The sequence below is a fragment of the Catharus ustulatus genome, chromosome 17 (genome assembly GCF_009819885.2).
Source record: "Catharus ustulatus isolate bCatUst1 chromosome 17, bCatUst1.pri.v2, whole genome shotgun sequence".
Taxonomy (NCBI): domain Eukaryota; kingdom Metazoa; phylum Chordata; class Aves; order Passeriformes; family Turdidae; genus Catharus; species Catharus ustulatus.
In genome coordinates, this window is record NC_046237.1 from 11,157,409 (window position 1) to 11,227,674 (window position 70,266).

General features: G+C 46.1%; 2 protein-coding genes across 3 annotated transcripts; one reads left to right on the forward strand and one right to left on the reverse strand.

The window, feature by feature from the left end:
• Positions 1 to 1,343: 1,343 nt before the first annotated feature.
• On the reverse strand, positions 1,344 to 10,174 carry ACTR5 (actin related protein 5). Its single transcript, XM_033075282.1, has 9 exons — positions 9,780 to 10,174; positions 8,850 to 9,079; positions 7,872 to 8,041; positions 6,878 to 7,095; positions 6,377 to 6,559; positions 4,364 to 4,486; positions 3,700 to 3,839; positions 2,709 to 2,841; positions 1,344 to 2,243 (listed from the first exon to the last, which is right to left on the reverse strand). Exons 1-9 carry the CDS (start codon positions 10,161 to 10,163, stop codon positions 1,998 to 2,000), a joined length of 1,827 nt encoding a protein of 608 aa, XP_032931173.1. The 5' UTR covers positions 10,164 to 10,174; the 3' UTR covers positions 1,344 to 1,997.
• Positions 10,175 to 29,805: 19,631 nt separating this feature from the next.
• ARHGAP40 (Rho GTPase activating protein 40) lies at positions 29,806 to 55,429 on the forward strand. 2 transcript variants are annotated; one of them, XM_033074631.1, is made up of 15 exons: positions 29,806 to 29,972; positions 39,054 to 39,256; positions 44,783 to 45,000; positions 45,961 to 46,036; positions 46,798 to 46,949; positions 47,557 to 47,722; positions 48,071 to 48,162; positions 48,280 to 48,357; positions 48,599 to 48,758; positions 49,381 to 49,463; positions 50,221 to 50,427; positions 50,686 to 50,826; positions 51,672 to 51,832; positions 52,605 to 52,660; positions 53,003 to 55,429. In XM_033074631.1, exons 1-15 carry the CDS (start codon positions 29,881 to 29,883, stop codon positions 53,107 to 53,109), a joined length of 1,992 nt encoding a protein of 663 aa, XP_032930522.1. In that variant the 5' UTR covers positions 29,806 to 29,880; the 3' UTR covers positions 53,110 to 55,429. The 2 variants fall into 2 exon arrangements, with proteins under 2 accessions (XP_032930522.1, XP_032930524.1); XM_033074633.1 differs by having other exon boundaries at positions 46,801 to 46,949.
• Positions 55,430 to 70,266: the final 14,837 nt, after the last annotated feature.

A 70,266-nucleotide genomic window follows, 5' to 3' on the forward strand; every position in this document is an offset into this window, starting at 1 on the left:
AGTGCTCAGGCAGCACCACAGCAAATCATTACCAGGGAACTGAAATGAGTAAAATCCATCTCATTCTGCAATGTTCACGCTTTTCATGGTGCTGCTCCAATCCAAGCACCTGAAAGGCCACCAGCACACTCAGAGCAGCCTGTGACAGTGATCACCCTGTCCAGGTTCATCAGTTACTCTGGCTACTGTGGCACAAAGTACCAAATTAATAGCTAATATTCAGGAGATTATGAAATTATGCTTCCTTAAAGCTATTTAAGCAGCTGCTCTGGCACCTCTTTGCAGAACTAGACAGCTCTGCTTTGAATTAATGCACTAGAAGTGGCTGGCACAATTTGGCCAAAGATTTAGAAGTCAAATAATCATGCATTACAGATGCCCTTTCAGGCCCTCCTTCTGGAACAGTTTCATGCACAACACATCTATTTAGCAGGCAATACCAAGTATCAGAACTATTTCCATACCTTGGGTAGTCCCTCTGCCTCAAAGAGCTCAAGAAGGGTCAGAAAGGGGTCAAATAGCAATGGGACATCATTTACTCCAGGTCACTGAGAGCAGAAAAGCTCGGGTGTAACTTGCTGGTTTCAGCACAGCACGTTTTTCCACATTCTTTACCACCCACAGAATTCCCTTAATTGTCCAAAAGTGTCTCCAGGCATCCAGGGATAGGATCAATAACCCAAACTTGAGGTCACCTGGGGGCAGGCAGCTCCCTTCTCCTGCCCTGCCCTGCAGCCTGTGAGGAGCAGGCACAGCCACCAAGAGCAGAATCCACTGGCCAGTGCTGGGTGCCACAGGAACTGCAACAACCCTTCCCTCACAGGCTCTCTGAAGAACACTCAATGCACAGGTGAGACCTCAGTATTTGCCCACAAACTTTTCTTTTTTAGAAAACCATCAATCTCAGTAATACTTTTGAATCCAAAAATCTCATCCTGTGGCAACCAACATCAGCACAAGCAAGTTTCTCATTGTTCTTTGCTTTGAATCTGCCAGATGACAACTTACCTTGATGCTCTGCAGCCCTTGGGACACCAAATCACCACCTCTACACCTTTATATCAGTTACAGTCTGGATGTTTTCCATATTACCCTGCCTTTTCCAGCTTTTGCCAAAGTGTTGGAGTCTTCTCAGGTTTGGGCTCAGCATTCAGTACAGATTATTCTTTTGGGAAAGCAACAAATTGTTCAGTGTGACAGCTGAATCCCCAGGCAAATTTAAGCTGGAACATATTGTACAGCAGGCCAGGGGCCTGGCTGCAAACCTGTGTTTTTAAGCAAGGTACAACCAATCAGATCCATCCTCATAGCTCTAAAGAGGTGAAATCACTGAGACACAGAAGTTAGTGGTAAAGCAAAAGGCCTTGCTTTATTGCTACAACTCTTGATCAAAAAGTCCCATCAAAGAGCAGCCCTGCTCAGCTGGCAGAACCACTCCAGGCTTGGCAGTGCCTCTGGACTGTGCTTTATGCAGGGCTGGCTGTGTCTTTTTGTGCCCAGCTCTCCAGTTTCAACCACAACATCAATATCCCTGATATCGATGCAGACAAGAAGTACCCACTGGCTCTTCGGTGATGGTTTGGCAGGAAGGAGAAGAACACGAGGCCCCGGGAGGCAGGGCTGAGCTCAGCCCCCCTGGTGTCCTGCAGCACGACCTGGCATGTCCCGACAGACGACTGTGACACGGGCAAGGGGGACACCTGCTGGGCTGCCTGGCTTGGTACAGCCCAGCTGCAAGAAAAACCATCCAAAACCAGGACATTTTATTACATTTTAAAAAGCTGTAAAACATACACTCTCCAAAAGCCCTGAGCCTTTCTATGACAGCCTCTCAGAGGGAGGGTTCCTCTCCACGAGCTGCTGTGTGTGAGCAGCACTGAGCTGCTGTGTCCTGCTCTCCTTGGCCAAGGACTGGATCTCAGCACTCCCAGCAGCGAGGCTCTGCCCTGCTGCACAGCAGGAGCTGCTCCCTGCACAGCTGGGCTGCAAGGACAGGGCTATGTCTGCTCGCTGGGGTTCCCTGTGCCCGAGGCTCTGCTGGGAGCCTCTGCTGCCCGTGGGGCCTGCTTGGGAAGGCGGATGGGGACATAGACATTGGAAGCACAGTGCTCCTTGAGGTATTCCCCTCCTTTCTCCTCATAGTCCTTCCTGCTTATCCAGCCTTCCTCACGGCTCATGTACTCCAGTGCCCAGTCCCTAGCCCCGTACCAGGCATCCAAAACGGGGCTGGCAGCAAGGTGAACCTGGATGGAAGGAAAACACAACAACAATGTCAATTCTGCACAGGAAAGGGAAGCCCTTTTTACCCTGGTTACAATGCTATATGAGACAAACAACTGAATTTCAGAAATTTCAGCTGATTACTCAGTGTCTCTCAGAAAGAGTAATGCTAGAAATGGGTTGAACATTTCAAGGGAAAAACAAGGTGTTTTTCCCTTGTTATCAATTCCTAAGCAATCAAATTTCCAGTCAAACATGCTTTTGTGTGCATGGTCCTTTAGCAGGAGCAGACTTTCCTTTCCCCTACTCACTATGCTGTCTGCACAAAGAGCAACTGAATCTTTGCTTAACCTGCACCTTCTCAGGTCACAAAGCTGTTTGCAGTCTTGCCTTAAAACCCTCTGCATGCCCCTGCTCTGCACCTCACCTGATTACATCTGAACACAGAAGAACAGGCTGTTCAACAAACATCATGGCAGTACACACACCTGAAAGGATGACTGGAATGGCCTCATTTCCAGGAGCTCCTTCTGGACTCTGGCTTTCAGTCCAGGGTACATGGTATTTCCACCAGTGAGGAAAACATTCTGCACAAGGATAGCCTGTTGCTCCTTTGAGTATCTGTGAAGAACAAGAACAGCCTCAGCCTTTCTCAAGGACATCTGCCCTATGAACTGGCACAGCTGTGGGGAAGATTCTCTTCCTAAACCTTGTCCCAGGATTCACTTTGAGAAACTTCATTTTCCTAGCATGAAAAACTTTGTTTTCTGGAAATTAAGAGGGTGGCAGAAAAAAATCCTGAAAGCACTCACCACTCCATAAATCAACAACTGGATTTCTTTCTAGGGCTGGAACTCCTAGCTTTCAGAAAATGTGATCTCCTATGTTCATACAGTTCAGGGGTGACATTTCATCAATGCTAATTTGTCTGGAAATGTCCAGCAGGGGTGCCTGTATCTCAACTTGAAAATTTTGGTCTGCCAAAACCAGAGATTGCCAGCTCACTGTTGTAAGCATTTGTTGTTTCCCTCAATAATGAGATAGACCAGGGATCCCTGAAGGGGGGTTTATGCAAAACAATCCAGTGGGGTGCAGGAAAATAAATTGATAAATACATGTAAATAGTGTTTATTTCACCTTTATCTCATTATTTTTAATTACTATTTTTGTGTATGTTTTAAAATATCCATAATACATTACTTTAGTAGTAGCTGTAATTTACAAATATTCATATACTGGAGGTGTGTGCTTAAAAATTTTCCAATGATGGGGTTACTGATCAAAAAACTTTGTAGACTCACTGACTTAAAACAGAGTTACATGTGGCTTTCAGTAAGGCATGTCTAACCTGCAATCCTCAACCCCACCAAAAAGAACTATTCAACACATTTTCTCAAATTATTGCTAAACCCCCAGCATTTCAAAAGCTGATATCAAATGAAGAATAGCTTTTCTGAAGTAATAGTTCTGTGAACTCACCTCTCAAGGACATATTGCATGGTTTCTGCTATACCAGCCTGGTCCTCTCCTATCAGGGAGGGCTGGAAGACAATCTCTGGAGCCCTGATTCTTTCAGTGCCCAGGAAAAGCTGGTGGTACTCTGCCAGGTTAAACACGGGCTTTAAAAACATTGAGAAGTAGTGGGGAATTGTGTTAAAGAACAGCAATAGTCTAGAATAAGCAACATTTCCAAACAATTCTGTACAAAAACCAAGATGGTAAAGCTCCCACAGAGAAACAGCATTATGCTAAAGGTTCCAAAAGGTCAGGGGAGCTGGATGTTTCTGATCATTTATTCTGCTTGGAGCCACTTAATTCTAAGGCTCAACAAAAGTTGAAAGCTGTGTCCACTGGGATATCAGGCTATGGATCACAGACAAAAACACTTGAGCAGAACTTTTTTCTCTTAATAACACAGCACTGCTACACCAGGCACTGCCTGCAGAACGAGCCAAGAGGGAATTCTCTTCCTAAACCATCAGCTGAGATTGCCAGGATTTCTCTCTTAATGTCCTGTTCAGGCAGTTTCAGCATCTCTTCCAAGAGCAGGCAAACAATGTTTGCATGAGGAGAAATGTCAGCAGACTGGCTGGACAACTGGGATGCAAACCCCTGGCATGAGTTATAAATATAGAAACCAAACCTGCACTGCAGCAACAGGCTTCTCAACTTCAGGCTGCTCCTCAGCAAACAAAGGTTCAAACTCATTAATACTTTCCACATCCTCCAGGGACTGTTCACTGCCCAGTGGATCCAAGTCAGGAGTCTGGAAACAAGAGCAAGTATATTATGGTAGGTTAGCTCAGGTGTGATTTCAATTCTGGTGACATGGTTGGAAAACTCAGTTTCCTCAAATCTCAGCTCTTTAACATGCCCAAAAGCATAAATGCCCATCATGCAAAAGTACAAAAATATCAAACACTTCCAATAAATTTATCCCAATGCCAGCTCAGAAATCCAGGCCTCAGTCACCAGGCTGACTGCCAGGATCCCAGGTAAGCATAACAACATATTAAAACTTACTAAAACAGCTTTTTATACTCTTTTAAACCTAGTACCCTTCCAGCATCTCTAATTGCTCTACAATTACCATTAAAATCCCTATTTTGCTTGTGTGGGACTGGAAAACAAATATTTGCTAGCTACAAAGCCACCACATAATTTTTGAGAGTTTCAACTGTCTACTATTTGCTCTCAGGATGCACCAAACCCCTTTTATTTTACACAGACCTGAAGCTCTTTCCTTATGAAAAGCATCACTCAAAATCCTACAAGACTCCTGTTGTGAGGTAGGAGCAGTTTTTAAATTATCTTCATTTTTTGTGTTAAAATGTTACCTCTGGGGTTTTGTTGCTAAATATTTGTTTTGGTTTTTTTACACTTGAAACATTTGTTGAAATGCCAGGCAAGCTAAAATTGCATCCTTCAAACATTCTTAAGTATCTATTTTATATCTGCTTAACCAAATTGAACTTCTCAAACTGAAGTTTAGAAGTGTTCATTGTTACAGCAAAAAAATGTAGTCTCATGAAGTCCTGCTAAATGCATTTCTTTTTATATGTTATACAAAAAGGAAAAAGACAAAACTAGAAAGATACACAGAACTCAGCTGAACACCTGGTTTTACAAAGGGATTTTGTGATAATTCTAAGTGCTCTCTCAAGGCACAGACCAAATAACAAAGCCTGTGGATTCCTTCTGAGGTCTGAGATTGCACCTAGCAAAGAGCAGGGGTGTGGCAGATGCTGGAATTTAGGCACAGTCACTGACAAAAATCACAGGTAACTGCTAATCTTTCAATTCTCTTTTTTCTAGAACATCTTCTTTTGACAGAAAGGAAGAAAGGTTCTTCACCACAATGATAAGCCCATCATCTCCCTGAATTTTGCTGAAGCACAATCATTCTGAATCTTGCACTGATAATCACACACAGAAGCTCATCCAGTTCCACCCACTGCCATGGGAGGACACCTTCCACTAGACCAGGTTGCTCCAAGCTGGCCTTGAACACTTCCAGGGATGGGCTAGCCACAGCTTCTCTGGGCAACCTAAGTAAGGATCTCTCCTCTATGCTTCAATTTTCTGGTTTTTTCTCTACATTTTCCCTGAACAGAGGCTGATAAAGCTAAAAAGTTCTGTCTTGTATGACCAGAAAGTCAATTAAAAGCACATGCACAACCAGCCTTTGAGCACCTCTCACAGCAGCTGCTGTGTGCTGGGCCTGTGTTAGTCTGGCAAAGCAGACAAGGACAACTCCAACACCCAAGTGTAGTAATTAATCCTTCATTAAGGAACCAAAACAGAACATGCTGCTTAAATGCACCAAAACCAGACAGCTACAATGAAGGCAGGGTTGTTTGTTTACCATAAAGTTCTCTGCACCTGAAGGGGGAGAACAGAGAGGAAAACAAATACTGTTTGTAACAAAAAGATTGATGGGCTCCTCTGTATCTTTAACAGAAGGCTAATGAAGATTAAGGATGGTTGTCTCAGGACATTCCCTCTGAAAAGAGAGAAGCAGTTGCAAACTTAATAATGACTTGCAGTGTTTTAAAGCTTAGTTCATAAATGGAAGTCTGAAGGGACACATTTTCAAGCACAGAAGTTTAATTCCTTCAGAGATAAAACGAGGATTAACTTGGTGAAAATATCCTACCTCTGGCTTGCTGTCCACAACATCTACTTCAATATTGACTTCTGACTGCAGGATTTTCTGCTTCGTTTGCTCAACAGACAGACTCAATTTGTTGATGTAAGACTGAAGTTCTTCTGCAGAGTCCATGTTCAGCTCCACCAAAGCTTTGTGGAACTGATCCATCTGACCATCTTCTAAAAGTTCCTGTGGACAGATCAGAGCTAACTGTGATGAACAAGACAGGGCAATCACAGCAGTCAGCAGTGATGTACCAGACACTCTGCTTGCATGATATGCACACTTTGACAGCATTTCAAGTATTTCCCAGGAGTGCTGTTCATAAACTGAATACATCCACTGCATCAATAATCCATTATCTCACAAGTAACCTTGGCAAGCTGCTATCAGAGAACACTCACCACAGTCACAGCTTCTTTACCACGATGTGTGACCTTCTGATAAAGCTCTGAGGGCAGCCTGCCCTCCTCCCAGGACCCCACACTGACACTCTGCCTTCATTACCTGCACGTACAGCAGCCTGTCCAGCCTCTCCTGGTCCAGCTGCAGCTTTTCCTCCCGACGCCGCGCGTTGAGCTCCTGAAGCCGCCGCAGCTGCTGCTGCCTCTTCTCCTGCTTCTCCTCGGATGCCACAGTGCTGCCCAGCAGCTTGTTGGAGAAAGGCAGCTGCATCTTGTGCACATTGTTCTCGTAGTACTCTGGGCACCGCCACTTCTGCAGCTCTGGGCATTTGGAAAGCAAAGAAACTTTTTGTTCTGTCAGCCCAAAACAATGATTCGCACACCCCACATGAAGGATGAAAGGTGAGGAAAGAAGGCAAAAATAGTGCAAGCACGGAATTTTGTCACCTCTTGGCAGCTGTTCCCAAGCTTGGCTGTCCCTCTGAGCACTGCCTCCAGGTCACACACCCAGTGCAGGCAGCTCTGAGTGCTCTGACCTCCAGGAAACACCAAGCACTACAAAGTGCAAGTGCACACTGAAGTATCTCTGCCCAAGGGGAGGGAGAGCTCTCACACACTTCCAAGGAAGGCTCATTCACAAGTGACAAATAAAAAAAAAAAAACAAACCACACTTTTCTTCAGGAAGTGCTTCAGATGACATTTGCCATGGAAATTTTAAAACTTATTTAAATCTCACAAAGTCAAGAGAAATGACCTGTTCAACTTTGGATACCTTAAAGCAGATACAAACCACAGAAATCCTAACAAACTCAGAGGTTTTGTTGATGTATAAAGGAAACAATAAGCTCATTTTAAACTCTTTTCTGCTGAAACCATCACAACTTTTATTTATAGAGGAATTTGAACCAATACAGATTTTTTTTGTGGTAGTAGTTAAATTTTGTTTCTATCTTAATTTTAAATATTAAACCACAAAGAAAGCAAAACAGAAGCAGAATATCTCTAGAAGAATTCAAGCCGACTTCGAAACAAGGGGTAGAGAGGCCAAACTCAGTGTGGGTGAGCACTACCTGGTGGTGAATCAGAGCTGTTTTACCTTCTATGTAGTCCTGGGCGATGTAGCTGTGCTCGTGCAGGATCTCCTCCATGCGGCTCAGCGTGATGGCTGCAAAGTGCCCGGGGTATTTCAGCTGCAGCAGCCGCTGCAGGTACACGGCAGCCTGGCACCCCCCCAGGTTAATGCGCTTGCAGTTCTTGGCATCCAGCCTGCCAAGGCAAACAGACACAGCTCAGACTGGGGGAATTCACAGGAAATCAAACAGAGCTCCTGCTTCCCCCCAAATACCTGAATATTCACAGGTAAGTATTTCAAGGTTCAGTTTGCAGAGAATCTAACACACCTGCTTTTCTCAGGCAACAGCACAATCACTGCTGCGTTCATTATTTTATTCTGAAAGACTCTGTTCTGCTTTATAAAAAAACCCCAAATACTAAATAATTTTGGCTACAGCAAGGAAATATTCTGTTCTAACAAGAAAAGTCATGGGTAGTGACGCTAAAAGCAGTTTTTAAACCTTTGTAACACTTTGTGGTTGGACAAGTGTAAACCTTGAAAATATGAAACAGTTACCAGATATAATAAAGCCATCTCCTGCAGTTAGGATTAAAAAAGAGGGGGAAAAAGTACAAAGAGAAAGAAGAGCAATGTAGCAGAATAACCAGAATTATGAAAGCCTCAAGCACTGCAAAAGTCTCACACACAGAGCCCTTCACTTTGTCCCAAAGCTGATTAAAACCACAAAGTATGTTTTCTAATGCCCAGTTTCACCTGGGGCACATATCCCCTTCTCCCTCTGAAAGTACACATTAAGGTACAATTAGCAAGTAATATTTACAAGAGCTACACTGCTTCTTCAATTCAAAACTCAACAGAACTTAGCAAAATCTGCAGACCTGGTTTTAACTCATCAGCATAAATTAATACAAGAGTTAATAGTGCAGGGCTGGAGGAACAGATATCTGCATCACTTGAAAAGCCAGTAGCTGCACCGGAGCTAATTCACCCAGAACTCACCTTCCTTCTAAGACTGGTAAAATGTGTGTGCACTGGTAGCCTGAGGATATCACCAAACCACTGCAGGGCCAGTTCTGCTTTCTGTTGTGATAAAAACTGTAGAGGCTGTCCACGCCATAGGACACTTTTGGCACTTGGTAGCATTCAAAGAGGAGCTCAGACATCATCTGCCTTGAGTACAGAGGATTGCAAACTGCTTCTGTCAGAACAATTGGGTGATCCACACAACCCTGGGAGAGACAAGGGGAAAGAACAGTAACAAAGGTATAAAGGGAAAATCCAGGCTTAGTTATCTCTGCTGCTTCTTTTAAGCATCAGCCAAAAAATCCACCAAAATGGGCATTAGAAAGGACTTTATGTGCAGGGTATTAATCACGAAAGTTAAATTATATCTAGTGTTTAAGGGGGTTAGCTAATGTTAATTCAATGAAAGAATAAACTCATAATGGTGGAGGAGAATGGATTTTTACAGGCATACATAAATTATTAAACATCTAAGTAACCAAAATCTATGCAATGAGGTGGTGAGAGAAAAGCAGTGGAAGTTTAGTTCCACTCTGGGTAAAGCTTTCAAAGTGGTGTTGCCATGCAGGCAAAGGGCTCCATGGTCTGAGAAGCACCTCTCAACACAGCTGGGCATGCAGGCGGTCAGTAAACACGAGTAATAAGAGCATTACCCAACAGTAAGTTTAAGGGAGTACTAAGTTTAGATTAGATACTAAGAAAAAATTCCTGTAAGGGTGGTGAGGCACGGGCACAGGGAAGCTGGGGTTGCCTCATCTCTGGAAGTGTCCAAGGCCAGGCTGCACGGAAATCTGTACAGCCTGGTGCAGTGGGAGCTGTCCGTGCCCAGGGCAGGGGTGGAGCGAGGTCCCTTCCAACCCAAACCCTGCTGGGATCCACAGGCGGCTCAGCCGCGGCCCGCGGTACCTGCGAGGAGACGCCGAGGCGCTGGAAGACGTGGTCGAAGAGCAGCTCCTGCAGCTCCAGCTGGACGGGCACGTTGCGGTCGAAGGGCGAGCGCAGCAGCCACCGCAGCGGCTCGGGGCTGCCCAGGTCGTTCCCCACCTGGGTCTCTGCGCCGGCCCCGCCGCGGGCCCCGCGGCTCCGCGCCGCCAGCGAGCGGAACCGCAGCAGCGGCTCGGCGGGCACGGAGGGGTCGGGGCAGGCCCATCCCGCCCGCGTCTGGAAGGAGCCGTTGTCGATGACCAGCGGCGCCGGCTGCGGGCTCCGCACGGCCGCGCTCGGCTCCAGCACCGGGTCCGGGGCCCAGCGCGCGTCCCGGAACGCGAACACCCGCGTGGGCGCCGCCATGGCGGGCGCGTCCCGCCCGCGTCCGGCCGGCAACTCGGGCCCGCACGGGGGTTCCGGGCCGCGGGGCCCGGGCACGAACGGGATTGTTTTAAATGGCTGTGTTCCGCGATGTGAGATCTTTGTGCGCTTCCAAGCTAACCAGCAGGAGAGGGCACCTCATCGGTGGGAGAGTAAGCAACCAACACAGCACGGAATCAAAGAGTGAACCTTAAAAGATCCCATTCCAGCCCCTGCCATGGCAGGGACTCCTTCCACTGTCCCAGGCTGCTCCAAGCCCTGTCCAGCCTGGCCTGGGGCACTGCCAGGGATCCAGGGCAGCCACAGCTGCTCTGGGCACCCTGTGCCAGGGCCTCCCCACCCTCACAATAAAAAAATCTCTTCCTAGTATTGAATTTCCCTACATTTCCCCTCTTTCAATTTGCACCCATTCTCCTGTGTCCTGTCACTACAGCTCTGGAGGAAGAGTCAGTGCCCAGCTTCCCTGGAGCTCCTTCACCCCCTGGAAATGTGCCATGAGGTCTCTCACAGCCTTCTCTCCTGCAGGCTCTCCCAGCCTGTCTCCAGGTGCTCCATCCCCTCAGCAGCTTCGTGGCCTCCTCAGGACTCTCTCCAACAATCCCATGTCCACCTGGTGCTGGACACAGCAGAGCTGTGTGCAGTGTTTGAGCTGGGGTCTCACTAGAGCACAGTAGAGGGGACAATCATCTGCTCCTGCTGGCATCCCTTACAGGATCATCTGGGTTGGAAAATGCTCCTGAGATCATCGAGTCCAACTCAACCTAACACAAGCCTGTCAGCTAGGTCAGAGCCTCATGCAGCCCTGGATATTGTCCTTCCTGCACTGAGGGGCCCAGAGCTGGCACAGGACTCGAGGTGACCTCATCAGTGCCCAGCACAGGGCAGGAATTACCCCAGTCCTGCTGGTCACTATTCCTGAGGCACTGACCATTGCCCCCTGGGCACACCTGGCTCATGGTCAGCCACTGTCCACCAGCACCCCAGGGTGTCTGTCAAGGTTATCTTAGATCAGGATGTTCTTTGGTGTAAAACCTTTGTGGGCTTTCAAGCCTAGTGAGCAAGAAAGGAGACCTTACCAGTGGAACAGGCAGCAGGACCATCCCTTAGCCAAGGACATCCTGAAGCTAACAAGCTTTAAGAATGTAGCAAATGAAGATGTCGATGTATGTGTATCTATATATTGCTAACTTGGCAAAACACTCAAGGTCCGTGTGTCCTAGAGATGAACATGCTCATTATAATACTGAAAAAGACCCTTCCCCTGAGAATGCACAGAAATGGGCTGGGCTGATGAAACTTGAATGGAACTCGCTAGCCAGTCCTGACAGAAGGGCTGTGCTTGGAAAGTCACTACCTCTGAATTTCTGTGGTGAAATAATGGCAGGGAAAGTCCATTGTGCTGGATTTGGGGAATACCTCTGAGCTGGGGCAGCTCTCAAATAAACAACGTGCCTCTCTCTGTCATTGTTGCATTGTTGCATACCAGGTAACAAATCCAGTTTTGTGGGTATGGCCACCAGCCTGGGGCTGGGCTGTACCCCTGCTGCCCTTCACACAGGGCCCCCCTGCCCTTCAAACCCGGGCTGTGAAACCTTCCCAATGGCTGTGGCTTGTGTGGAGGTGAAACCCCACGGCCCTGGGCTGTGCCACTTGCCCAGGAGGTCACTGACACAGCCCAGGCATCTGCCACTGCTGTGCCACCAGCCCCACTGGAGATGCAGGGAATGGGGAGAGCCTTTCCCCTTTATTTTAACCCCTATTCCCTGGGGAGATGGGATTCCAGGCTGGGATCCATCCTGCCATGGCAACAAGGACATCCCAGGCTGGCTCAGCTCGGTGGGAACAGCATGGACTCCAAGGTTTCCAGTGATGTGACTTAGAGACTTAATTTGTCATTAAAATTAAACAGATCACAGCTTCAACTCCTTTCCCTCCCTCTCAGCACTGCAGACAAACTATCAACAGCCTGATTTCCAGAGGTGCCCCCAGCCTGCCACCCCCACTGTGTGAAATGGGGACTCAAATATTGAAGCATCCTTGAAGCTCAGGGCATTAATGGCTTTTCTCACTTGTTTGCCCAATGCACAAAGCGGGGCTAATAGCTTTCTTTTATCATGCAAAGGTGTTATTAATGTGAATTAATAAGAATTTGCAGAGTTCATTTAGATCTTGGGATTAAAAGACTCATTTCAAGGGGCTGTTACTACATAAACACGCTCACGAGCAAGACCATTAAATGCAGGCAATCATTTGTAACGTGCTTTTACATCACTGCTCTCTTCTCCTGAGAGCTACACAAACAATTAATCTAGCCAAACAAGTCTCTGTAAGGTAAGCAGTAGATTATGGCTTTGTTTTATTGAAGGAGAAACACACAGCATGATGAATATCAAGTTATCCAGTACCATAGCTGGCTCCTTCTTTGATCACTACTGAATTGCTTCTTAAGCAATACTTTTATCAACACTCATCCTATGAAATGTGCTAGTTGCCTTTCTTGGAGTGAAGGGAGACAGAAGGGCAATTAAAATATAAAGGTTTATTTCCCTAAAGGATTAACTAATAAATGAGGATACACTGAGTAGGCTAAAAATAGAGTCTATATGGGACATAGTTGTGATCTACATTGAATAAGAGCACAGGAGAAGTATTGTGTAGCTGCTCATCCTCTACACCTCTCTGGAGGGCTGAATCTTTTATTATCAATGGCAACCTTGGCTACTCAGTCTCTTGGTTACCTCCCCATATCCAAAGACAAGAACTATAACTACAGTTTTAACATAAGCCTCAAGAGCTTCCTAACGTGTATTTATCCTCTAAATAGCAGCTGAAGAAAACATCTGACTTGATTGGCCTTTCTCAGTTGTTCTTATCCCCTGTTAATCCCTGTTGCTCCCTCCCCAGCACAGGGCTGTCCCCTTTGCTGATTTATCACTCCCCTTCTTGTGGTCACCAGTGCTGCAATGAGAGTTATTAAAAGGTGGTTAGAAAGGGGAGCAGCCAGGCTGTTCTAAACTTAGTGTAACCTGAAGCAAGCCATGAGGTATCCCCTGGTTCCTCTGGTGAACGAGCTGACCTTTCCTCTGCTTTTCTTCTGGTTCTGTTTGCCCTTTGTCATGCTGCTGATCATCGCCATTATCTGGCTGCAGGTGCTGCTCAATGAAGGTAAGTTCAGCTGATCAGGTAAAATGCTGCTGCATAAAGTTAACTTCCTCTCTAAAGCACCCTGCTGGCTATTTTTAGGTTGATGCCTCTTGTCACAGGAGGAGGCTAAAGGTTTTTCAGTACTGGTAGTGTAGCATATAGAAAAACCAAACAAATTATTGTCCTTTTCTGTTAAAAATGCTTATAAGATAATCAAGCTGTTACTCTCCCTTTTTCTCAGTGGTAATTTGATTTAAGAAAGACAAAGGACAAGTAATTTTTTTATACGTTTCCATTTCAAAAATCCCCCAGAAAGCAAGCCTAATCCTCTATTTCTGTACACTTTTAATTCTGGCCTCTTCACCTCTCCTTTTTTGGGAGGGTTTTACTGGGGGAGCTGGTAAGGAATTATTTCAGGCTGATAGGAAGTTTTGAATGGAGTAAGACATACATTTTCATTTATTTTTGGTTTTTACCAGTTTGTTTTCTAATCTATCCCTGATTCTTTATCCTAACATGTCAGCAACCAATAACAGGCTTTGGTTTATAAGCTGCTTGTTGCACTCATGAGGATAAAACCTAGCTACTAATGCAAGAGAATGCTCTAATGCTGGAGGAAAAAATCTAATCCCAATTGAGGAAGTTCAAAATCAGTGACAAAATATCTATTTTACATAGCTGTGTCACATCCTTCCACTGTAGTTGAGTGCTCAGGATTTGTCTGGACAGAATAATTCTCTTGATGTTTTGAAGGAGATTTTTCAGGTTATTCTTGCTACATTTACATTCACAATTTCTGGCCCTGTAATGACTGCTGTTAGCACCAGGCCTTCAACTCTTTCCACAAATAATCTAAATTACATTTTAACCAGTGAGACTAGACACATTACTAAATTTTTACATACCAGCATATTTACAGAATAAGAACATTAAAGCTTTTCTCAGTCATAAAAATAAAAGTACTCTTTTTAATAACTTCCTAATTCAGTCATATCTACTTTTTTATGCTAGTTTACAGCAAGCACAAGTAAAAAGGTAATGTTTCAGCTCCTCCTTTAATATAATTGCTGATTAGGAGCTAATTAGTTAAAATGAAACACTTGTAAAGGCCTTTTATTGTCTAGTTTGGTTTGAAAATCCTTTATTTCAGCTGGAAAAAGTTGAGAAGAGCCTTGTCCAGCTCCTACATGGAATGTGCAAGTAGTGCAGCCATGGGAAAAAGTCATATACAGGTGTTTTACATGTTCTTTTTAAACCTGCTTCTAGCACAGATGCCCAGCACAGAAAAGATGAAGGAAGAATCTCCTGATGAGCCTGATTCTGACTCTGAAGATGAACTAACAGAGGAGGAAAACCAGAGTGATGCATCCAGTACAGAGATGCAAGAGGAGTCACAATCCAGTGGAACTGTGGGAAGACTGAGGCCCAAGCCTGCTTATCTGAGCTCAAATCCAAAAAGCCAAAAGCAAAGTCTTCTTGCTGTGACCTTAAACAGCTGGTCCCAGAGGCAAAAGATAAGGTACTCCCATGCTGAAAAGAGCATTTTCTATAACATCCTGATGGTGAGTAGTGGGACCAGGCTGCCTCCTTGCAAATCTGCTGCTTTTGTGACTCAGCTCTGACTCTTTTCATCTTGCCTGGCTCAGAGGCCTCTTGGGCAAGACAAAGCTCCAAGACTGGTTTCTGCTTGGTTAATAACTAACAGGAGGTTTTATTTTCTACCTTCCCTAGCTGTAGACGAGGTAAAGGTAACACAAAATTGTGCAGAACGACTATCATGAATATGTGTATGTATCTGTATTTAAAGGTGCATATGTATATTTTAAAAGTCCTTGAGAACTGCATTTTAAATTTGCAAATTTGCTACTTATTCCTCTAAGATAAGAAGTTTAACTCAACCTTGTGTAGAAACTCTCCTGGTATTTATGGCTGATATTGCACACTTCTAAAAGTTGCTTCAGATTTCTTACAGTGGAGCATGTGACTGAAAATAAGATGTATTTCACTTGCTCAATAAGCACTGAGGCCAGAAGTCTCTTTGCAAACACAGCAACTCTAATCCTTTTAGGCTGTACACAAATCCCAAAAGATAAACATCAAGCAGTGGAAGAGCTTCATGTCTCATGTGTCTTCTCTTTCCCTGTGCCTTGACTGTCTGTTCCTTTGCAGAAGGGGCTCACAAGGGAAAGCTGCTCTGTGCCTCCACTGTCACTATTCCCAGTCCTGTCTGCTCACTTACATTGCTGGGATTTTTGAATTGCAGCAACTGAGGTACTCACTCACGTTTCCTTCCATCAGTTCTGCTGGAGTGCTAGCCCTGGTTAGGCTGGACTAGCCAAGGACTGGAATCATCTTGAACTGCTGCAGTTATTTGACTAGCATACACACCCTGAAGCTGAGCTTTAGCATGGCATCAGTTTTTTAGCATGACCTCAATTTTTAAGACCATTAATACCACCAAGGTGGTACCAAATCAGTGTAGCAACAATTTATTTAACATTCATTAATTTGGTAGTTTTTCAAAAGCTAACAGTGCTAACAATGAGCTTGGTCTTGACTAGGATACCATTTGGTTCTCCTAGAATTCCTCATATGTACAGCTACTGACACAGCAGCTTGAGTTTGTCTCTTGTAGGACATAACATTTGTTGTGTTGGGTGGGTGAGGGGAGGGAACAAGCACTGGTAGTTTCAAAATCCTGAATATCCTGCTGAAAATGGAACCTCTTCCAAAGACATCATTGCAGTGACAGTTCTGTCCTTCCTTTTCTTCCCCAGCTGTTGTGCTCCTTGCTTTCTTCTCTCACCTGGAATTTTGGCTACCTGTTGCTCCAGACCTTTAACATCCTGAGGACTCTACTGCTGCCATCCTATCTGGTTACCTACATGGCTCAGCTGTTTGCTTTGCTGGGTGAAAAAGCTGGGAAAATCCTGGGCTTCCTGCGGCTGGAGAGCAGGGGACTGCTGCTTTCAGTCCTGGGGAGGAAACTGCAGCTGAGCCAAGCTCAGAGAATCATCTCAGGGTGAAAATAAAGCAGGGAGTCCCATGGCAATCCAGGTCAGCATGGTGGCAGCTACTGCAGCATGGCAGAGGGAAGGGAATTCTCTGAAAAAGAAAAAAGAAACCCACTCAAGATTAAGTCAGCACCTACTCATCTCACCACAGCTGCTTTCAGAGTGTTGACTGCCTAAATGTGAAATGGATGACAGCAGCCAATTTCTTGTCCACTCTGCTCCCACCTCAGAGGGATAAACTCAGTTTTTATAAGGACTAAGCACACCACTGGCACCAGTGATAGCTTCTACTCACCAACACTAATCTTTGATTTCAAATGAATACGATCAAGGCAATCTCTCTTTGTAGTAGATCTTACTGGGTCCTAAATGCAATACAGCCATAGGATTATAATTCTCATAGTCCAATTAGCACTTTTCTCATCCGCAATTTGTCAGTTCTCAAGATACAAAACGACTTTTCAATGCTCATGTCTAAGAAATTAAGCAGGCCTACCTCCAATTAACAAGAAATAATTGCCCCTCAGCAGATCCTGAGCATACATGTCCCTGATTTCCGCTCAGGCTTTGCGTTTCAGCACAGCTGGCAGGCTGGTGGAAGGTAGATTGCAGCCTAGAGAGGCACTCACCAACAGCTTGATTTAACCAGTTCTTGGAACCACAGGGAGGGTGAGGAGCCTGAGATGAGCTATCCTTTTGTAGCCTGTTTATCGAGGTGCTGGGTTTGAACAGAGCAGCTGTGAGCTCTTGTGTTGATGCACGCGTTCAACGCACTCTTTTGTTTTCAAGAGGACCTGAATTACAAAGTAATTCAATGAACGCGCTGCCGCTGGTGAAAATCATTGTTTCTGCTCCCATGTGCGGTGCCTGTCTCTCCAGAGCCCTACACGGGCACACTGCAACACCAATAACCACAAAACCTGCCCTGCCTGCGTTTGCCTTTCCCTCCCCATCCCCTGAGCCCCGCGAGGCCAAATATTTGTCCGTGCTCTTAAATAAAACTTGCTCGCCCGCATCTTTACGCTCGCGGCTCCTTTCTTTAGAAAGGAAAACACACACAAAAAAGAAGAGCTGCTTGCCAAGGACATCCCCCTCTCCTGGGAGGGAGCTTCGGGCCAAGGACATCCCCTCTCCCGGGAAGGAGTTTCGGGGCTCGTGTCCATCGGGGATCCCCTGTTTCTTGCCCCGCCGGGCAGCGGCGAGCGGGCAGGGCTGGATGCTCCGGGCAGATGCGGAGGGAGCGGCCGGGGAGCGGGGCGAGCGCCGAGGGGCGGGACGGGGGCGGAGGGAAGAAGAAGGGTCTCAGCTCCGGCTCTCGCCTCTGCCGAGCTCCGAGCCCGGCCCTGGGCGGCTCCGACCAGCGCCTGCTGAGCTGCGGGGTCGGGGAACCCCCTGCTCAATCCTCCTCCTCTTCTTCTGCCGTGGTCTGCAGCGCTGAGCGCTCCAGGTGAGCACTGACCCCTCCGGGTGGGCAGGTGAGCCCTGCCCATTCCAGGTTGTCACGGACTCCTCCGGGTGGGCACTGACCCCTCCAGGTTATCATTGACCCCTCCGGGTGGGCACCGACCCCTCCAGGTTATCATTGACCCCTCCGGGTGGGCACCGACCCCTCCAGGTTATCATTGACCCCTCCGGGTTGTCACCAGCCCCTCCAGGTTATCACTGACCCCTCCAGGGGGCTGATGCTCGCCGCTCCTCGGGGGTTCCAGCTCGCCCCGCAGCTCCGGGGGTCTGCGTGCTGTGGTGGTGCAGTGCTGAATTGTTGCTTTTCCCTCAGATTTTGGCTTTTGCCCCGTTGGGGGAAGGGGTTATTGTCTCGGCTGTACATCTTAAAGCTGTCCTCCCTGAGCTAGGTAGAGGGATGCTTGCTGGTAGTGTCAAGATTTTTCTCTTTACCTTTTCCACCTGTGCACGTTAAATGTGTTGGGCATGAAAGGCTTCATCTTGCAGCTGCATGGTTGGGGATGCCCTCTAATATTGCATCCCTGAGGATGATACCTCCTGTCTCTGTGGGATCTCACTTGTTTAGGCTACTTGACTCTTTTAATCTCAGCTCGAAAAGAAGCCCTGTTATCTTGAGGTATTTGCCAGAATGCCACAGTTTAAGTTAAAAATGTTGTATTGGGATCATTACTGCAAAGAAGCAGACAAGCTGAGGTGAGTAAATAAACAATCTAAAGGTCTAGGAGAATATTACTTCTTGTACTGCTTGGTGGATGTTCTAAAGCCTGGTGCTACCAAAGGATGTGCTTTGTGTAGTTTTTAGTCTGTGTAAATACACTCAGAATAGCTTTAGCTTGGCTGGGCTGGCTGTCCATGGCAGTGTCACTGTAATAGCAGGGAGGTTGGTGCCAGCTTGCAAAAACCTGCTTGAGAAAGCTACTGTGAGAACTCCTAGTTCCTACAGAGTTCCCCAGTACCACAGCTATGCTGCTGGCACTAGTGGTTTAAACCTGGTTTTCCTGTCTTTGAGCTATGAGAAATAATGCACAAATAAATATTTGGCTGCTAAGAATAGGACTTTTGTGTGTGAATTTAGCTAAAAGTAGTATAGAAAGGGCATTTTGGTTCTGCTGTGCCTCTAATAAGAGGTTGGTGGTGTGTGAACCTGGCCTGGAGAATGGACACAGAACCTACAGATCAGGGGTCTCAGAATGAACCCTGTAGACTTTGTATTGTGATCCACATTTGTTAAAATATTTCCCTTCCCTGAATCTGCCCCTGTGCCTGTCTTTGCTGGGCATTTGGCACTCACAGCATGAATGTAGCATGACCTTGCAGCTGCCTTGTAGTCTGCAAGTGCTTCAATAGCATCCATGAGTTTGTGCTTTAATTTCCTTTTGCTGTTGTGTGCAAAAGCTGCTTCCTGGGCATCAGCAGCGTGGTTGTTTACACTGACCACAAATAGTTTTGGATTTATTCACCTGAGGGTCTCTTGTTCACCTGGTGCATCATTTCCCGTATGCATCCAGCAGCCTCTGTCCCAGAGCTCTTTCATGCTGCAGCAAGCAGGTATTTTTCCCAGCTGAAAAGATAGCAGAACCTGCATTGAACACTTCAGAGCACAGCATTAGTGAGAGCTGTCATTTGGTAGTTCCTTTTGGCTAAGTTAAGCCTCCTGGGAGCTGGAGGAGGCATTTCTGTGGGTCAAACTGCACTGTACGTCTTTTGTGACCTTTTGCACATCACTTAATCTCTCTTTTCCCCACTCCTCCGTGTTTGTAAGGCCTTTACTTTGCAGGCATGTTGCAGGGGTGGGGTCTGTTAAAGATTAAGACTCTGTTGAAGCATTGTATGTATAAAAACACAGATAACAATTTCTTTCTCCCCTGAGCTCAAAACTCTGGAAGATGTTGGTAAAAAGACTCAAACTCTAATCTAGTGTAAACTGAAGTGACCTAATGTGTTTTGGTGGATTTAAGTGATAAACATATCTCAAATCACTATGTCAAAGCCTGTTGAACATCTTGCAGTGTGTGGGGATCCCTAATTTGTCAGCAGGACCTCTCAGTAACAGCTGGGTGAGCTGTGGCTGTTTACATCCTTCTCCTGCAGGAGTCATGGGATGATTTAACTTGGTTGACATCTGTTTCCAATAAGGAGGAACTGGGGTTCTTGGGTCCAAGCTGTATGAAGAAAAATAACACTGAAGATTTGGCTCAAGATCCCAAGAGGGTGCAGCAGCAGCAGCTGAGCTCTTGGGTTAATCAAGGCATGTTTTTGAAGTCAGTTTTTTAATATGGAAAGGAAAAAACATAACGGTTGTTTCCCACTTCACAACATCTTTGATTAGCTGGATAGAGAGTTGTGTTACTTGTCAAAGCTTTATAAACTGAAATGGGTGAGTGTCCAGCTTGCCTTAAGGAAAATATCACTCACTGGAGTGCAGAAATGGGAGCCCAAAGGGGTGCTGGCCCCTCAGTTCTTTACAAGACCCAACTGGCCAAAGCTTTCAGAGCCCTGCTCTGGCTGCTGTTTGTCCTGCTTTAAGCAGGAGGTTGGCTGAGGTGGTGACCTGAGGAGCCCCTCACTGTGCTCCTGATGGTGCAGACTGCCCCAGCAGCAGTGCCCTTCCCTGTCTGCAGAGCAAAGGAGCCCCCACCCCTTCAGGGCCTCCTTAAAAATCCCTGTGTGCCTTGCACTGGGATCCTCTCTTTTGGGTAATGAGGTCACTAGGGCATACATGCAGTGCACTCCTAGCTTTTTATATCCTTTAAAAGTTAGAAACTACCATACCTGACCAACAATGTCATGTATTTTAGCTTCATAGGCCTTTTAGGCTTCCAGTTTAGCAAAATATTTTCTCAAATGGGGATGTTATGGTCCATATGCTTCTATTCCAAGCAGTTTAAATGCTTTGGGTTGGAGACATAAAAATATCTTAGTTGTGACATGATGTTTGAGCCTTCCTGCTGTGGATGCAAAATCCATATGGCAACGAGACTTAATTGAAACCTGCTGGAGTTACTTTTCTCCTGCAACATATTATATGAAATATTCCTTATGCAGCTGGCTTGAAAGGACTACCCTTAATTAGATTTTTCTAATCAATTAGTGCTTTTGGAAATTCTGTTCCTTTCCAAGATTCGAGATTTTGGTTTATGTAAAGCACTTCAGTTTGATAAACTATACATCAAGTGCAGCCTGTGTGATTTATTCATTAAACTTTAGGTGTAAGTCATCCACTGCAGAGTTGTTGGCTGGGTGGGTAAGTCCTTCCAGGTGTGCTGTGTAGTGAAAAGCTTGTCTGAAATCAGAACTTGTTGCTTGTTGAGTTGGTTCTCTAAACAGTTTTGAGATTCAGATGCTTGTAATATTTCCTGGTATTTGTTGCTGTTTGGTCAGACCGTTGGGTCAGTTTGCAGGGGAGTGTGTTTTGTGATTGCAATTAAGATTGGAGAAAGAAATACAAAAGCTGATGTAGCTTAAAGCATACTCCCCAAAGCAGATTACTCCAAGAGTCTGGAATGTGTTGGTGGGAGGCTTCAGTTTTACTGAGATGTTGCTCTGTGCATGCAGGAGTCCTTCCCTTCCTAAATAATTGTTTCCATCTGCATAGCTTATTCCATCAGCCCCCAGGGCTGCCAGTGCCTGGACTGCTGAGCTGTTAAAATCTCTGTCTCTTGTAAGAATGAGGATCTTTCTCACTACATATTTTGTGCCAGCTATGTGCAAAGGGAACTTTGCTCTGGTCATACAGAAAAATAACAGGGCAACCCCTACTGGGGACCTTTTAGAACAAACAGTATTCTGGTATTTATTCCCCATACTGTTAAATTATTAGAGGGGAAAGTTTCAGGACCCCTGAATCTTCCTGCATAATGTCTGGCAAGCCCATTATGAGTTCACTAGTTCTCTGAAAGCTGTTTATTTCTAATATAATATGGAATTTTGGTCATCTGTTACAACTTGAATTGAAGGTTGTGGCTTGTGGTTTGTGAGGTGTCCTTGTGAGCATTCACAGTCCCATCATGTGGTGGAGCCTGAGCATAGGAAGTGACAGCAGCCTGCCTGCCCATTACACACTGGTGGTTGAGCAGTAGCAAACTGGGCAGCCTGGGCATGGACAAAGCACTGACAGGAGGCTCTGGCCAGGAGTTATTTTATTTTCCTCAGTTAACTCTGCTTGGGTCACCTAGGGAAATGTGGAAGACATACCACTGTAACTGAGAAACACTGGAAAGGCACAAATCTGGAGTACTGTTCATTCCCTTGCCTCTGCTCTTTTCTCTCTGAATGTTCTCATTTCTGAGTTGGATTTCAAGTGATGAACACTGGAAATAAAGGTGGGATTGCTCGTGTGTAAGCCCTTGAGTGACCAGGAGCCTGGAACTCTTGCAAAGCCCATAGCAGGTGGCCAATGTATAATGGAACTGGAAGGATATCCTCTTTAGGCAACAAATAAATACAGCTTTGTTGATGAAAGTTGTTTTTCTCAGTCAAGGTAAAGCTGGGACAATGTTCCTGTTTGGAAGCAGCGGGGCTGACACAGTGGAAGGAAATCCCTGTGTGTCTCCCAGCGGAAGGTGAGGCATGCAGGGCAGTGTATACATCCCTGCAGCTGATCTCCAGCCCCTTGTTTGGGGCAAACATTCCTCAGTGCTGGCCCCCCTCCAGCCTGTGCACAAGCAGGGTAAAACCAGGTAAAGGTGACAGCTGTATTTAGCTGCAGTGTTTCCTTTGCCTGAGGGGAGAGGAAGGATCCCTTCTGGGAGCAGCCCTTGGAGCCATATCCCTCATCCAGGGGTTCCAGAGTTCACTCACTCCACGTTTCCTACGCTGCCTTGGCGTGAAGCAGGCCAGGATGTTTGCAGCCAGGAAGGGTTTGGAGCAAGCACAGAGTTCCCAGCTCCCTTGGGAGAATCCAAGGCTTGGTGAAACACCAGCACTCACCCTGCAAAAAGCTTTTTTGGAGAGGGGATTTTTGCAAGGCTCATTCTAGCTGTAATAATGTGGTAGGTGGAAGGAAACCTGACTGGGGAGTGCAATTGATAAATAAGATCAAGGAATTCTGCTAGGGTCTGTAAAGGATTAGCATCACCTCATTGCTAACAAAGCAGATGGCAAAGGAAAAACAGTCTTTGTAAAAGTCGAGAAGCTGCTAGATGGGGGTCTATGAATATCATTTAACCCCATAAAAGTTCTTTTTCTGGCACTGGGTCAGGCATCACAGTTCATTTGAATCTCGCAGAGCTCCAGGAGGATGTGCACTGTGAAGCCAGCTTTATTATGTGAGCTCATCAGGTAAAAAAGGTCTCAGTCCCCTCTCAGTGGGATGGTAGTTTGTTAATTCTCTAATTAATTGGTTAATTGACAAATTCCCTGTCTCCCATGCTTATGAGGAAGCTGGCTTCCCATCTGATGGTGAGAATGCTCCTCCCTCCTCCTCCAGCACGGTGCAAGTGTCACAGTGGGCAGCCTGGGAGCCTCAGCAGTGCCGATGTTCTCAGGTCAGCTTGAAAATATTTTGGATAAGGTGATGTATTTACATTTTCTACCATTCCTGTGGCTTCTTCCACTTATTTCTGAAGAGTTTGTCATACCAGAAGCTGCCCAAGAGTTGCTTCTGCAGAGCTGCAAGAACAGCAGTTCTCATCATCTCCTCCCCTTTGGCTCTGCCATATGTGTAGCTGTTGTTTTTGTCCAGTGGCTGCTCCCAGCATAGATCAGGCTGAGCTGTATCAGCATTTTTGGGGCCAAAACATGAGTAGGAGTTGGGTCAGCAACCACAGCCAGGTGATGCCTGTGTCAGAAAACAGCCATTGTACAAAAGTTTGGTTGCTTACACCAGGGTTGAAACATATGTTTCTGAATGTTAGTTGGATTAAAATGTTTATTCATCAAAATTACTACAGCTGTGATATAAAACAAAATTGCTTTAGTTCCTTTCTTGTGTTTTTAGGTTTATTTTTATGGAATCTTCATAGTTTTCAGTTCACCTGTGAGTCCAGGTTGAATTTCTGCTTCTTTCACTTATTTGTTTTGACTGTGGTTTTTCAGTGGCTGATCTCTGTAATATCTTCTTCTGGCCTTGGCACCAGCACTGCATCAGTCTGACCTTGCACACCAGGTGTAAACTGAGCAATAAAAACCTGGCTTGCATCATTTGACACTGATGTCTGAGACTTTGTGTCCCATCTCCTCTCTGGCCCTCCAGTGAGAGCACTGGGTTTTATACAGCAAACAGCATGTGGGGATTTATGGACACTGCTCTAATCCCTGGCTGACCTTTGAGATCATCTTGCACCACCAGCCTCACCTGCCCTGAGCCCTTCCTCTAAATCCTGCACTACAAAGCAGTTTGGGAATGTCTGTAGCCAGCTCCTCCATCCCCTGAGCCAGATCATGTCTGACACCTTCCAGTCCTGATTTTCATGAAGACTCATGCAATTAAACTTGGTCATTAAAACTTTGGAAAACAAGCCCTCTTCTAATGAGTTAACAGGCTCCTGACTACAAATAGCTCTGTGAGAGCTGGGAGCTGTGTTGTGCAATCAGGTCCAGCATCTCAACCAGTTTTGTTCCAGCTGTTGCATCGTTTATAGACAAAACCAGTACAGACAAGCTCTGAGTGGTGACTTCAGAGCCAGGCACCAGCAGAGCAAAAATAGTGGATGCTGACTTTTTTATTTTTTTCACTTCTGAGCCTTTAAACAGCAGTCCATCTCTCTTCTTGAGGACACATGAGCAGTGTGCCCATAAATATAAATTACAGGCCACTTGTAATCTCTCCACACAGAGAAGTTTGGATTCTTCCTGACAGACCTGTTGCTGCTGAGGAGATGACAAAGAGGAACAGAAACCTGTTAGGATAAGTGATGGCACTTTGGAGTACAACAGGACTGTTGCTTATGAGTGGAATAATTGGCACTTAAAATTGCCTGGCTGCTAAATAAGAGCTTCTGCTACTTGACTGTATTAAATCTTCTTTTTATTTTGGAAATAACTGATTGAGCAACCGAGGTCTGCAAAAATTCACCTCCCCTGGAGAGGGGCTGTCCTTCTGTTCCCCTGCTCAGAGCCTGTGGATCTGCCCACGAATGGGCACAGAGGCATTTAATTCCCAATGAACTCCCCATTAACCATGTGTGTGGGGACCTATTTGGTAACTATTTTTCTCTGAATCTTGGAGTATTTAGGTGAGTGGATTTAGGTTTTAATGCAATCATTCAACAAGACAAACTTCAATAAGGGGGGCAGAGGGGAGGGAGGGGGAGTGTCCAGCTGAATTTCTGAAGTAGTTTCAGCTAATCTGACCCAATATAAAAATTTATGAGATTTTAAAAACTATGGTATGATAAAATCTATTCAAACAAACAAGACAACCTCCTAAAGGAAGCATTGCTTTGAAAACTGTATTTGTACTCAGTCCATGCTCAGGTGTTTCACTTTTAATCTCAACAAAGAGCTCAGTTGTGTAGCTATGATCAGGTCACTCCTACTTTTCTCCTCCCCTTGTCTTGCCATCTCCAGCTTATCAGTAGCTATCAGTAGCTGTTGTTGGGTTGTCTCATAACCTTGGTAGCTGCTCTGATTGTGGGGCAGTGCCATGGGCATGACTTCTCCCAGCAGTGGATGTTTGGCATTCTTTGGGCAGCAGCTCCTGTGGGAGGCCCACAAACTGACTCATGGTGAGCTCAGCCCAGCGAGCCCATCCCGCTGCTGAGATTATGCTGCAGGAAATAAACAGGATGACAACCTAATCTATCACATCTTTGGGCTGAGAACTGGGGCACCTCAGTAACAAAGTCCAGTTCTGGCACTCTTCCTATTTGTTGCTCTGTTGCCCCATCCTTTTCCCAGGAGGGAACAGAAATGTGCAAAAATTAAAGTGAGGTTTGTGGAATTGGCTGGGCTGTGATCTTGGGAACTGGAGGTTTTGCATATTCTCCTTGTGTGGAAATTAGGGATGTTCCAAGTGCTCTGTGGAGGTGGTGCTGGGGCTGGGCTGTGCAGTGTGGGGTCAGGATCCCTGTGTGAGCTGGGCTGCTGGGCACTCCCTGCAGCTGGAGAGTGCCTGCTGCTCACTGCTCACCCTGCCTGTCCTGCAGAGTGATGGGTGGCACTGTCACCTGCCTGCAGGGATAATGGGTCCCTGTGCTTGAGGAAGTGAACAAGCAGCTTGCTGCTCATTACTCTGGTGCCTGTAACTCCTTTCTGCCTTCGGTGTCCAGCAAGAGAATTTTTAAAGTTTTTTTTTGCAAGGCAGAGCCCCCTGTAGGTAGCAGGCACGTGTTTGAGCAGGGAGGTAAACGAGGTCATCCTCTGAAACCTGCCAAGGCTACTAATTTTACACAACCTTCAGTACCCAGGAGGCAGAGGCATATTCAATTTACATTAATAAGTAAGTCTTGGTTATTCATCAGAATAAGTGTTTTTGAGTGTTAAGAATAGCTCTGTCTTAATGCTTCCTCCCATTGTTACAGCTCTTCCTTGAGCAGTGGAAATGTTTTGGGTGATTTAAATTACATTTACAGTAGTAATTAAGTTTAAGCAACTTTGCAGTTGACTTATCTGAATATACATCTGTGTCTAAAGAGAGACTTTTTTTCCCTCCCATACCCCACTTCCTTCACTCTCCCAAGGCAGGACATTTTCAAACAGGCTGGGCAGCTGGAGGTACTGACATTTATTGATATTGATTATTGATACTCCAGCTCCCTGGGCATCCTCCCAGCAGGATGACAAATTCCCTCTTGTCTCAGGCACTAAAGCCATGAGTGGGAGCACTCTGTGGGGCCTGAGTGTTGCTGGGGCTGTTCCTTGGCAGCTCTTTGAGAGGTGCTGGTTTCTCTCCCAGCTCAGGGCAGAGCAGAGCCAGATGTGTGCAGGCCCAGCTGCTGCCTTACCCAGACCTGACTGCAGCTCACTCTGTGCCCCAGGCCACAGCCTGGCTGCTGCTCCCTGCCAGGCTGGGAACAAGCTGGGGCTTGGGTAATCTCACCTATTTAGTGACTCCAGAAACTGGAATAATCTCAGTGGGTGTGTGATGGATAGCTAGCACCACTTGAGGATTTTCTTATATGGTGGGATTGAAGGGGGTAAATGATTTTCAGGTTTTCCTAATGCTATGTACCCTCAAAATAAACCTGAGAAAAAGGAATTGCATTTTATGGGTTTGGGTTACATCCAGGTTTTCCCACTCCACACTCTGCTTGCATTCATTTTTCAAGGTAACAAATTAATTTTGAGATGCTTGAAAAATGTGTTTCTGCCATAAGATCTTGCAGTGCAGCCCATGGATGTTTTATTCCAGTTGTCCTGAAGGCTCTGATGCCCAGCTCTGTCAGGCACCATGCAGAGGCAGCTCTCTCAGAGAGTCCCTGCAGTCTTCAGGTCTCCATCCTGCTGAAACTCCTGACTACCCAAAAGCTTGTTGGATGTTTTTTCCACCTCCTTTTGATCCTGAAAAAGTCAGGCCAAGTCATGTCAGTTTGGCAGGATGTGTGGATACCTTCAGAAATAACTTGTGCACTAAAGTGGTGACAGTAACAGTGCTGGGTTTGTTCCCATGATTCATTAGAGCTAATTGGCTGCTGAGAGCATCATATGTCTCTTTGTCTCCATATTTGAGTAAGATTCAGCTGCTGTGATCCAGATCATCTCATCCTAGTGAGCTTGTCTCATCCCTGTGATGCCAGGAAGACTGTCCTGGAGCATGGAACATGCTGGAGAGCTCGAAACCAGAGCTGGAATATTTACCCTGATTCATTCTGATAAAGCAGACTCAGCTGGCCTCTATTCCTCCACCTTTTTTCTCACAAGCACAATCTAGGAGATAAACTTACTGATTACTCCTCTCAAAATACCATAAGGAACTGAAGGCCAGACAGGAGTGAAGATGTGAAAGGCTGTAGTGCAGCTGTTATTATCCACAGAGATCAGAAACTTTCTGCAGTGCTGGAGTACTCTTTGTGTGAGTAATCAAAGCTGAATGTACTCTTAAAGAATTCTGTCTTCATCTGGATGCTTTAAATTTGCCTCAGTTGTGCAACAAGCCTGGCTGAGTTATTACTGCTGCATGAGAAACCTGAGGATGAAACTGCCTGGTACGAGTGTCTGGCAGCCTCTGCCTGTAAATTGACCCATTAAAAAGGATGATCAGCTGGCTGCTGAAGTTATTAAAAGAAATTTAATGACAAGGAACACCGTGGAGAGACAAAAGAAATATAGTTATGGGCTGTGGTGCCCATCAACTTGCAGTGCTGGCAGGTTAGAGGTGATTTTATGTCCAGCAGGAGGAATGGCCTGAAAGCCAGCCCCTTGTTCCAGGGCAAGGTGTGCTCCATGGGGAGTGGTTTGGAAAGGCTGAGTGCTCTCTGAAGAGAAAAAAATGCTTTTCAAAGTTTGTAAAAACAGAAGGCAAAGAGCATCCACATCTTCTCTTGCAGATGTTTTTGTTGTCATCCCTCCTTGCTCTCCCCTCCCATGTCTCACATCCTGAGCAGTGTGTGTGGCCACACATGATGGTGACACTTCTGCAGCAGCTGTAGCCTGTGTAGCTGCATAAAAGGATGAAAAAATCTTTAATTTGCTTTCTGCAGCTTCCTACAGTCATCATTCGTGGATGAATTTTTATGATTGGATACTAGGAAGAAATTCCTCCCTGTGAGGTGCTGAGGCCCTGGCGCAGGGTGCCCAGAGCAGCTGTGGCTGCCCCTGGATCCCTGGCAGTGTCCCAGACCAGGCTGGACAGGGCTTGGAGCACCTGGGACAGTGGAAGGTGACCCTGCCATGGCAGGGATGGCACTGGGTGGTCCTTAAGGTCCCTTCCAAACCATTCTGTGATATGCTGCCTGTGTGTAATTCTGTGCTGCTGTAAAACCTGTGGCCTGTGGGTTTTGGTTATAACTGAACTTCACAAGCTGGCACTTTGTGGTTGATATTTGTTTGGCACTGATGTAGGAGGAGCTATGTGGATAAACCTGAGTTTTGAATTATGGGTGGAGGAATAAGTTTTACAGGAGCTGTGGGCAAGGAGGAAAAGAGAGGAAATTCCCATGAATGCTTTTGCATAGTTAATGTGGGGAATTGAGTGTCCCAGCCCAAGCACCTCCCCAGTGCCAGCCCTGTGTTGAAGCTGGGGAGTGGGGCAGTGTTCCTTCAGCAGCAGGGTGGGCTCAAGCAGAGGTTGGAAAAATAGCTGTGTTAGTAGGAACAAAACCAAGGTGGGCTCTTTTATGAGGAGGGATTGTCTCTAAAATAGCTGCTGCTGCCCTGTAAGCTGTTGGAGGCAGAGCAGGCTGAGCTGTAAATCCAGCCTTACTGGGAATGTGGGAAACACAGAGCAGAATTATTACTTGTGCTGGATGAGCTTTGTGTGCCTTCACTAAAAAACTTAAATAAATTACTCATCCCTCTACCTTCGGGATTAGGAATAAAAAATGTTAGAAGGAAGGAGAGTTACTGAAACACCATAGGGAGAATAACAAGGATAGAACAAAACCTGTCAGGAAGGGCTACAGGGATTGCTTTAACATTTTGCTCACTTGTCCATTTCTTGTTGACGAGATTTTTAAAGAATAATCTGGATCTTGCAAAATATTCTCTGTGGGTGTTACGAGTTTACACTGCTCTTTCAACACCACTGTCTAACATCCAGCTGGGCTTTACTCACTGCTCAACTATGGCAAGAAATGCTGAATTGCTTCTTTAATAGGCACTCGTAGGTTTTTTTCCCTACCCTCCCCACGTCCCCGGGCAGATATTTTGTTCTTTTCTCGATGTTCTCCTGAAGTACATTGTTAAGGAGCGAATAGGCTGCGTGACTCCTCCTCGCAGGGAGTTCCTCTTCCACGTGGGCCGGGGTTTACGTTAATGTTTAGCGATCCCGAGCTGCAGCCCAGCCTCGGGAAGAGCTCGGTGCTGTTTTGTGCTCTGGGTGCCGGCTGTGTGCGGGCTGAGCCTGGGGCAGCGCTGCCCGCAGGCTCGGTGCATTATTCACTGCCGGGCGGAGAGGAGGATGCTCCTGCGGTGCGCAGCCGGCGGTGACAGGAGCGGACAGCACGGACGGACAGACTGACCGCCCTGCTCCGGCTGGCATGGACAAACACGGCTGCAGGACGGGCAGGGACAGGCCCCGGGGGGTGCTGGCCCCGGGCCGGGCAGCCAGCTGTGCCCAGCTGCTGGGCAGGTACGGAGCGTACGGGGGGCTGGGCACGGGGCTGGGCACGGGGCTGGGAGCGAGGGGATTGCAGGGGGTGAGCAGGCTGTTGTGTGCTCTTAAAATAGTGCTTTGAGTGCCTGAGCCTGGTATGAAACCTGGGGGAATTGCCTTTCTTTTTCCTCATACTAAGCCTATGAAAATCCCTGTTGTTTTCTCCATGCTCGCTCTGGGCTGGGTGCAGCGAGCTGGGGAAGTGGGACCTGAGGGGCTGAAATGCTCCCTTGTGACACTGTGGTAACCTGCCCTGGGGTCTGAGGGCTGGCCAGGGGGTTGTGGATATGTATGAGTGTAAGAACTGACTTACATTCATTCATGTGGAGGACAGAACTGAAATTTGAACTGCTTTGCTTGACAAACACCATTCTGCTTGTGTTCTTATATGAGCTAAAAATTCATCTAAGCTGTATTTGCATCAGTTTAGGAGTTTGCATTGAGTTTTAGAATGTTTCCTTGCTGTAGTGGTCAGAATGTGTTGATTTTGGGTGAATGTGCTGGCAGTGATTTTACTTGAAAATGTGAGCTGTGATTTGATTACATGTGTCTGTCTGAGTTCTCATTTTTTCCATCCCGATTTGATGAGACTGTGCATTCAAAGCAAGACAGAAAATCTTTAGAAGACACCAGGCAAAATTTGAGTTGGGGGAAAAGAAATAAATTAATAATAATCATAGGGGGACTGACATGGAAATGATATGATAAATTATTTTTAAGTTACCCACGTGTGAGAGAACGAGATTGAACCCTTCAGTATTGCAGGCTTTCTTTGATAAAAATCAAAATATTTGTTCACAACTTAAAGCTTTTGCCAAACGAGTTAGTTGAGTTCCAGTGTCTGTGCTGCTGCCAGAACACCTCTGTGGTCAGCTCTGAAGAGGTGCTACAGCAGAAACCTCAAACTTGCTCACCAGCTTTGCCCAAAACATTGAACTGCAGCCAAGCGACACTTCCCACCTGCTCACTCAGGACTCACCACAGGTGTGAGGTGTCTGTGTGTGTATTTGTAACTAAGCCTCTTTCCTAGGATTGACCTAAAACCAACCTGTACAATGGGGCAAGGATGTGCCAGCCTGCTCTTCAATTGGTTGACCGTAATCAGTGTTTATTTTTGATCAACAATGCTGACGTGCTCGCTGAGTTCCCAGTAAGATTCCTACTGGCTTGCATGGGGCTGGAGGTGCTGTCATGGCTCCAAAGCCACTGCTGAGCCAGATCTGCCTCCCTCCTGCTCTTCCTCTCGGTGTTGTAAAGCTCCTGGGACCTGGGGTGGCTCACAGACAGGGCTGGTGGCCCCGGGCTGGCTGGTGACACTCCAGTTACAGAATTGGTTATAAATCCCAGCCAAGGGCTTTTCATGGCAGGGTGACAGCCAAGCACCTTGTGTTATGTGTAATAACCGCCCTGAGAAATCCACACGAGGAGTTTATGACTCCTCTCTGTCTTCCTGCATCCCTGAAGCTCTCATGAGTGAAGCATAGCTGGATTCCAGCACACCTCTCCTCCCCTGCTTCCCTTGTGCTGGTCAGCACGTCACTCCTGTGACCTCTCCAGCATCTCTGGGCTGTTCTCATAGAGCTGAGCAACAGCTTGCAGTTACTCATTCTGTGCTCTAATGCAGGTGCAGCTGGTAGAATGGGCTACAAGAAGAAATAAGGATGAGTTCTATCATCCCAATTTACTCCAAGTTCAACATTCAAGAAGCTGTAGAAAAAGTGTTTAGTATGAGTGAACCTGCCTCAGTAAAAGGCCTTTGTGTTAGTGAATGATCACACAAGAAATAAGTTCTCAGCCTTTTTACAGTGGGTTCAAACATGCTGGCAGCCTTTCCTCTGGAAGCCAAGTGGTCCCTCAGCCCTTGGTCCCTCAGCTGAGTGTCTGAGGTGTGCACAGGCTGAGCATCTGCTGCAGTCTCAGCAGTGATGGCAGTGAAGTAAAGGCACCTCAGCTGGTGTAACGGCAGCGTGTTTTGGGGACGTGTTTAGTGACTGCGAGGTATTGACTCATCTGCCTGCAAAATCCCTGGCAGTGTGTGCTCGGGGCTGTGACAGCAAAGTCACCAAAGGGCAGTGATTCCCTGCCTGCTGCTTTCCTCCTGGCACTCCTGTGCACGGGCTCAGCCCAGGGCAGCTTCTGGATGCAGGAGAGGGGACTGGGTAAGGACAAGATGTGTGTGATGTACTGGGCTGTGGGGTTTGTAGCCCCATGCCCAGGGGTTTGGGATCCTGGTGCCACACTGATAGGTGGAGCTGGAATGGCAGACCAGGTCCTTGTGGGAATTGGATGGACAAAGCTGCTGATGTGTTTAAATGGACATGGATTCAGTGGAGGTGGAAATAGAGTGAGGAATGCCATCTTTTAATTAATGATTGTCACCTGATCATCCCATAGATCAGCTTCATCAATTCACAATCACATTAAAGGTCCCAGTAGTACTAAAGATTTGTTTTGGCCAGGTAGCCCTTTCTCCCAGCAGGATTTCCCTTTGGATGAAAGCCCTTTCCTGTTTGGCTTACCCTGCTAATGCAGGGAAAGTGAACAACAGGCTCCACAGTGACCTTACAGTCAAACACAAAACCATGCACAGAGAGGGTGCCTTGTGTCTTCTGAGGCCAGAACAAGCCCTGGTGAGATGGGACAGGCACCCAGCTAATAGTCTAAGCTAAACATGCCTTTGAATATTTTTAATTTGGCTGTATCTGCATGGGGTTATCAATCCTGTTTCTGTTCTGCTCCGAGTTTCGGTCAGAGATGCCTCTAGGCAGATCTGTAATTAAAGGCAACTTTCCCTGTTCCTTAGCTTGTTTATTTAGCCCCTTACTAGATGGAGTAGGCACAAATCTATTCCAGATGAAGGCCTGAGACAAGGAAGTAGAGATGGAGTTTCTTTGCCCTTAAATACTTTGACAGACACACTTATTATCAGCAAAGTTACAATCTGTGCTTTAGTTGAGATCCAAAGCTGTGGTAGAGATAACAGAATCACAGAATGGTTTGGGTTGGAGGGGACCTTAAAGATCATCAAGTTCCAAACTGATCCATGGGAAGGGATGCCCATGAGCAGGTCAGGCTGCTCCAAGCCCCATCCAATCTGGCCTTGAACACTTGCAGGGATGGGACATCCACAGCTTCTCTGGCCACCCTGTGCCAGTGCCCCACCACCCTCTGGAGTTTGTCCAGCACAGAAAATGCAGGAGGTGCTGGGCTGAAGCATAGGATATACACAAACCTCACATCTGTCACTCCACACAGCTCTGGGCTAAGGGTTGCTGTTCCTGGTGTCACTGAGAATGCCAGGACAGGAGGTGAGGTTGTGCCTTTCACTGTTGGACTGGGGGAAAGCTGCAGCTGGTGGGAATTACTGCACACACACAGCACGATCTGGCATGTCCTCTTTATCACTTGCAGAACAGGCTTCTTCAAAACAACCTGAAATGACGCTGCTCCCTGAGCTGCTTGCATAATGGAAGATCTTGATGAGCTGATTGCTGTGTTACTGAAAACAAGCTGTAATCTTATTAGCAAATTGTGGCAGTGACATCTTAGCTATTCTTGCTGGTGCTGTAGAGACAGACCTTCAACTGTGTCATCCCACACGTGCACAGTCCTTGACAAAATGCCTCAGTAGGGACATAAGTGGGGGTTGGCAGCAGTGCTGGATAAAATAGCCTGGGCTAAAGGCACTGTGACTTCTCACAGAGGATACTTGGTGAAACTATTAAATATGTGAGCAAATCTCTGGTCAGAGATATGCAAATGTACATCAGCAGTGGCAGGCTACTGCTAAAATTGCTTTAATTCTGGCTCTTTGCTGTTTTGGTTAAGCCAGGGAAAGGAAAGCGTGGTAAGAGTCTGTTGGGTGAGTTATTGTTCATTGCCACTGCAGTAATTTGATAATTAGCCTCTCTTTGCTTTTATGGCCTGGTCCTAGGAATCTGAACCAGCCATGTGCTTTCCATTTCCTCCTAAGAGTAAACCTCAGTAGTTCTTTTCTGCATGTTGGTGTGGGGAGAAGAGAGGAATTGGTAGTGGTGATCATGTTCAAAATTTGGGGTATTTTGGAGGTAACTAACCAGGCATTAAAAATGTGCAGCAGGGCTTTCTTCTGGTTTAGGACTTTGGTAGAAAAGTTGTGGGACTTCTGTTCATGAGGCATCTTCTGGATAACTTTGCTGTCTGTGGTAGGAAGAGAGTTTTGTGTAGTTCTGTGTGTCTGCATGAAATAGTGATCATGTGTATTTCATGTGAGGTTTTGATAATGAGTAGATTGACTTGTTCCATACAGGAACCTGTTTTTATATTTGCATTGATAATTTTGATAGACTGAGGTTTAAACCTCCAATAAACAAAATAGCTACAGCTGTATCTATGTTTAACAAAAAGTATGTATTTGAGCTCCTGCTCCAGGATTTCCTCAGTTTTTCAAATACTCCTGTCTGTTATTCCTAGATGCCTTTATCCTACTACATGATTTTAAACAAGAAAACCTAGTGTGTTATGAACTGTGGTGTGCTCATCTTTAGGGGACTTTTTTCCCCTTCAGAATTAACTACAGATTTCATCATTTAGATGTAAACTGCTTGCTTAGGGTAAGAACCTGGAAGCAATATGTGGAGAGCCTGCATGGAATTTTTGGTTGTTTCTTTCAATTTTTTGCTTTTGTACTCATAAGTTGTTTTTAATCTTAAAGTAAATTGAATGCAGGTAAGATGCCTGTGGTGTGACATTAATGTAGTTTTTTTCCTCTGACTAAGGGTCTTTATCTTTCAGTTGATAAACTAATCTCTCCTTTTTTTTTTCTTGTGAGATGCTCGTGTTCCAGGCTCGTGGTCTGGGCTGTTGTGAATGATGCTGTGCCTTGGTGTGCTACTCCAAACCTGCTCTTGAGGCTCATTCAGACTTTGTCTGTTTCTTTGTTCCATGTGTGCTTTTGTGCTTGTTCCAGATCTTTGGAAATGTCTTTAAAGACTGGGTGCTGCTTGTGTGGCAGGACCGCCTTGTCTGCCTGAATTCTTCTGTTCTCGTTGCCTTTTTCTCATTTTAATTTTCTGGAAGCAGTCTTAAAGGAATTCCTTTTTCTTGGCTTGTCCTTGTTGCCTCCTGTTCTGTTTGAAATGCTTGAGAAGGAACCTTTTTATTTATTCATCTGCTAGAGAGGTATTTCAATGAGGGAGGGATGTTGAGCAAGCAGAAAAGAAGCCCAAGCAGCTCCAGGTCCTTTGAGAAACTCTGCCATGGGAGTGATTCAAGCCTGGAGTGAACATAGCAACACTGTTTATTGTATTTTTTTCGAGAGGGTGAAGAATTACATGACTGTTTGCAACATATTTGCATTGTGTTGACAGTATCTAGGAACAGATCAAAAGCTGCTCTGAGACTGCATTTTGCAGCCCAGGATCAGTGAGACCCCAGCACTGAGCCAGCACACAGGGCTTCCAGGGACCCAAATGAGCTCTGCAAGGTCTGTGCCAGCCTAACTTCTCCTAGCTGTGTTATTAATGCTGTGAAGTCAGGCTTAGAACTCTGTAAGGACTGTGCCAGCCTAACTTCTCCTAGCTGTGTTATTAATGCTGTGAAGTCAGGCTTAGGCTGGCACAGACCTTACACAGTTGTAATTTCTCCTAGCTGTGTTATTGATGCTGTGAAGTCAGGCTTAGAACTCTGTAAGGGCTGTGCCAGCCTAGTTTTTCATAGCTGTGTTATTAATGCTGTGAACTCAGGCTTAGACTGAAGGTGCTGGGTGAATCTCAAGCCTTGTTAAAACTGACTGTGCTCTTAAACAAGAGGACAAGGCTGGATTAATTTGCTCAGTGTTTCCACAGAGCCCTCCCTACATGGCTGTCCTTAACAAGATCTTTCTGCCTGTCTCCTTCTTGTTGGGTTAATTTTTAAATCTCCATAATCTGATGCTTTTTGTTACTTTGACAGCGCAGTGGAGTGAACTTGATTATTCCACCTACTCTTTGCCCAGTTGCACTGAGCCATTAACATTTTAAGCCAACAATCTCTGCTTTCAATCTCAGCTGTTGCTGTGCCTGCACGTCACAGGCTGCCCTCCCGTTGACTCGGGCATGCAATGAGGAAGAACAACCTTTTAGGTGCACTGAATCTAAAATTAGCCTTCCACCTGGGCAGCTGGATCTGCAAGGACTGTGCGCTGAGCTCAAGAATAAAAACAAACTTAGAGCAGGAAATGCAACCTTTTCTAAATGTGAAAGCCTGATTTTGTGTTGTCCTGTGAGACAGGAGCAGCAGCTCTAGTCTAACAGAAGTAGGGTCCTGCTGGCCCTCTGTAGAGCTGCTGTGTGATATTGGCATCCTACAACTCAGCGAATCCAGGTTTAGTAAAGGGGCCAGCTGAGGAGAAATGTTAGGATGGATTTTGTTTGGCACACAAGTAGTTCAGCTGTGGCTTTCCTAGAGTGGGTTTATAGTGTAACTGGTGGGGTTTTGGTGCCAGCAGTCCAAGAACATCTGTATTTCCAGCTGTGGAAGGAAGCAAAGTGACTGTGGATGCTGTGGAAGCACAGTCAGGTGGGGTGGGCTGTAGCAGGTCCCTGCTGTCTGTCCTTGCACCAGAACTCTGTGATATGGACTGAAGGCAGACCAAACCCAGCTGCTGGCAAGGACATAACCTGAAACCTGGGCTCTGAGGACACTGTGACCCTTCTCAGGTGGGCTCCAGGAATGTGCCCTAATGCCTCACATAAATAGTGCTTCACTTGGAGTAACATCTCCTGATGAAACTGGCATTCAGGGCCTGGTGTCTGTTCTGTCATGCAGAAGGTCTAAGTCAAGAGCCACCCTTTGGAAAGAGCTGGAGATTTTATTTATGTTGGCTTAAAATTGTGTTGTTTTTTCCAGGCAGGCATGGGGAAGGAATTGTCACGGCCATGTGTGACACAGGCTTGTCACAGAGCACATCTGCTGGGTGCAAGCTGCTGGTCAAGTCTGGGGCAGGCTCTAAATTCTGTTTTGCTGTTGATGATCCCTGGAGGTTTCTGGGGTGTTATGAGCCAGCTCCAAACCAAGCTGAACACAAAGGAGAAGCACATTTCAGAGCTGCTTTAATCTGTATAACCCAGATCCTGCAGGAGTGCAGGGCAGTAACTTCAGGCAAGAAGAGCTGTTTAGTGCCTGCTGAAAGCCTGTAGCAGAGAAATTAGGAGAACTTGTCAGATGGTTCCTGAGTGTTGGGCACTGTGAGGGTTCAGTGCAAGTTTGTCTTCCAGTGTTCTTCATATGGCCAAAACCAGCTCCCCCAAAATAATCTGAATTCCTCCTTCCACTTAGTTTCATGTTGCAAGTGAGTTCTGCTGACTGGTTCATAATAGAATCCTGACAAGGTGTTGATCAGCCTTTTTTTGTTTAACTCTAATCTTATGAGAGGATTGTCAGCAAATGTGAGAAAATGGAGAGGGGTAATAAAGATGAAGAGTTAAGGTGAAGGATGCAATCTAACTTTGCAACTTTTAATGGGTAAAGATAGAAGTAAAAAGTTGAAAAGAGGAAAAAATAAGTTGGGTTAGTAGCTGCAATGGAACTGAGAGAGTTGGACGTGAACTGTGCAGCTAAAAAAGTAAAAATCTGAGATTGACTACTTAAGGGCTCCAACAGGCTATAATTGGTATCTTGGGTGTTATTTGGATACCCAGAAATAGGAAAGTGAGGATGGGGCTAAATGAGCAGATCACTTCTGTCCTTGCCTGCCGGATGACAGAATAGCTCAATTCAGTCTTTCACTTTTGTCTTCCTGTGAAACAAACCCCTTTAATTCTTGCTCTAAACACTGTGGCTGTCTCCAGATGTTCCTGGAGTGATGGTTATTGCTGTGGTTCTGACCCTCAGGAGAGAGGGGCTGCCTGTGTGTGTTAGAATAAGGTGTGAGTGTGATGTGCATGCACATGTGTAAATACAAGTGCAGAATAGCCTACAACATTTGTCTCTTAGTTGTAGATCTTCAAATTGAAATGCTTGAAATACTTCTCACAACCAAAGCAAGTTAGTGCCAGAACTGCTAATAATGGCTTTGTGGAATGAAAGGGGCTAAAACTTTCCAGATATTTTGCCATCTATAACTTTTGGCTCCTAGAGCTAGGAGGCTAAATAGCATTTTGTGGGTGTTTTGTTGTCATGGTTTTCAAGGTGTAAGACTTGATTATTTTTTTTAATGAAACTAGAAAGGAATTTTGACCTGTGTTTGGTGGTGGTGTTTCTCAAACCACCCACAGTTAGAGCAGTGTTCCATCTCTTTAATTTTTATATTCATCAGTGGAACCATTGAGGCATTCTCATAAGTATGTTCCACCTATCCCTTTTTTTGTAAGTCTTTGAAAAATATGTGTAGCAGGTCTTAAATGGCTTGGAACTCTTTGAAGACAATTACAGCTTATTTTAGGAGAGGCACTGTTTTATGAAGTGATGAGAAGCTCACAGCACAGGGGCTGAAAGCTGAACGAGGCCAGTCTGGGACTTCAGCTGCACATGAATGAATCAGCAGGGTGGTAAGAAAATTCCATATGCTTGGGTTTCCCAGGACACCTCGTGTTGTTTCACAGCTGAAAAATCTGGTCTGGGCAGGAACAGGGGCCCTCAGCCCTGTGAGTTGTTAGCTGCTGGATGGAGCTGTGCTGGTTTTTGTGTAGGGAGCACAAACTGGGTTTGGGCTGCTGTGGTGGCAGCTGCCAGGCTCCTGCCTGTGCCAGGTCCTGGAGCACATGTGCACTGAGCTTGGAACATCCTGGGTGGCTGTGAATGCAGTCAAACCCCCAGGGAAGTCTTGGGATGAGTGTGGGGTGTGGAGGTCACTGCAGGGACAGCACTGAAAAGGCTCAGTTGATCCTGTGTCCTGTCACATGTTTAGACTGCAGTTTTCCCCATTCTCCAGGGGATTTAGTCCCAGCCTTGTCTGTATTGCTAAACACTAAGCAAAGGAAGTTCAGCACTTACCTCTGTTTGGCTTTGCTGCAGTCATTAATCAGTGAAGGCTGGACACAAATGCTGTATGTAATACGTGGAGCTTAACCTCCCTTTCCTTATCTCTTCCTCTCTCAGCACCAGACATTGCCCTTGGAAAATGAACCAGCTTCCTCCGAAGAGTCCTGCGGCATCCCCGGCGTCAGAGAGCACAAATTCCAGGGTAGAGGCCTTGGACAACTTGTCAATGGACAGTTTTTGGCTGGAAGTAGAGAACATTAAACAGAGCACTGAAGCCGAGCAGGAGGAATGCAGCCTTGCAGATGTCAAAACACAGGAGGGTAGGTTGCCAAAAATGCTGGGAGTGAGGAGAGGAATGTGAACATCTGAAACAGAAGATTTACTTAAGCACCTGAACGATTCAGAAGCATGTTGGAGTATGGTTAGATTATCAGTTAATCAGGTCTAGAGATATTATTTTAATTGGGTGGTGGATAATGCCCTGCAGAAGGGGAGGGTTGGCCTGGTTTCGGCTTCTGAAGCAAAACTGGCTCCAAAGGCCAGTCCCATGGTCAAGGCTCCAGGATTTTCTAGCAGCCCCTCCAAGGGTGGGGGCTCTCAGGGCCAGCTCAGGTGGTGTGTGGAAAACATTGTGTGAGAGCTGGGGCTGTTTTGGAAGCTTGTTTGTGTGCATGGTTCTGAGATTCATCATAGTGGCTTTTATGGGAGCTGCTTCTGTGGAAGGCAGGCTGTTCCTCTCTAATTCCCTGTTCAAGAAACCACAATAAACATCCAGAAAGCCTTGAGTCCATCCACACAAGGTTTTTCCTGCATATCCTTCTTTTCCTTTCTTTGGAAGAAATGTATATGGGGTGTTTCTAATGCGCTTTCTGTAGCACTGATGTTATCCAGTGCTTTGGAATAATTAGAACCTGGGCTAGTTATTCCAAAACTTTTGGAATGTGTTTTCCTTCTATAGAATCACAGAATGGTTTGGTTTGGAAGGGACTTTAAAGCTCATACAGTTCCATCCCCTGCTGTGGGCAGGGACACTTCCACTGTTCCAGCTGCTCCAAGCCCTGTCCAACCTGGCCTTGGGCACTGCCAGGGATCCAGGGGCAGCCACAGCTGCTCTGGGCACCCTGTGCCAGAGCCTCAGCACCCTCACAGGGAGGATTTCTTCCCAATACCTAATACAATGCTCCCCTCTTTCAGTGTGAACCCAGGACTCCTTGTCCTGTCACTGCAGTCCCTGATGAGCAGTACAACAGCCTGGTCTGTGGTGATGAACACCCAGTGATCCCACAGGTGGGGGTCACACCTTTCCTGGGTCCATTCTGAAGAAGTGCAGGTGGTTGGCTGTACATCCCCTCAAACACAGCTCTGCAATCTGTGTCCTGGGGAAATGTTTGTGGGACAGTCCCAGGGTGCTGCTGTGCTTGGGAAGGGCCAGTGGCTCTCGTGGGGACATAGAGAGGCTCTGGAGAGCTGGGTGGGAATGTCATTGTCCCTGTCTGCCATCGTTGGCAGGACATGGTAAACATGAAGGTCTGCTGTTAATGTCCCTTATAAAGGACACGAGTTTGATTTTTGAAACTGGAAGAGATGCAAAGTGATTCAGAAAATGAGTGCACCAGGAAGGAGACTGGGAAAGAGACCATCCCATGAGATGAAAGACTGTCTGGGATATCCTAAAGACTGATATGCTGGAGGCAATTTGATTACTGTGTATAAGCAGGGATACGAGGAAAAGTGTCTTTTAATGCAGCAGATTAATCTAGCAGGAGCTGAGTGCTTAATTGGCCATTGAAACCAGACAGGCTTGAAATGATGCTCTGAGTGCAAAGCCTTCCCAGCAGCCTGGGGAAGGAGGTGGGGCAGGCTCTGGCTCTTGATGCCTTCTCTGGAGAAGCTTAGGCAAATAAACACTGTGCTGGGAGTGGGGAACCTGGGATGGTGTGCAGGGTTTGGCTTTCACATCTCTGCAGCTCCTGCTCTGTGGGGCTCCTCACCAGAGGCACTTCTTGCATAAATCTGGGGAATTGAGAATTGGGCAGCTGTGTCTGGAGACAGCAGGGCTCAGCCTGGGACATGGCTGGTGATAACCAGGGACACTGGGGAGGCTGTGTGGAGATAAGGCACTGCAGACATGCTGACCCTGCTGGGAACACTGGGCTCCTGGGGGAGGGGGTGTCCTGGGGAGCTGCTGCTGACCTGGTGGCACTGTCACACCAGTGTGTATCTGCAGACCTGGGGCAGCTGAGGGGTGCTGAGGGCACTGCTGTGCTGACAGCTGGTGGGAGCAGGGAGTGGCTTTTTGCTGAAATGCAGCCTTGGGCTGTCCTTGCTGTCACTGCTTGCCCAGCTCTGCCCAGGGCCTGACAGCACAGCCAGCTGAGGACACAGGCACTCAGCCACCAAAACACCTGTTTGTGACCTTACAGCACATATCCTGCCTGAGAGCTGTCAAAGGGTGATTCTTCACCTTCAAAACTTAGGAAATTGTGCTTAGTGTTTAGTCTGAAAATGTAGGATGCTGGAGCTGTCCTTCAAATATTTGGAAAGTGAATACTTTATGATGAATGCTATTTTTGACTGGGTTATTTTCAAGTAAATTTGTGGAACTACGCTTCTTTAGTTTTGCAAAATCATCCCTAACTGTGCCCTCCTGAAATGCTGCTTTCCTGGAACTCACAAGGCAAATCTTAGCCGCTCTCTAGGCTTAAACCTGCAGCTCATCTTCTGTGGATCTCTCTGATCTGGCCTGTTCCTCTCCAATTTTTCCCTTTCCCCCCCAAAATAACCCATTTTGCTGATTTCCTTTTGTGTTACTGGCAAACATAACTGGGCCAAAATAGTAGATAGAGGAATGCCAATCTGGTGCTTTGGCATCAGGTGGGGCAGCAGGCTCACACGGATGTCCGATGGAGGGGCTGCTCTGTGCTATTGTGTATAAGATCAGTTTCCTGTTATGACTGGAATTGGCTATTTTCAAAATTTGCAAGCAATACACTTCACTTCCTCTAGTTCCCAAAGGCAAAATAAACCAGAGGCTTTTTGTGTGTTGTTCTGCTGTGAAACCACAGATGTAGGACAAGAAGGTGGTTGGTGAGGAGCTGAGAGTGGGACCATAACTGGCTGTGCCCAGGGGATGCTGTTACCTGCTAACTTCTGCAAACCAGACCTGAGAAAAGACCAAAACTTTGGGCCGTGTAGGAAAACCAGACAATTTGCTAGAAGATTCACTAAGGGAAATGGTTGACTTCAAGTTCAGCTTTATTTATTGTGTTATGATGAAAAAGGTTCTGTTTCATTATGATGCCTAAAATCAAAGACCATGCTCTGAACACTGAGTTTAAATTGTGTCACAACATGTGTTTGCAAGCTGCATGAACATGAGGTTTCTCCAGAAAAATTTAATTATTTAATCTCTCAAGGAGAGCTCCATGGGTGCTTTTTATTGATGCAGCAATAATAAAACTTTGCCTGAGCAGCTGTGACAACTGAGGAAGTAGTTTGCGTAGGACAAGAATGAGCTGCTCTGTGCCAATCAGTTCAGTTGTGATTTTTCTTTTTCCCAGTATAACCTTAGGTAGGGCTGTACTAGAGCTGCCTGCAGTGAATGAATGTGGTAGATGGAATTGGAAAGATAAAGGCTTTGTGGTGTTTGCTATGTTAAAGTTGAAGTCACCTGCTAAATCGTTTCTTTCATCTTTGAATTTCAAGTAGCTGCCTTGCTCAGGGCACTTTCTCACTTGCACTTCCTTATGAGTGTAGCCCATAAGAAAAAAAAAAAGGCTTCTGTGTTTGAAGTGCAACTTTATATGTATTGAAGAATGAAGTGGAATTGAGCTTGTTTGAGCAATGTGCTGTATTGTCTCCAGGCTTCTCACTTCCTTCTGGAACTGGAATGATCTTTATTTTTAGTGATATTTTGAATAGGCCCAGGCACAAAAGGAATGCACAGAGTAAAAATAACGTTTTTGTTTTAGTTGAGTGTATGGATACCGATCCACTTCAAAAATTAAGGAGTAGGGATAATGCACACAAATAGTTCAGCAAATATATTAAGTAAAATACATTTGAACCTACCAGATCAGGATCTGGATATTAAAAAAAAAAAAAGTTGATAGCTAGGCATGCATACAGATTTAAAAGAAAAAAAAAAAAGGAAAAAGAAGTAACCAAGTCGTTTGGAAAAGTACAGAAGTCACATATGCAATGTTGTGTGCTGTGGCTTCTCACAGACCTTTTGTCCATTCTCAAAGCTGTGGGAAGATCAGGTGGGATCCAGGAAAGCCCATTCCTTCTGGGGGGGGCTGTGTGCTGCTGCCAGAGCTCCCCTTTGCATGGGCAGTCCATGGAAAGGCAGATTTATCAGGTGCACCTGACTTCACTCCCAGATCCTGTCACAATCCTTGCCTAAACACCACCCAGAGTCGCCCTTGTGCCCTCCCCTGCCCAGCTTCTCTGGAGCTGTGCTCCTGGGAGCATCTGCACCTCCCCAGTCCGTTCTTCCCCTTTTTCCTCACCTGGAATGAGCAGTAAGAGCTGTGTGAGTAGCTGCCCAAAAAGCTGTATGTTCCCTGGTGTGAACAATATGTTTTATTGTTTTGGTAACATTTAAAAGGTTTAATAAAAAGATAATAGGAGACACACATGAAGTAAAGGGTTAAAATGGCCGGGTGCTTGGCAAGCTGCCAAGAGCACAAGGTTGCTTCAGGAATACCCCTTTAAATACACTTTACAGTACATCAACCTGCTGCATATTTATAGTTTTTTATGTATAGTAAAAATTCTGGGAACTGTTTAGTATGGCTACTTTTTGGGTTTGCTTTTTAAGAATATGTGTGTTTTGTGACTTGTGGGTTTAATGTTTTTCTTATTATCTTTTAATTTGGGTGGTGGTCCCAGCTGTTTGCAGCTGGTGAGTGTTGATAATTGTCGTGTCAGCTGTAGGGCCCCATCACACGTTTATGGGCTGTTATTTCAACTAGGTGGGTAGTTTTAGCATACTATCTCTAACTTATGTCTAACTTTTGCTATTAGAAGAAAAGAACCTATATCCATACAGAAAAGCTGTTTTAATGTTATACATATAGCATTTATCTCAATAGTTGCGAAAAGCCAATAATAAATAATAAAGGCTTATAACAGTGGGCACGTAGGGTTAGGGCTGAGATTTTGAGAGCGACCCCAGAACAAAGCTGTGGCTCCCTCAGTGATGTCCCACTGGCACCTCAGCGAGGGACTGTACAGGCTGCTGTGCCTCTGGAGCACTGCAAGCAGCCTGACTGCTGCTCCCCACTGACTGTGCCTGTGCCTTCTGCACTGACTGTGCCTTCCCCACTGACTGCTGCTCCCCCCTGACTGTGCCTTCCCCCCTGAGTGTGCCTGTGCCTTCCCCCCTGAGTGTGCCTGTGCCTTCCCCCCTGAGTGTGCCTGTGCCTTCCCCCCTGAGTGTGCCTGTGCCTGCCCCACTGACTGTGCCTGTGCCTGCCCCACTGACTGTGCCTGTGCCTTCCCCTCTGACTGTGCCTGTGCCTTCTCCACTGCCTGTGCCTGTGCCTTCCCCTCTGACTGTGCCTGTGCCTTCCCCACTGACTGTGCCTGTGCCTTCCCCTCTGACTGTGCCTGTGCCTTCCCCCCTGACTGTGCCTGTGCCTTCCCCTCTGACTGTGCCTGTGCCTTCCCCTCTGACTGTGCCTGTGCCTTCCCCTCTGACTGTGCCTGTGCCTTCCCCTCTGACTGTGCCTGTGCCTTCCCCCCTGACTGTGCCTTACCCACTGACTGTGCCTGTGCCTTCTCCACTGACTGTGCCTGTGCCTTCTCCACTGACTATGCCTGTGCCTTTCCCCCCTTTGCAGAGGGAGAAGCCGAGGCCGAGTGGCTGCAGGACGCGGGGCTGTCGGAGCTGCTGGGGGAGCCGGGCCCGGAGCAGGACAGGCTGGTGCTGCTGTCCACGCTGACCAGGACGCAGGCTGCGGCCGTGCAGCGCCGGCTGGACACCTACAGCCGCTCCCGCCGCAGGAGGAACAAGCAGCCCGTGCGCCACGTGCGCGACATCTTCGCGGTGAGCGCGCAGGTGCGACGGCTTCGGGGCTGTCCAGAAAGGGATTCCTGCCTCGTGGTGGTGCCTAAAGAGTACCTGGAACAGAGGCTGGGCAGTGTTAGAGGAGTAAAGCAAGGATTTGTTAAAGGCCTTTAAAGGATTCACCTTGGGCAGTGCAAGAGCCTGGCCATGGCTGCACCCAAGATGGGCACCTGGTCAGGAGTTCTCACACTTTTATAAATTTTGGTCCATTTACACATTGGGGTTCATTGTCCAATTCCAGCTCCAGGTTCTGCAGTCCCACCCTCAATTCTCTCCTCAATTCGCTGCTGTTTGCACTTTTTGGGGTTGAAGCTGCAGCGGTGTCCTTGGTTTTGGGGCTTCAAAAGGACTGTTTAGTCAAACTAAACTGTGAGGAGAACTTGCTAACATTCTATATGAAGTTCAGAGTTACACACTAATGCAGTACAGAATCTAGAAAACATGAAAGCTAAAATTTAAGGCATCAGTGGGAGCTGACTTGGTTTTCTGGGTCTAGGGCTCCTGTTATGGTTTCATCCCTTGAACTGGAAGCTGAGACTGGAGAAATCCTGGCTGCAGTGTTGAGGAGTTGCTAGAAAACCTGCAGATTCATAGCCTTCCCAGACTGGGAACACTCCTGCTGTATAAAGCCTCTGTATAGGCAGCACAGCAGCCTCATGGAGCACTGGAATCGTTTGGAGCCCCCTTGTGTTTTCTGTGTTCCAGTGACATGTTAAATCACCATTAAACAAAACAAAAGAACTTCCCAAATTCAGTTCTGATAAGCTGACCTTGTAGAGGTGGAAATCCTGGAGAAATACTAACACTGCCTTTTTTGGGAAGGAGGGTTGGTTGGTTTCTTAAAGATTTTTTTCCCCTTGATAAAGAATTAATAATCACCATATTTTCAGCTGTGGTTCTGCTCTTTTGGTTGTGGCTAAAACAACTTTTTTTTTTTTCTTTTTTTTTCAGGACACAGCAGCAGAGAAAGAGGAGTCCAGCCCAGAACCACTGTGGCACAATCTACGGACTTCAAACACTCAGAGAAGTAAGGGGGAAGTTTTAAAATGCAGAGTAGGATCAGAGGCAGGGCTGGAACTCAAGGAAAGCCACACACATATTTAAGTATATAAAGGTTCTGAAACATTGACCTTGTTTGTGGGTTTCTTCACGTGATTATTCACACCTTTGGATTAATAAACTTTTCCAGTGTTGTTAGAATTATCACTCAAACTGATCATTAGCAGTTCTTGATAAGGCAACTGAAAGATGAAAATAAAATCAGTGTAGCAAAGATCACACAGTGAAACCTTGTAAATGCCATGATCAGTTGTGTAAAGAGATGTTAGCCACAGGTGTGTCCTGTAATTTAAGGCTGTGGTCTTGTCTTACACTGACCTGGTAGTTTTAGCCATAATGTTGTGACTTCACACTGATCATATAATCAATAAATTTGGAAAAGCTCTCTAAAATCACAGCTCCAACCATAACTCAGCACCAGTGTGTCCACCACTAAGCCATGTCCCCAGGTGCCACATATGCATGACTTTTGGACACTTCCAGGGATGGTGACTCCAGCACTTCCCTTGTTAGCCTGTTCCAGTGTCCCAATGCTTGGCCACCTTCTCAGGGAAGACTCTTACCCTGCTGATCCCTCTGTGCTATGGGGACACTCTTTTCACGTGTTACTGCAGGGTTCATAAAAGCAATTGTACCAAACCTATCTCAAACTCCACATTTTTAGCACATTTGCTTTCTAAGCTTCACCCTCCTGGCTTGCAGAAACTCAAGACAATTTTTCCTCTGCAGCAGAAACCCAGGATTATTCCTGCACAGTTCGAAACCCTGGGAAAGAGGAGATGTTCAACATGGATGTTGCCTACTCAGAGCAAGCAGCTGTCCTGCTCAAGGGATCCTTCCTGTCTGAATCCAGGAAGTTAAAGGATGGAAATTCCCTAACTGTAAGCATTGGAGGAATTTTTCTTGTTAGAATTCATTCGTCTTGGCTTGTCGAGGTGGTTCAAGACATCGAATTAATCTCATACCTATGGGTGGTGTTGCAGTGGGTCTGTGTTTGCTGGTATTTTTGGGTGTGTTGTGCTGTTATATTTACAGTGTTGGGCAAGGATAGCCACTGTGTAGTGGAGAATCAAAAGAAATAAAACCTTTATCTGAAACTCTCTATTTTGACACACATCCATGTTGTTTCCTCTGAAAAGAGGAGAGTAACTAACTGCACTTTCTTACTCATAATCCTCAAGTTTTCTCCTCTCTGCAAATGAACTGGGCTGCTTCCAAAGTTCAAGTAGATTAGGTTGGGTGTCAGGCTGCTTTTAATTTAGAAAAACTGGCATCTCCTATATGCTTAAAGAGCAATATTAAAAGGGAAAATATTTATTCAGCTGGTGGTTGAGTAGGAGTAGTTTTGGCCAAATGACTGGTCTTGAACACAGCAGGAAGAACAGATGCCTGGTTATGATAAAAATAATAAAACTACAGCAAAAGTTGTTCAGTAGTGGGATTAATAGTGATAACTTGAGCAGAACCTTTTGTGTGTGTTTCCCTTAGAGATTTAAGATCCTGAAGGGCAGACTAGGAGTGACCAGGATTGGAGATCTGTCAGCTCAGGACATGAAGAAGATCCCCACATTGGCCCTCATTGAACTTACAGCTCTCTGTGATATCCTGGGCTTTGAGTTGAAGAGAAACAAAGCAGCAAAACTGAAAACAACAGGTTAGTTGTACTTTGTACTCTTACCCTTTTTTGGGCCTTTTTTTTTTTTTTTACATTCATCTTCTCATCATACACTTATCAGTTGTGTTTTGATTGTTAGAACAGGGGGTCTTTGATAAGAAACCTTGTGACAGGTGTGTTTTCCTCAGACTTCTCCTGGAAATCAGTGGATCATGACATCCAAATCTACTATCAAATTTATGTCTGGCTGCAATTGTCCTGTTTAACTATTCCTCTTTCTCTAGTATCTGTCTTTACAAAAGTACCACCTTAGTCTGCAGTGGGGGATGTATCCCTTACAGCTCTGTTAAAGGTGATACAGACTTGGAAATGTTGTTTCTGTTGCAGAGAAGAGACTTTTTGGAGTTCCACTCAACACCCTGCTGGAAAATGACCAAAAGCTGCTGCCCAACACCAAGGTCCCTCTGCTACTGCAGGCAGTAAGTTCTGTACTGGTTTCATTCACACCTCTGGTCCTCAGAGTCAGGAGTCTGTGATGAGGACAGGCTGACTCCTCATCCTCTGTGCCTAAGAGCTTTCTGTTTCCCCTTTAACAGCTGCTGTCCTGCCTGGAGAAGAGAGGACTGGAAACAGAGGGCATCCTGAGAGTTTCTGGGTCCCAGACCAGAATTAAGGTATGAGCCCTTTAGCATTGTTTGGAAGTGTCAGGGTGATCAGGAAGCATTTGCTGAATGCCCTGAGTTATCTCATCCCCTTCCCAGTACAACCAGCAACATCCACTGCTGGGAAATACCAGCGTGTGCTGGGGCTCTCTGCACCATTTTGACTTGATGTCACATCCTCTCAGTGCTCAGCTATAAAATTTCCCTTCCATTTGCCTATTAAAGCAAGTGATAAATTCCATCTTTTCCACAGAGCCTGGAACAGAAGCTGGAAAGGGACTTCTACAGTGGCCTGTTCCGCTGGGACGAGGTTCACCAGAACGACGTGTCGGGGCTGCTGAAGAGATTCATCCGAGAGCTGCCAGCCCCCCTGCTCACTGCAGAGTACCTGCCTGCCTTTGCTGCTGTTCAGAGTGAGTGCCTGCTCTGCCTGCTCTGTGCTAAGCTCTGGGCTCCCCTGTCAGGTGTGTTGGGAGCCTGTGGATCCAATGGGGACGCAGCACAGCTGAGGGCTGCAGTCACTGTGCTTGGCTGAATGTGGCATTGTCCTGGGCTCTTCAATTACCTGTCACTGGAGCCTGCAAGGTTCCTGCCATCAATTAGGACAAGCTGATCAATACTGACACACAAACTGAGCTGTGGAAACTGGCCAGGGCACACAGTCTGCAGGTGATGTGCTGTTCTGGAAGCACAGCAGAACAAGTTTGGTGCCTCAGTAGGTACTTTGGATGTGTTAAAATGACTGTTTGAATGCACAAGTTCTTTGTTCAAAAAATGGGGAATTATGGGTTCTTTTGCTGCCCTTCAAGGACATCAGGGTTGCTGGTTGATTGTATACTCTAAAGGAAATGAATCATTCTTCTAAATCATGGGTAGTTCCCTTCTTAAAGACAGTATGGATTTGATTTACTTCTGAGAAACAAGGTCTCAGATTCTAGACCAACCATTCAATAAGTAATTGTCTCATTCCTTGGAGGGTTCAAAAAGAAGGGTCAGAAACCTGAATCCTCTGTCCTGTTGTTACTCTCCTTCTAGATATTCCAGACCTGAAGCAAAGATTGCAAGCTCTAAACCTCCTGATCCTGATTCTGCCAGAGTCCAACAGAAACACTCTGAAGGTAACTGCTTGCTTTTGATGTAGCTGGTAAAACCTAGAATCACAGAATTGTTTAGACTGAAAAAAAAAAAACCCACCTCTTCTTAAAATCATTGAGTCCAGCCATACCCCAGCACTTCCAAGGCCACCACTAAGCCATATCCCCAAGTGGCACAGCTGCATGGCTTTTACATTGACACCCCATCTCCCTTTCTGTGCTTTGTAAGAGCTGTGGTGGTTGTTGCTGCCTTTCTTTTTTCCCTCCTGAGTAGTTCAGCTCCCAGGTATTAAAGGAGAGGCTGACTTAGCACCGTGCACACTTCATTTAGAGCACTGGAATGTATAATTCAGTAAAGATGATCTGTCCTGGTTCTGGTGGAGGTGTGAGGTGAAAGAAATAATCTGAAAGGGTTTATTTTTCCACATCTGGGAAGGGTTTTGTGGGGACACTGGAGGAAAGGGGGAATTCATCTTTGGATTCAGAAACTTTTGCAGGTAGACTTCCTAAATTATCACCTGCCAAGGAGTGAAAGCTCATCTGTTTCCCACACAAACTGTTTTTCCTGATTCAAAAATACTGGATAAACCTTTCTTGGTGTGGTTATTTGTTGCTGTCCTAGTATTAGAAATTAGTCACTCTACTTCCTAACTGGAGAAATGGGGTTTGCTGATCTGTATCAAGAAAAGCTGCTAATTAATGATCTCTCCAGCAATTACCATGGTAATTTTATTGAGCATTGCTTGTAATGGATGGCTTACATCTCTTTCCCTTTTCTCAGGCTCTTCTTGAGTTTCTCAGCAAGGTGGTTGCCAGGGAAAACAACAACAAAATGAACCTCTGGAACGTTTCCACAGTCATGGCCCCAAACCTCTTCATGCACAAGGGGCTGCCAAACAAGATCCCCGAGGGGAAGGAGAAGCAGCTGGCGGAGGGGGCGGCTGACGTGGTGCGGATGATGATCCACTACCAGGATCTGCTCTGGACTGTGAGTTCACTGCAGTTGTGTGGTGTGTGCAGCACAGTCTTGGTCTTGTTAGAACTGGGATGAGGAAGGGATAGCCTTGGAAATTTCAAAAATTAAACAGCTGTAAGCAAAACCTCTGGCTGAATTCTAATGCTACTTGTCCTCAAAGTACACAGATTTTTTGTCTAGTTAAGGAGCTAGAGGGATGATCAGGTTCCTAAATGACATCCTTATCTCTGCTCGATTTAATTCCTGTTTTCACCCTTCTCCCCTGCCCAGGTCTCCTCTTTTCTGGTAGCTCAGGTGAGAAAGCTGAACGAGAGCAGCAGTAAAAGGTACCAGTTCTGCGACAAGAGAATTAAAAATTTGCTGCGGAAGATTCACGCTGATAAAGACAAAGTGGAAAAGAACCAGGGAGAGGTGAGTTAGGGCTTGGGAAAAAACCCAAACCCCTTTGTGGCAGTGTCAAATGTTTTCCTGAGAATTCAAAAAGATGAAAGAGGTGAAATCCTTGAAAAGAGCAAGAGGGACCAAAAAAAGCAGAATAATGAGGAACAGTTTCCCAGATGCTTTTGGCCAGACTGTGGCAAAAACTGATCTCAAAAGCAAGATCAGTAAATACATTTTCAGGCTACAAAACACATGGTTAAATGCAGGGAAGAGATCAGGAGCAGAAATTTTGTTTTTCCCCCATGTGAAGAGCAGGATTCTTATGGCTCTGAGTGTCCCATGTGTTGGAGCAGATATGTCTGCTGGGATAAAGGCAGATGTATTTTCATTTTTTAAAGCATGAATTCAAGCTATTGCCTACTTTCTTTTTGCTCCATAATGTCCATTAAGATGGTACATCACTTGGTGCTTCCTTTCTTTGGAAATGATCTTTCTGGATTCAGTAGCCTGCAACCCAGATCTATAAATTCCTTTCCGAGTCATTTAAATGCATTTCAGAGGAGTCATTGAGAATTGTGCAGAACAGCTAGTCAGAATTTCTTCTGACAAATCCTGTTTTCGCGGGGGCTTGTGTCAGTGCCGTGTTTGGACAGCAGAGAGCACCAGCACACGCTGATGGAGAGCACAGGGCTCCTGTCAGCACCAGAACTCAATGCTCACCTTGGCGCTTCCATGTGTGCATGAGCCAGCCCCAGTTCTCTGAACAGCTGTCTGGATTTAATTCTTCACACTCTCCAACCGATTCTGAAAATTAATGTTTTGACTGATAAGAGCCTTTCTTTAAGCACTTTTTTCTCTTTGCCTGCCTTGTTCAGCCTTCCAAGATTGTGAAAGTCCACGCATCACTGCTCCTGAAGGACTCTCTGGAGGTGCACCTGAACAATGCAACCAGGGTTGCTGATGTCTTGAGGCAGTTTCAGAAGAACCTGTGCCAGAATGGCTGGAATATTGTTAACACTGTTAACCTCCTCAAGTGGTAATTAGCCTTTTCTCTGCTTAAAAAATTAAAAATAAATGGTCTAGCTGCTGTTTTGTGTCTTGAGATGGAAGCACAGTGAGTCATGGGGAGAGATTGTTCTCTGCTCCTCTGTTCTAAGCCTAGGAAATGGAGTTGGATGGGGAAGGCAGATTTTAGCTCACTGAGTGATTCCAGCCGGTGCTCAGGCTGTCAGGAGGTCAGTGCTCCCCTCTGGGCTGCTGGACACCCAGTGAACTGCAGAATCCTTGCTGAAGGGGAGGGAAAAGGCAGAAACATTGACCCTGACATGCAAACCCCCTCCAGCTTCCTGCAGAAAAGCACCAGCTCTATCATTTGCCTGGAGTAGTAATTCCAGTGAATGCAGGGATTTCCTAAAATAAACTCTGCAATTCCCTCCTGTGGCAAATCGCTGAACTAACCCAAAAAAAGGCAGAGAAATTTCCTGCCCCCGGTGGCACAGCTCCTGCAGGCTGTGTGTGCAGGTAACGTGGCAGTGCCTCTGCTGTTCCAGACAGGGAGGGTGAGGGCAAGCTGCCTGCATGTGGCTCAGCTCTGTCTCACCAACAGCTTGCCCTGTTTGCTTCTTTTCCAGCTTTGGGTGTCCTACCCAAATTTTGGGTGCAGGAGGGTCAGCAAGGTCTCTGTGCCATGGCCTCTTTGATCATTGCTGGCCTCTGAACCACAAACAGCTCTTTGGGAAGGAGTATTGCCAAACCACCTAACCTGTCTTTGCAGAGATTTAACCTTCAGTGTGTTTTTCTTTCTGCAGTAACAACTCCATGGAGTGCACAAACTTGCTCCTGTATGAAGTGGGAGGCAATATTGGTAAGTACAAAGGGTAGCTGAAAATAAAGACTCTTATATTCCGATTTTATGCTTGGCTTGTTTTTGGAGGTAGTTAAAAAACTTCTCTGGGCAACTGTGCCATTGCCTCACCACCCCAAGAACAAAGAATTTCTTCCTAATATCTAATCTATATCTACCCTCTTTCCTCTCAAAGCTCTTACCTCAGATTTGTGGAAATGCTTCTGAAAGGTTGTAATGTTGAAATTAATATGAACAAATCCTAGTTTTTGGGTGGGAGCAAAAGCAAACAAAAAACAAATCTAGCTAAAGGACTAAGGATAATAAAAATGGTTTTTTTTTCTGAATGTCTTGTTCTAACAGGTGAACATTGCCTGGACCCAGACACTTACCTCTTGGACTTGTACCACATCAACCCCCATGCTGAGTGGATAATTAAACAAAACCCATCTTATCCTCGGATGTTCTGAGGAAAACATGAGCAAAACAAAGCACTTGGTTGGAGTTTTTTAAAGGTGGAAACAGAGACTTTTCTGTTGTGTCAGAGCAGACACTGTTTGTTTCTTGGAAGGAAAAGCACCTTTATTAACTGCTTCCATGGCAGCTGGCAGTGAGAGCACACTGTGCTGACAGGGATGCTGGAAACAAGCAGCAATTTTCATTGTGTAGCAGAGTTTGCAGGGGGAATGACTGTTCCTGAACAAAATATCCCCCAAAACAAACCCTGAAGGCAAAGCTGCCATGGTTGTGCAGCAAAGATGGAACAGAAGAAGAAAAAGATTATCTTGAATATGGTGGAAGACATTTGTGTATTCTGGATTTGCTCTGTTTTGGAGGAGAGACATCCAAATGCTGCAGTGGTACTGAGGACATCCCTTTGGTAAGGCCCATGGCTGCCTGTGGCATGACACCAGAAGAGTTTCTGATCCTGGGCTTCACTATTAACCTCCTGTTATGTTCTTTGAAGAATGAAAAAGTGTGTTTCCAAAAAGGCCAGATGGGATGTGACACCAACACACCGTGTACATCATGACTGCAGTTAAAAAAATACATGCAACACAAGAAAATAACATTCTTTGAAAAAAGGTGTGGAAAATACAGCTGCCTTTCAGATGTGCAGTGTGGCAGGACAGATGCCTGTCCCATACAGCTCTGCTGGTAATGCAAACCCAAACTGCCAGCAGTGAGGGTAAAACACACATTTATTTTGATGGACAGCCTACATATCAACAGACAGCACAGGAAATATCCTGGAGTTAATGTAAGGTTGGTAACCTGACCTGCCCACCTGGACTGAACTTCTTTGTGGAAGATTCTGTGTGAATGTGTTGGTTCAAAAGCCAACAAACCCCCTGAGATGTGAGGGGGCTGAACTGGGCTGAGCCCTGGCTGCACATTTGTCACACTCAGCTCAGTGTGGTCACTGTGGGCTGGACAGGGGAGGGCAGAGCAGAACTCACACCTTGCTGTGCATCACCACCAGAGAGGGCTGTGCTGTGGGGTGTTGCTTTCCTTTGTGGTGGTGCTGAAATACCTCAGTGAGGGGCCCCACTGTGCAGTGGGGAGGGGTGAAACACTCAGCCTGTGTGGAAATGTGGATGTCTTTCTCTAAATACTGTTTTTAAACACGGTTGGATATTTATTCATGTGGCAGAAGCAGGGCTGCCCTGCAAGTGTGTACTCAAAGTATTTCATTTGCCAAATCCCAGCTGCACTAGTGACAATCTCCAGTATTATTTCTTCTGTTAGATGAGTTTGTTTCCATTACAATCTGAATTTTCCCTCCTCTCCTTTTTTTCCCCCCAGGATGAAATGTAGCTTTCCTTATTCATTATCTCAAACTCCTAGATTCTGTTGTAAAGGTGCTTCACTCTGTGATTGTTCTGTCTGTGTGGTTAAATCCTCTTGGTGGTTAAGATCCTTGAGGAACAGGCAAGCCACAGTCCACATTCTTTCCAGCTTTTTGTGAATTCTGTGTGAGTGGTGCAGATATCTTAAAATTATTCATATACTAGAGAGTCAGTCTATTCTTTTTGGTTGAGATGATGCAGATGCATTGACTGGTTGGATCACCTTCACAGATGTCTTCTTAAGAACCTGTAATAGAACCTCCCAACCCTGACCCAGGTATCAACAATTCTTGAGGTGCCTCTTTTATAGGGCTGAAATTGTGCCTGAAAGAGCCTGATTCTTTTCCTGGAGAATGGGTGGTTTATACCTCTGGAAAGATCAAGCTGCTTTAAACTGGGGCTTTAAAAACCAAAGGTACCTATTCAACATCCCTTCTGGAATTCTTTGTGGCAGTGATGGAGTCAAGATGGAAAAGAACAAATGCCAGAGATGTGATACCCTGAGAAGTACCCAACTCATAAAGGTGTCACTGTGAACTCAGAGATCCTTTGCAAGCTGAATTGCACTCTGCAAATCACACAATGCTGCATTTTTTCACCCCTCATATGCTGGTTTATTAAATATTCTGTCCATATATATTGAGGGGTCAAGACTGCATCACTGCTGCTGTGAACTACAAAGGAGTGGGGTTTCTTGAACACCAAACAATGTGAATCAATGCTGTGAAAAACAAGGTTAATGGGAGATTCTCATGGGAAAAATATGGTTTAAATATGACAGGAAATGTAAAACAAAACAAATGAACTCTTTCCAGATGATGGATATGCTTTTAAATTTTTTTCTCTATCTTTGTATCACAAAGTAAGTGTAAATTTTTCAGTCAGTGATGTGCAACCCACTCCTGATGGGTGGGTTTTATCCTGGGGGTATTAAAAGCCAATCCTGGGGATGGCTTTTAACACCTTTTATTTTTTACTAATTTTTAATTCTGTATTTAAATTTCATTTATTCGTTGAAACAATAAAAATACAGTAAAACCTCTTGGCTCCGTTGTCATTAGTGCTTGAGAAGGAGTTCAATGGCACCACATCTGTGGATGCAGCAGGATCTGCCTGAGGAGGGCTGTGGCTGGGGCCTGAGTTTTGTGTGTCAGCTCCAGGAGCTCCTCTCTGGCTGAGCCTGAGGGATTGCTGCAGCAGGATCGGTCAGGAGGAGCAGCAGGAGGAGCAGGAGGTTGGTCTTGGGTATAAAAAGCCCAGAGAAAGGTGGGTGGGAGCCGAAGGTGAGCACGATGAGTGATGTCTGAAGGAAGAGGAGCAGTTGTTCAGGATTTAGCTTGAGGAAAAGTGTCCCTATCCCATGAGAAATCCCCTTCCCACCCCCTAGTCCTCCTCAATGAGCTGTGCTCAGGGACTTGGGAGCTAGACCAAGAATAACAGGACTCCAGCCTGGCTCTTTGGTTAAATCAGGACTGATAGTGTTCAATAATGATGAAATGTGGCATAAACCCACAGTGAACTGTTTAAAAACAGTGCAGCAGCCTGGCCAGCAGTGCTGGTGGAAAAGCAGGGCTTGCTCCCCTACCCAGACTCAAAAAGAAAGGGAGGAGAATCCAAGCAGCTTCAAAAAGCTTCCAGAGCAATTATCTGAGAAAACACCAGTTTATCAAACTCAGTCCAGCCATTCATCTTCAGTGGTATCAAAGTGCTAATCTCTCCCCTCCCCAAGGGCTTTTGTGATTGATCATTACACAGCTCTCCCCTGCTCACAACAGAAGCCCAGGATTTATTCTGAATGCAACTGTATGTTGTGCTGAGATAAGGGACAGAGCATAAAAGAATCTTGCAAATGCTGGTTAAACGTAGTTGTGGATGAAGTGGAACTGAAATATCAAAATAATAATAATTTTTTTAAGTAGCTTGCCTTAGGAAAAAGTATTTGCAAAAATATAGAGTCTTCACAGGAGCAAGTGAAGCTTCAGCTCTTGGAGGGAACTGCCACAAGTAAATGCATTTACTGGAGCAAAGTAAGTGGCAGTAACTATTGTTGTAAATAAAATATAACTGTGTTTGATTAAATCTATTTCTTTACCCCCATGCACTCCCCAGTGCTGAAAACAAGACAAATGACATTTGTGGTTTTGCATGCTGAGAGGATGGAACCTTAAAGTTCTCTCCAAATCCTGCTTGCACAGGAGGGTTGACCATGTCTTCACTTTGTGGGGGGGAAATAGAGGCTGAAGTGCAATGTTTTCAGTCACTGGAGAAGAAAATGTGCAGCTGCACAGCTGGGAAAAGGCCTGGGCAGTCTCTGTTCCCTCCAATCTCAGGTTGGCATGGGGTTTTTTGTTGTTTGCAGTGGCAGACCCCCTTTGCCAGAGCAGCTTTGTGCTGGTTGTCCTTCCCCAGGGCAGTGAGGAATGGTGACCTGCCCTGCCAGTCCTGCCCCCAGCACCTGCACCCAGGGAGCTCAAGGGCTCGAAGCCTTTCCCTCCACACTGAGCTCTGGCCAGGACTGGGAGTGGAGGAAGGAATGGCATTCCTTTTCTCCTTAGTCCTGGAAGGGAACTGGGAGTGGTGATGTTTTCCTCTCTGTGACCATCTTGGCTGTCTGCACTTCTGTGCAGGTGAGGTTGCAGGGTGATTACCTAGGGGATAGAGCAGGAAAAGAGGAAGGAACCCAGCAGAAACAGAGGGTGTGGGTGTGCCTCTGTGGGTTGGGTGTAATTTTGTTTGTTTTTCAGGGTTTGGAAGAGACACAGACGCACTCAAATTCTGCTGCCCTCTCCTTGTTCATCCCAAACCTTTCTCTTGGCAGGCTGTGGTGGACACCTGCTTCAGAAATTCCGTATCTTGTGCAGGATGAGGATCAAAGGCTGGTTTGCCCTTGCTTTCAGCTTTTGCTAGCATGTCCTTCTGTGCTGGAAGGGTGAGGTGAGCCCGAACTTACTTTTTGTTTGTCTGGGTGTGGATGGAAGCTCCAAGCTAAGCACAGACTGCTCGTGCCTTGTATTGAAACAATCTTTTACACCTTAGCCAGAGTTTTAAACCTCCCAAGGAGTTGGTTATCCATAACCCACAGGTGTTACCTCCCTCAGCTTTCTGTACGTGCCCAGTCAGTGCAGGAGCACAGAGCCACCCTTACCTGCCAGGATGACCCTGCATAAACCTTCTCTGGACACAAGCACAGCCACGAAGTGGAATCATTGCCTTTCACTTGTAACACACCGGCAGAGCTGTCTCAGGGTTTCAAGAGAGACAATTAAAGATTTTACATTGTTTTCTTCAAAAGGAGAAATAGACCCAGGGGTTCCCTAATAGTCCTCCTGATTCTGCAGCACCTTCCCAGAGCCTGTAGTTGTGGGTTGCATTTATTATCAGCCACTTATTATCCCTAATTATTGAGCAGGGGGTAGGGCTCTCGGTAACAGGCGGAGTTGTGACTTGATGAACACTCAGCTGTCTCTATTTAAGATAAAATTACTGTAATTAGCAAATCGATCAACCCTACTTTCTCTTTGCCTGGCTGGGACAGAACAAATGGGCTAAATGAGACCTATTTAGCACAAAAGTAGAGAAAGGGGTTTGCAGACCTCAGGATACACAGGCTGAGCTTTTTTATCACACGCTGCTTTTAATGGTAATGTCACATAATTGTCTCTTGTTAGGCAATTTTGTCTCCAGAAAAAAGCACCCACGCTGCACTTTGTTCAGCTCAGCCCAGCGAGGCAGAGGCAGAGGGTGAGCAGCCAGGTGGGCTGCTTGGTTAAGATCTCCCCCTCCAGCAGGGCTGGGTTGGATTCTCTGGGTGCTGTGCTCACTTGTGGCTCTTACCAGGCTGTTTGCAGAATTTATGTCTTTGAGAGCAAGATCGATTCCTTAGGTTGTCTTTAGTCCTTTAGTTGAGCAGGTGTCACCTTCTCCAGCTCTCCTGTTGCTATTGCTTTGGTGTCTGGAGCTATCTGTGCCTTTAGCTCCCACTGGTGTGGGATACACTTGCCCCCAGCTCTCCTTCCAGAGCCTTGTGCTGTCTAATAAGCATTTGGTGACAGGAATTTGTCCCTCTTGAAGCTTTTGTGGGGTGTCTGTGCACTGTGTCAGGCTGACACTGCTCATGTTGTCACCCATCCTTCCTGCCTGGCCACGCCAGGGTTGTGTCACATCCACACGTGTTGAGGGTGATCCCATGAAGGAGATGAGGTGCTGTAGAGCCAAGGAAATGCTCTGCTTCACTGTGTCCTGCCCTCCTGGGAAATGAGCTGGTAAAAAGTACATCTGCTACATATGGAGAAGGGTCTGGAGCACATTATGGAGAGCAGCTGAGGGAGCTGGGGGTGTTCTACCTGGAGAAAAGGTGGTTCAGGGGGACCTTATCCCTCTTTACAGCTACTGGATAGGGTATAGCCAGGTGGGGGTTGGTCTGTTCTCCCAGGTAAGTGACAAAATAAGAAGAAATGGCCTCAAGTTGTGTCAGAGGAAATTTAAATTAGGAAACTGGAAAAATTTCTTCACTGAAAGAGTGGGACAGGCTGCCCAGGAAAGTGGTGGAATCACCATCTCTGGCAGTGCTCATGAAACATGTGGAGGTTGCTGTACAGAATGGTCTGTGCCAGCCTCAGGTCTTACAGGAGGATGAAGCTGGTGCTCCTGCCAGCTGTGCTTGTTCCTGCTCCCCCAGCTCACCTGGGTTTGCTACACAGGCTGTGTGACACCATCACAGCCACACTTACTTCAACAGATTGTTAAACAAATAACCTGTAAGTGCTTCAAGGAACTGAACTGTTTAACCTGAAGAGTTGTCTTCATTCTGGAGCTTTTTGCACAGTTCATGCTCCCTGTCCCCACAGCTGCAGGCAGCAGTGAGCTGTGATAAGGGTATTGGGGCACTGGGATAAATGGGAGCCAGGGAGTGTCTGGCTTGACCTGTAATGCTGATGGTTCAGCGTTTCAGAGGGCTGGTTATCACTGCCCGCTTCTGTGGCAGTGGCTCCTCTCCATTTTAGGGGCTGCTCTGCTCTTCCCCAGCGCTGCCCATGGCTCTCCATCCCTCGGAGCACCCCGGCTGCAGGGGACAGCGGGTCGCTGCTGTGACTGTCACACAGCAGCAGGGAAAACCCGCGTTGAGCCGTCCAAGGCCGAGCCAAGAGCACGGGGAAGCTTCATTAGGCGGGCTTTGTTGGGAGGGCAGCCAGGCGGGGAAGGATGCTGGCAGCGTTATCAGCCCTGGGCAGGAGGCGGTTGCGTAGCAACCCCGACTGGGGAGCGGCGCTGCTCCGCCGGAAAGAGAAATGCTCATTTTCTCCAATTTACAGGCATTTCGAACAGGAAATCGTTGCTGATGGAGGATTCGCTTAGGTTTAGCATCTCTTAAATGCAGCTGGTGTTGGCCTTGTTTTAGCATCGTGTGGTTGCACACTCACAGGGTAAATGAACCCAAGAGAATCCAGGTTTGTTTGGGTTTCCATCCCTTTGTCCTGCTGGGGCTGAAATGGGATGAGGACTGGAAATTTCATTGCTTCTTTCAAGCCTGATGTAAAGGCATCTGCAGGGAGCCCGTGGTAGCACATGGGTTACTGCAGGTGAGGGGGTGACCATGGTCCAGCTCCCTCTGAGCCCTCCCGGAGGGTGAAGGGCAGGAAGGGCAGGGCTCTGCTGCTGCTCTGGCCAGGCTGGAGAGTTGGTCAGACTTCAGAGAAGCTACAAACCTGCAAAACTGCTGTTAAGGAGCACTGGATGTAATGGAAGGAAAGATTCATCAATCTGCTTTTGTCTGGACCCTGAGATGCTGAGATTGAGGCAAGCAGAGGCTGCCCAGGCCTGTTTTGAAGGGCAGCATGATTGTATGGTGCAAACAATAAACAAACCCCAGCTCTGAGGGGGATTGCCAGGTGTGCAGGTAGGGCAGGGCACCCTGTGGTCTCCTGTCCTGCTGTAGCTCTGGCTGATTCACACAGAAGAGGCTCAAAGAGCTTTTTAAAACTTCAGCTTGGTGTGAGCTGAGCAGTAGGAGCAGTGAGGTCGAGTCAGTCTGCCCTGAAAGAAAACAGGGATGCCCAGACATCACAAGGGCATCCCTAATGGCTTTGTCTAGATTTTGGTAATGTTCCATGTGTCATCTGTCTGGATGGTGTATCTGGCTTTCCAAAAACCTGTGTGGATTTGCACCCACCCTTGTACACTCCTCTCTGGTGCCTGGAGCAGACAGGGCATGCCTGAGTGCTCCCAACTGGAGAGATTAATGGGAATTAACAACTAGAAGATAATTATGGTGCTTTTGTGGCCCCGTGCAGTAACACAGAAATCCCAGATTTATTCTTTGCTCACCTTTTACTGTCTGTATTGCCAGAGTGGGCAGCTAGCAGCAGGAGGGTGCTGGTACTGCCTTTGGGGTCCATAATGGAGGGGAGGTTAAATGAGCATCCTCTGTGTGGCCCCACCTGCTGAGAATGTGGAGGCATTTCTGTCACTGCTCAGCTTCTGACAGCAAGTCCAAAGAATATTATTTGTACATGGAAAATTCTTTTCTCTGCTCTGTCCTCTGACTTCAGCCTTTCAATATTGAACAATAATACATCTTCCTTTCTTATTAACAATTCAGTTTGAAGACTGATTCAGATTAACTTGGCTCTCATTGTATTAAACACTTTAGGGAGAAAAAGCCATAGGAGCTCAGGATGTTTATGAAAAGCAATTTCCTCAATGCCAGGCAGTTTAATAACTCCAGAGCCATGGCATTCAGGCTCTCATTTATTTTAAACTGTGTTTCCAAACTGTGACGGGTCAATAATAAATAAGAGGATTTTGTGTGGAAGGGAGCTAAAAGGAAAAAGGCACATTCAGACAGGAGCACAGAGAATAGTGCTGAATAGTCTTGGGTCTGACAAATTAAAGGCTCATTTGAAAAACAAACTCTTCTTATAATCAATATTTCCCTACCAAACTGTGGAGAGCAAGTGAAATTTTGGAGCTATATATGGCAAAAGGGAGAAATTTCTGATCCTCTCATCCAAACTGCTTCCTTGTAACAGTAAAATTATCCTTCTACATATTGGTCTGGATTTTCACTTCAAGTCCCTGGTGGAAGGAGACACATAGCCCTAGGCAGGCTTTTGCACCTGAGACCTCCAATCTACTCAAACAATAAATACAAACATCCCAGAGTGTTTCAAATGACTTGTTAAAATATTGGAAATCAGTACCTTGTAGGAAACAAAGTGAGTTAATAGTATTTGTTGAAAACACCTTTTACAAACCACGTGGGACACTCAGCAGGCCAAGTGGAATGTGTAGCAACATTCACCTATCTCCTGCTTCTCTCTGTGGATATTCAGGCAGAGATTTTGGTGGGTTTAGATTTTATTATGTCACTTTGAAACACAGAACATGCAAAAGAACTGAGCTGAATTGCTCTGTGTTGTATCCTGCTCTGCTGATGTGAACTTTGGGCTCTCCAGTTCAGGAAGGGCTTTTCTTCTGCACATCCCATGTTCAGGGCAGCAGGTTCAAAATGTACAGTAATTTCACAATTATAAGCTGCACCTGATTGTAAGCTGCACATTACAATACAGAGTGTGATAAAAGGTATCTGTTCTATCACCATCTGTTGAGGGTGGGGGCAGTGATCCTTATCTCAATGGCAGATATTCTGCTAATGGGCCATCCATTGAAACCAGTAGGGCATTGTTCTTTATCTTTTCACAACCCATCCTTCCTCCAGCCAGTCATTTTCTGCTCATGGCCATTGAGTCCCACTGTGGGACTGATAAAATTACTGCATCCCATTGGGAGTTGCTCCAGCCAGGGGGAAGAGCCCAACATTTCTTACCAAGATAAAAACAGAGGGTTTGGGACACTAAGGGAGCCCCTTTCTCCACTGGACTCCAGAGGAAAACCGGATTTCTCCACATCCCCACTGGAGCTCCGGAGGGAAACTGCACCTTGTACAGGAGCACTGCTCCAACTGAGCCACATCTGTCACTGCAGGAGGATGCAGCCACCATGGAATGGGACTGCTGCCAACACCCTGCCTGACAGGGTGTCAGGTTGTACTCTGACTGTGTCAGGGTTTGGGGTTTGTTTCTTTGTAGTACTCTATTTCTATTTTAATTTCCCTAGTAAAGAACTGTTATTCCTAATTCCCATATCTTTGCCTGAGAGCCCCTTGATTTCAAAATTATAATAATTTGGAGGGAGGGGGTTTACATTCTCCATTTCAAAGAGAAGTTCCTGCCTTTCTCAGCAGACATTTGTCCTCCAAACTAAAACAGCAACTTTTTGTTCTTTGTCCATATATAAGCCACACCTGATTATAAGCTGCACTTTGGGTTCGGACCAAAATTTTAGTCAAAATGGTGCAGCTTATAATCGTGAAATTATTGTAAATAAGCTTCAAAAAGCTGGAATACTCAGATTGTTGTTAGTGTACAGAGCTGGAAAATTTATTTCTGTTGGTCACATTCCCTTTCAGATGACTCCTGGTACAAAGATACCCCCTTCTCCATGTGCAGCATGAAGTGCTGTGGATTTTCCTTGGATTATCAAAATACTGAGCTTGATTAAAGCGTTACTAACTCCACAGACATATCTGTTGGATGACTTCTGTGAGTAATTGAGCAGGGAGGTTATCTCTGCCATTCCCACCCAGCTGGAAGCTGGGCTGTGGCTGGTCAGGGAGTTGAGCTGCTCCTGCTTTTATTTTGGTTAAACAGAATATTCATAAATCAGGTGCTCAGCTGAAGTGTTTATTTAAAAGTCCTAACTTTTTCCTTAATGTTCCTAAGTGCTCACTTATTAGAAGCTCACACTGTGAGCCCCAGGAATTCATGAGATGTTTTCTGTATCTGGGTACTTTAAATAAATCTCACAAGTGCAGGCTACAGGGCCTGGGTAGATGAATTGTTTCTGAATGGCTTCCCACACTAACCTTCCCCTTCTCCAGCTTGGCAGGAAGAGCTGGCCCAAAATCCTGGGTCTTTTGCCTGTTGTGTCTTAGGCTGCACTACAGGATGTGACCAGCAGTGTGTATTCTATCACCAGCTGTTAAAACCCTGTGGGGCAGTGTTCTTTATCTTTTCACAGCCCATCCTTCCTCCAGGAGATATCTCCTGTTCATGGCCATTGAGTCCCACTGCAGGACTGAAAAAATTCCATCATCCCATGGGGAGATGCTCCAGCCAGGGGGAGGAGCCAAACATTTCCTACCCAGATAAAATCTGAGATTTGGAACATCAGAGCAGCCTTTCCCACTGGATTGCAGAGGAAAACCAGACCCTTCCACATCATCACTGGACCTTGGGAGGAAAACTGCACCTTGTACAGGAGCACTGCTCCAGCTGAGCCACATCTGTCACTGCAGGAGGATGCAGCCACCATGGAATGGGACTGCTGCCAACACCCTGCCTGACTGACGGGTGTCAACTTGGATTCTGACTCTGCCAGTGATTTATTTTGTATTTTTTGTATTGCTGCCTTTTTATTTTCTTTTTCCTAGTAAAGAACTCTTATTCCTATTCCCATTTCTTTGCCTGGGAGCCCCTTAATGTCAAAATTTTAATAATTTGGAGGGAGGGGGTTTACATTTTCCATTTCAAGAGAGGCTCCTGCCTTCCTTAGCAGACACCTGGTTTTTTGTGGAATTCCATGTTTGAAATAGAGGCTTCAGTGGTGGCCAGGGTGACACTGGAGCTGCAGGTGCCACTGTCCCCAGACATTGTGTGAATAATGGTGTGAGCTGGGATGGGTTGAGCCTGGCTGGGTGCCAAATGTTCCCTCACTCTCCTCCTCCTGGACATGGGAGAGAAGATATAACAAAAGACTCATGGGTTCAGATCAGGGCAGGGAGACATCTCTCACCTTTACAACTGCAGGCAAAACAGACTTGACTTGGGGAAATTAGTTCAATTTATTGCCAACAAAATCAGAGTGGAGTAATGGAAAACACAAATAAATGCTAAAAATACCTTCCCTCCCCCACCTCCTTTTCCTGGGCTCAGCTTCCCTCCTGCCCGTGGTGGTACAGGGAATGTTGTTGTGGTCAGATCATCACACACTGACTCTGCTGCTCCTTCCTTCCCAGGGGAGCACTCCTCACAATCCTCCCTGCTCCATCACAGGGTCCCTCCCATGGCAGACAGCTCTCCCTGAACTTCTCCAGTTTTGGGCTTCCCCACAGGCTGCAGTTCTCCATGAGCTGCTCCAGGGTGGGTCTTGCATGGGGTGCAGCCCTTCAGGAACAGGCTGCTCCATCCTGAACCCCCTCAGCATCACAGGACCTGCCCCAGCACGGGGTCCTCTCTCCATGGGGCCACAGGTCCTGCCAGGAGACTGCTCCAGCATGGAGCTCTCTCTTCAGTGGTTCTGTGTGTGAGACCAGGACCTGGATCCTCAGAGACACAAACCCCAGCTCCTGAGTGTCTAAGGAAGGTCAGGCATAAAAATATCTCCATCCCTGCCTTCTTCCTCCTGCTGTCCTGATGCCCATGATCTCTCCCAGTGGTTCAGGACTCTGGGTATCTCTTCTGTGACAGTGCTGCAGCTGGCAGGGAAATGAGACAGGAATGGGATGGATCCTGAGCTGCCGTTCCCTCCTGTGCTCCTGCTCAGAGCCCACACACTGCCTTGGCTGTGGGGCTGAGCACGTGTGAACACCTGCAGCAGGATGCAGAGTCACACACAGGGACCCACTCCCCTTCTCTGCTGCTTCAAGGACTTTATTTTTCAAAGCTTTCATAAGAAATGTGCTTACACTGGCAAGGATTAAGTGGGAAGAATGTGTTATGCCTCATCCTCCTGCAGTCCTGTCCTCAAGGATGGCTCAGCTCTCAAAGCCATTTCTGAGTCATCTCTTGATGGTTTGGCTGCAGGGCAGTGACCAGGGGCTGCCAGGGTTCATCTCGGTGTGAGGAGGGATGCCTGCTGCATCAGCTGCCCAGAGCCTGCACTGCTGCCTGCTGCTTGGCTCCTTCTGTATTCCCTTGATTTAAAGCCATTCTGCAGCATCGGGGATTCATTTTGCCTAGATGTGCTACTTATATTTGTAAGATTTGTAGAGAGCAAGAATTGTCATCTTAATTCACAGCAATATTTCCAGGCAAAGCCTTTGATTGTGGGTGCTTTTTTTCCTTGTCTGTTCATGTTTTGGCTCACAGAGCATTTACTTTCTATCAGGGTTTGGAGGGATATGATTTCTTTGTTTGATTTTCCTTCCCAAATATCCTGTCAGCTGCATACTGAGGGAAAACTTCTATCTGAAAAATAAAGTCAGACCTTATTTTAGGCTTCCCTGCCCTAAATCCCTGGTCAGGTAGCTGGAATTGTGTGTAAAAATGATGGAGACAGGAGATAATCTGCCAGTCTCGACAGTCTTCAGCTCTGGTGGTGGGGTCCCAGCTGTTTCCAATCTTCACCTTGCTGGAGAGCCCATTTCCATGATGATAATAATTTGTCAGCTTTTAATCTCCCAGTGCAGATGTGACAAAATAGTTTCATAATCCGCTTGCGTGCACCAGGCTGCTCACTTCTATTTTGGGAGAGCAGGGCTGACTAACGTATAGCTCTGGCTGATGGTGTGTGACACTGCTGTGCCAAAGGCTGTCACAGTGCAGCAAATGCCTCCACAAAGGGGATAAATGCAGGGATTTTTTAGCATTCTCAGCTGGAAACTCGAAGGAAAAAGATCAAACAAAGCCATGGAGAGAAGCCTGGATTGTGACTCACAGAAGTCCCTGTGCCTGTGCAGTCCCTGGGGTGGAGCAGGGAGTGACATCCCTCGTGCTGCCCTTCTGCAGCCTGGCCCACTGCAGCAGGGAGACAGCCCAAAGCAGGGAATGGTGACTCACTCCTGCTTCCAAGGGTGCAGAGCAGGCAATAGCTCAGTCCCCTGTCACAAGGGATACCAGTAACTCCCAGATCCCCAGGGACGTTTCTGAGTCATTTGTGGGATGAGAAAGTGGAGGGATAATGGGGAACAATTTGAGCACTGTGTCATCTGAAGTGTGCTTTGCTTGTGGGAAGGGGATAAAGCACTCAAATCTAATGTAGCATTGAGTGGAGGGGAACTGGATTATATGGCTGAATTACAAATTCCATCATAACTTACACACGTGCCATTTATGTGTGCTCATCTGATGGTTAAAGCTGAGAGAAAGGCTGGCCAAACACTTGTCCTGAGTAAGAGTCTAGACATCCAATTGCTCCTAAATAACCAAGTGTGTTTAATTAAAAATACTATTGAAATTTCAATGTCTCATTGTGTAGATAGTTTAATATGAAGATGAAACATGGTTGAAATATAATCAATATCTTGATCAAGTAAGGAATCTTGTTTTGGGAAGTAGCAGTGAGCTGTATGGGGTGAAAATGGCAAAAGTCCTCATTGTCCTGAGAGTATATTTGATTAAACCAAAAAATTAGTAGAAAGAAAATGCAATTTCCAATTGTGTCTCATGAACCTGCTAACAAGCTTGTGAAATGTGTGCATGGAAGGTCCTGATAATGTTGTTTTCCTAATAATAATGATACTTAAATATAAGTAAAGATGGGAACTAGTCCAAAGCAGAGTTCAGGCATAAATCCTACCATTTATCATCTGTGTTCTTCTGGAAACAATAAGTGACTGGCATACATGCTTAATTCAAACTAAATAGCCTATAAAACAAGTTCCCTAAGGCAAATAATAATAATATCAGGAGAAATGAATATAAGGATGATTGAATACAGGCTATGCTGAGCAGTGAATATGGGATATAGATACATATCATGCTCTGCTGTTTATGGTATGCTGGGAACTCCAATCCATCATCTGACCAGAGAATATAATGCAGTTAAAATCAAAATGATGCCTCTGTCTGAAGCAATGCATGGATGTTATAAACCAGTAAATGCAAATAATTAATCAAAAGCAGTGAGAGGGCCAAATCATCCAGCAATAATTCAAATCACAGCTGTGATTATAAGAAATAACCTTAAATCTGATATTTAATTAATATTAAGCTCCTGACACCCTCAAGGGTGGGGCACAGAAGCCTTCTCAGGCTAATAAGATAATAGCCAGAGAAAATATCATGTTCCTTAGATATTTCAGAAAGGGTATTAACCATGGCAGGCTCTGAGATCTGTGTGTATAAACCATGTTCTCTGCACCCAAACACTGCCCAGGTTTCCTGGGATCAAGCATCCCTTGTGAGAGACCCCAGTTGAGGCTGGGGCAGGCTCAGCATGTCCATCACCTTTTGGGGTCCCTCTCTTGGTGTTGATCCATGGCTGCTGTGTAGCCTGATCCTTTTTGCCTCCCAGGAAGAAAGAGATCCCCTGTGAGACCTTGCTGAGCAAGGCTGGCTGCAGCAGCTGCTGGAGGCTGAAGCTTGGTGTCTGAGTGTGGGGTGAGGTGCCCAACCCAAGCACTGGGGTTCAGAGGAGATCCCAGAATGGTTTGGGTTGGAAGGGACCCTAAAGCCCATCTCTGTCCAGCCCCTGCCATGGCCAGGGACACCTTCCCCTGGAGCAGGTTGCTCCAAGCCCTGGGGGTGATCTGACACCTTCAGCAGCCCAAGGAACATGCAGAGCCTTGCACTTGCCCCCAGAGCCTGGGTGTTGGACACAAGCTGATCCATAGCATGAAGCTTTTTCCAAGTGCAGATAGAAATATCTTTGTAGTGAAATTGTAGATTTGATTCATTAATGGAGTGACTGACTCCTGTGCCTGGGAATCAAGCAGCTTCCTTCACCTTCCCCTGCTTTGGGAGAGAGTGTGTGTGTGTGGTAAATGACCTTTGGAATGAAAATATTAACAGAAAAGGAAAACATGATTGTAATTTATGAAATGTTAGCCCAGCTTGCCCTGGGGGGAGAACAGACCTTTCAAGCTGATACATTGCTGGGCGCCTGCATTGACACAGGTGCATTTAAAGAGTCAATTAGGGGGAAGCTGTGTATTTACACAGCCTGGATTCATTTCATGTTTTGGCAACTTTCTTTTTAAACAGTTGAGACTACTGATGATGCTCAGAGAGGCTGCTTGTTGAGAAAGGGCTGGAGGAGGTTCCAGAGCAAGGAGATGAAGCCCAGACCTCTGGTAATAAAGCATTTGGGTGGCCACTGTACCCTGAGAGAGCATCAGATTGAACAGCCCCTGCCTGGGCTGGAGCAGCTCTTGGTGGTGGGATTTGGGCTCTTGAATGTTGGCAAATGGCTGCAAATAACTGTGAAACTTCCAGAGAGGTTTTCTGCAGAAGAAAACGGAAGTGGGTGCTCTCTTGGCAGTTGTTTTGTGCAATTACTCTTCTGAGTAAAATCCCTGAATTTCTGTCCTCATTACTGGCCAGGGGGTTCCACACAGGGCTATTAAAACCTTAAAAGACTCTCTTTGAGGTAGATCAGTGCAAAATGAAATGGGGGAAAATTGCTTATTGCTGAGGCAAACACAGCACTGTGAATAACAAGGAAGAAAATGCAGCTGAAGGCTCAAATTGAATGTCTATTATGCCTGTGATTAAAGATAATGTGCTAGGGAAGGGGGCTACGGGAGGGTTTCTGTGCTAGGTTGGATGGCTAAAAACATGGTGATTGTGGCTGCTGGGCTCTCATTGGCCTGGGTTTGATATCTAAATTATAGGGTTATTACTCAGAAATGAGTTTGATGCTCTGTCTGAAAAGCAAAGCCCCTCCAGAGCCCAGCTGGCTGGGGGCACTCATCCTGCTTCAGGCTCGGGAATTCTGTCTTTCTCTTTTCGTCTTTTAAGGGTCTGTAGTTCTGTGCATAACAGTTTTGGGGTTTTTAAAGAGGTTTAAGAAATTAAAGATGGATAGGTCCCTCCAGTCACCTCCATTCCCATGCAAACCTCTAGAGAGTTCATGGGGGACTGCTTTGTTTTAAAGCATTTTTTTATTTCAATGAAGTCGATGTCCTTTATTGATGAGGGTGATATATGCACAGGATTTGTGATGTTTGCCAGTATAAATTTGCATGTTTGTAAGTAGTTGATGTTCTAAGTGATGGTTGAAGATTTGTATTTGGCAAACTTAATTATATTTGAAATGAATTGGAGCTTGAACTTGGGAGATACTGCTTTCTGTTTAAAACAAAACTGTTCTCCAGGATGAGAAAAAGATTTCAGTGACATGTTTGTATTTAGTAAGCTCAAGGCACTGTTCACAAACTTCAGAACCATTCAGCATCACAAGTTGTTTTCTCCAGGAAATCTTTCCTGCTCTGCATCCTCAGCCCCCACAAGCCTTGTTCTGGGAATTGCTGCTATCAGCTACCTGCAGTGCTCTGCTCCTGGCTTATCTGCTCCTGGCACAGAAAGGACACTGACAACTGCTAATCAACCTGGAGCACACAGATCTCCCTAAAACATCAACAGCATCTGCACTGCTCCCTCTTCTCAATTCCCCTCCCATCTTATTGGTGGGGGGAGCATCCTTTGCTGTCTGCAATCTCCTAAGCTTAAAAATTGGTGCACAGTTAATTATGCTTATTGAGCTACTGCATCTACATTTAGCTGAACCTTAATTTGAAAAATAGAGCAGTTTGGAGTGTTTTGTTACCCACCTAGTTTTTAACACTGAGGTTAGGTCTCCCTCTGGCACCAGTAACCAGTGTTTAACCAGTGTTTAACCAGTGTTTAACCAGTGTTTGAACAGTGCTGCTGCTTCCAACCCCTTTGCTTTTGGGGACCTGCTGCACATCTTGTTTCCTTGGAGCTGCAGCCTGGTTGGTGGCTGGTTGGTGTCACCTCTCTCTGTTAGTGCCAAGTGTTTTTTTGGTGACCCACAGAA

Coding starts and splice junctions, on each gene's coding strand:
- ACTR5 (XM_033075282.1), bottom strand. CDS start 10,163: ATGGCGGCGCCCACGCGGGTGTTCGCGTTCCGGGACGCGCGCTGGGCC. Junction 9,080..9,779: donor GCCTCGGCGTCTCCTCGCAG/GTACCGCGGGCC, acceptor TGTCTCTCCCAG/GGTTGTGTGGATCACCCAAT. Junction 6,560..6,877: donor ACAGGCTGCTGTACGTGCAG/GTAATGAAGGCA, acceptor ATCTGTCCACAG/GAACTTTTAGAAGATGGTCA.
- ARHGAP40 (XM_033074631.1), top strand. CDS start 29,881: ATGGACAAACACGGCTGCAGGACGGGCAGGGACAGGCCCCGGGGGGTG. Junction 45,001..45,960: donor TCTTCGCGGTGAGCGCGCAG/GTGCGACGGCTT, acceptor TTTTTTTTTCAG/GACACAGCAGCAGAGAAAGA. Junction 46,037..46,797: donor GACTTCAAACACTCAGAGAA/GTAAGGGGGAAG, acceptor TTTCCTCTGCAG/CAGAAACCCAGGATTATTCC.